Source organism: Humulus lupulus, chromosome 8 (assembly GCF_963169125.1).
Source record: "Humulus lupulus chromosome 8, drHumLupu1.1, whole genome shotgun sequence".
Classification (NCBI taxonomy): Eukaryota; Viridiplantae; Streptophyta; class Magnoliopsida; order Rosales; family Cannabaceae; genus Humulus; species Humulus lupulus.
This window is the reverse complement of record NC_084800.1, coordinates 20,255,902-20,326,631: the sequence shown is the minus strand read 5'-3', so window position 1 is coordinate 20,326,631 and position 70,730 is coordinate 20,255,902. Positions and strand designations below refer to the sequence as shown.

General features: G+C 38.7%; 5 protein-coding genes across 10 annotated transcripts; all 5 read left to right on the top strand.

Annotated features, from left to right (window-relative positions):
• The first annotated feature begins 29,299 nt into the window (after positions 1-29,299).
• LOC133795779 (golgin candidate 5) lies at positions 29,300-37,141 on the top strand. Of its 2 annotated transcripts, none has more exons than XM_062233240.1 (20): positions 29,300-29,549; positions 29,798-29,963; positions 30,181-31,244; positions 31,359-31,430; positions 31,543-31,617; positions 32,509-32,623; positions 32,840-32,901; positions 33,011-33,058; positions 33,584-33,868; positions 33,950-34,009; positions 34,129-34,212; positions 34,362-34,427; positions 34,503-34,601; positions 34,687-34,905; positions 35,321-35,432; positions 35,534-35,754; positions 36,001-36,060; positions 36,150-36,263; positions 36,612-36,686; positions 36,789-37,141. In XM_062233240.1, the coding sequence occupies exons 2-20, from the start codon at positions 29,801-29,803 to the stop codon at positions 36,807-36,809; spliced, it is 3,015 nt and encodes a 1,004-aa protein (XP_062089224.1). In that variant the 5' UTR covers positions 29,300-29,549; positions 29,798-29,800; the 3' UTR covers positions 36,810-37,141. The 2 variants fall into 2 exon arrangements, with proteins under 2 accessions (XP_062089224.1, XP_062089223.1); XM_062233239.1 differs by having other exon boundaries at positions 29,301-29,549; positions 29,794-29,963.
• A 1,698-nt stretch (positions 37,142-38,839) lies between these two features.
• LOC133795775 (probable plastidic glucose transporter 3) lies at positions 38,840-43,398 on the top strand. 3 transcript variants are annotated; one of them, XM_062233236.1, is made up of 15 exons: positions 38,840-38,858; positions 39,162-39,286; positions 39,427-39,578; positions 40,035-40,140; positions 40,233-40,300; positions 40,420-40,552; positions 41,174-41,273; positions 41,352-41,464; positions 41,564-41,657; positions 41,852-42,005; positions 42,089-42,232; positions 42,309-42,382; positions 42,460-42,548; positions 42,675-42,789; positions 43,000-43,398. In XM_062233236.1, the coding sequence occupies exons 3-15, from the start codon at positions 39,488-39,490 to the stop codon at positions 43,180-43,182; spliced, it is 1,464 nt and encodes a 487-aa protein (XP_062089220.1). In that variant the 5' UTR covers positions 38,840-38,858; positions 39,162-39,286; positions 39,427-39,487; the 3' UTR covers positions 43,183-43,398. The 3 variants fall into 3 exon arrangements, with proteins under 3 accessions (XP_062089220.1, XP_062089218.1, XP_062089219.1); XM_062233234.1 differs by lacking the exon at positions 38,840-38,858 and adding an exon at positions 38,927-39,020; XM_062233235.1 differs by lacking the exon at positions 38,840-38,858 and adding an exon at positions 38,932-39,016.
• Positions 43,399-48,276: 4,878 nt separating this feature from the next.
• Positions 48,277-51,220, top strand: LOC133795770 (pentatricopeptide repeat-containing protein At4g21170). 2 transcript variants are annotated; one of them, XM_062233229.1, is made up of 3 exons: positions 48,277-48,668; positions 49,069-49,166; positions 49,372-51,220. In XM_062233229.1, exon 3 carries the CDS (start codon positions 49,419-49,421, stop codon positions 51,123-51,125), a length of 1,707 nt encoding a protein of 568 aa, XP_062089213.1. In that variant the 5' UTR covers positions 48,277-48,668; positions 49,069-49,166; positions 49,372-49,418; the 3' UTR covers positions 51,126-51,220. The 2 variants fall into 2 exon arrangements, with proteins under 2 accessions (XP_062089213.1, XP_062089212.1); XM_062233228.1 differs by lacking the exon at positions 49,069-49,166.
• Positions 51,221-52,485: 1,265 nt separating this feature from the next.
• On the top strand, positions 52,486-55,108 carry LOC133795767 (cytochrome c-type biogenesis CcmH-like mitochondrial protein). 2 transcript variants are annotated; one of them, XM_062233224.1, is made up of 5 exons: positions 52,486-52,564; positions 53,268-53,365; positions 53,695-53,863; positions 54,418-54,558; positions 54,654-55,108. In XM_062233224.1, the coding sequence occupies exons 3-5, from the start codon at positions 53,720-53,722 to the stop codon at positions 54,855-54,857; spliced, it is 489 nt and encodes a 162-aa protein (XP_062089208.1). In that variant the 5' UTR covers positions 52,486-52,564; positions 53,268-53,365; positions 53,695-53,719; the 3' UTR covers positions 54,858-55,108. The 2 variants fall into 2 exon arrangements, with proteins under 2 accessions (XP_062089208.1, XP_062089207.1); XM_062233223.1 differs by lacking the exon at positions 52,486-52,564 and having other exon boundaries at positions 53,236-53,365.
• Positions 55,109-55,792: 684 nt separating this feature from the next.
• LOC133795115 (protein PLANT CADMIUM RESISTANCE 8) lies at positions 55,793-56,881 on the top strand. Its single transcript, XM_062232563.1, is given in 7 exon segments — positions 55,793-55,937; positions 56,300-56,320; positions 56,323-56,358; positions 56,454-56,504; positions 56,507-56,580; positions 56,583-56,667; positions 56,760-56,881. Coding segments are annotated over 7 exon segments (534 nt in total).
• The last annotated feature ends 13,849 nt before the right edge of the window (positions 56,882-70,730 follow it).

Sequence of the window (70,730 nt, the reverse complement as noted above, 5' to 3'; positions counted from 1 at the left end):
TCGGTTAGCTGCTGAAGAAGAAAGAGCTAGGGTCCCTGCTTCCCCAAGTATCCAGCCAGCCGCCGAATTGGAGGGAGGGGAAGCTGGAGTAGATGCAGCTGACCAAATTGCTCCAACAGATCCTCCTGCCCCCCAGGCTCCTTAAAGTTTTTTGTTATTTTTCTTTTCGTTAATAACACGACCTACGGGTCGTGATGTAAAGACTGAATTTTTTCTTTTTTAATTTTGCTGCATGGGCAGGATACTTTTCCTTTTATTTGAACAATTACATCCGAGCAGTATTACTCGCGGTGTAAAAGGATTCCTTTTGACATTATAATATTTTCTCTTTATTATAACATCTGTTCGCATGACCGAACTTAGCATAGTGCTTTGGCTTGATTTATCAAAGTATAAATTTTGAAAAATACTCTAAGTACCTTAGCATGCTTTCACTCATTTTGTTCGTGTGTTTACATACCTCTTGGTATGCTTTGCTATCAGTGTACCTTATATGCCCCCCAAGTGACTGAGGAGCTTTAGGTCCTTGGTCACTTGCCTTGACCACGACCTGTTCGAACATTCCTGCTCGGAATAACTTGTAAAATATAGAATACAACAAAACAACACACGTAGTGAACAAATACTTGCAAATAAAATTTACAAAGGTTGGCAAGAATGACTGGCTGTGCACAGTCCCTTATAATTCTCGTATTAAAATGAACTAAACATGTCTTTACGAGTGATCTTTAAAAAGATCTTACACTTATAAGCGATTAGCCATATAACATGGCTAACCCTTTTTCAAAACTTGTAAAAAGTAAAAAATTAATACAAGTCAGTCCTTTAAGAATGACTGTTTATTGATAATACTTGCGCAGGTGTTCTCCGTTCCAATAGCGAGGAACGAGATCTCCATTTAAGCGTGCAAGTTTGTATGTGCTTGGATGAAGGACTTCTTCAACCTGGTAAGGTCCTTCCCAGTTTGGGCCGAGTACTCCAGCAGTTGGGTAGCGGGTATTTAAGAAAACTCGTCGAAGTACTAGGTCTCCAACGTTGAATTTTCTTTCTTTCACCTTTGAGTTAAAATACCGGGCGACTTTTTGTTGGTACGCAGCTACTTGGAGTTGGGCCCTTTCTCTTTTCTCTTCAAGTGAGTCTAGGGACTCCATCAACAATTGGCTATTCTGGTCTTGGTCGTATGTGATTCGTCGATGTGAGGGCGGATCTAACTCGACGGGCAACATAGCTTCATATCCGTATGCTAAGGAAAACGGAGTATGACCTATCGTTGTTCGATGAAAAGTTATATACGACCACATCACTTCAAGCAGCTATTCTGGCCATGCTCCTTTAGAATCTTTGAGCCTTTTCTTCAGGGTATCTTTAAGTGTTTTATTCACTGCTTTGACTTGCCCATTTTCTTGTGGATGCACGACTGAAGAAAAGCTTTTGACGATTCCATGCCTTTCGCAAAAGTCTGTGAATAAGTCACTGTCAAACTGGGTGTCGTTGTCCGAGACAATTTTTCGAGGCAAACCATACCGGCAAACAATGTTCTTGATGACAAAGTCAAGAACTTTCTTGGTCGTTATGGTAGCGAGCGGCTCAGCTTCGGCCCACTTGGTGAAGTAGTCGACTGCTACGACTGCGTATTTTACTCCACCCCTTCCTGTTGGCAAGGATCCAATCAAATCTATACCCCATACTGCGAAAGGCCAAGGACTTTGCATCTACTTTAACTCGTTGGGAGCTGCGCGTGGGATTTTGGAAAATCTTTGACACTTATCACATTTTCGCACAAACTCCATTGAGTCTTCGTTCATAATCGGCCAGAAATAACCATACCTCAGAATCTTTTTCGACAAGCTCTGCCCCCAGCGTGGTCCCCACAGAAGCCTTCATGTACTTCCCTCAGTAGCTCTTTAGCCTTTTCTAGTGTAATACATCTGAGCAGTGGCATGGAGTATCCTCTTCGGTAAATAACATCATAGATTAGTATATACCTAGCGGCCTGTCTTTGAAGAGTCCTGGCTTTGTTTCTGTCTGCTAGTAGTACACCATTTGTGAGATACTCCAAGTATGGTGCCATCCATGTATCCTCCATCCGGATTTCCATATTGGTTTCGTCTGCTCATATGCTCGACTCGCATAATCTCTCTACTGGCACTATATTTAAAGTATCAGCATCTTTCGCACTTGCGAGTTTGACTAAGGCATCTGCGTTTGAATTCTGATCTCGAGGTATTTGCTGGAGGGTATACTTCTCGAATTGCGCCAACAGATCTTTGGTTTTGTTTAAGTAGGCCACCATTTTGAGGTCCCGTGCTTGATACTCTCCTAAGATTTGATTCACTACCAACTGTGAATCACTGTAGATATCAAGCACTTTTATACTCATGTCTTTGGCTAACCTTAGTCCTGCGAAGAGTGCTTCATATTCGGCCTCATTGTTTGATGCGGTGAAATCGAACCTAATAGTGCAGTGAAATCGATGCCCTTCTGGCGTTATCAATATCACTCCTGCTCCCGCGTGAGATTCGTTGGACGATCCGTCCGTGAATAACCTCCACGAAGGAACTTCGACTTGGGGCTCAGGCGCACTAGGTTTTTCGCACTGCTCGTCACCTGGGAGCTCAGTGAATTCGGCGATAAGGTCAGCCAAGACTTGTCCTTTTACTGCTGCTCGCGGTGAATATGTGATATCGAACTGCCCGAGTTCGATTACCCATTTTAATAAGCGTCCAGCCACCTCTGGGTTTTGCAGAACCTGCCGAAGGGGCTGGTCAGTTAAGACTGTGATGGGATGGGCTTGGAAGTAAGGACGTAACTTCCTTGAGGCCAAGATTAAGCAATAAGCTAATCTTTCGATTGGAGGATACCTCAATTCAACTCCGATTAACCTCTTGCTTACATAGTAAACCGCCTTTTGTACGCCTTCTTCCTCTCGTACTAGCACCGCACTGGCAGCAAATTCGGTGATCGCCAGGTAAATGAACAAAGTTTCTCCGTCTATGGGTTTTGATAAAACATGAGGTTGTGCCATGTGGGCCTTTAAGGCCTGGAAAGCCTGTTCGCAGTCTCCTGTCCATTCAAACTTCTTGTTGCCTCTAAGTAGATTGAAGAAAGGGACGCATTTATCCGTCGACTTGGAAATAAATCTACTTAGTGCGATAATTCTTCCAGTTAAACTTTGCACATCCTTGATTTTCATCGGTGATTTCATGTCGATCAGGGCTATTATCTTGTCGGGGTTGGCCTCGATTCCTCTTGAATTAACAATGAACCCCAAAAATTTCCCTGATCCTACTCCGAAGGAACATTTGAGAGGATTTAAATTCATCTGATACTTGTTCAGAAAGTTGAAACACTCTTGTAAATCCTTCGCATGTCCTTCTGCCTTTTTCGACTTTACCAGCATGTCGTCTACGTACACCTCTATGTTTACTCCGATCAATTCCTTAAACATGTGGTTGACCAATCGCTGGTAAGTCGCACCAGCGTTTTTCAGTCCGAAGGGCATTACTTTATAACAGTATAACCCTGTATCAATCCGAAAGCTAGTGTGATCCTCGTTAGGGGGATGCATATTGATCTAACTGTATCCTGAGTATGCATCCATGAAGGAGAGGATCTCATGTCCTACAGTTGCATCGACCAGCTGGTCGATCCTTGGGAGTGGGAAGCAATCTTTTGGGCAGGCTTTATTAAGGTCTGTGAAATCCACACAGGTTCGCCATTTGCCGTTAGGCTTGGGAACCAGCACTGGATTAGAGACCCATGATGGATAAAACACTACCCTGATGAACCCATTCTCCTTTAGTCTTTCGACTTCCTCCTTTAAGGCTTTCGATCTATCCTTATCGAGCAGCTTCTTTTTCTGTTGCACGGGTGGAAATTTTTTGTCAACATTCAGGACATGGTGATGACTGCAGGATCTATCCCAGCCATGTATTTGTGTGACCAGGAAAAAACTTCTTGGTTCTTTCGCAAAAATTCCACCAGTGCATGCTTCGTTGTTGCTTCAAAAATTTTCCCGACCTTTACAACTCTGGTTGTGTCTTTTTCGTCAAGTTGGACCTCTTCCAGGTCCTCGACGTGTCCAACATCTTCCTCAAAATCCCCAAAGCGATGATCTAAATCCCTATCCTCACTTTGGGAAACACCCTAGTTGGTGACTTCATCACCGGATTGGGCTTGTGTATCAATAGCCATCTGCAACCTATCTGGGGGAGTGCTCTTCGACGTTCCCTTCTTCGCCTTTGTGACTGAGGCGTTGTAGCACTCCCTTGCTTCCCTATGATTTCCCAACATGCGTCCTACCCCTGCGTCTGTCGGGAATTTCATGGCCAAGTGCCATACTGAGGTGACGGCCCGAAGATCAACCAGTATGGGCCTTCAAATGACAGCATTGTACGCCAAAGGACAATCGACTACTATGAAGTTAGCGAGTAATGTTTTGGTAGCAGGCGTTGTACCTGCTGTGACTGGAAGTCTGATTGACCCTGCTTGGGCGAGTCCCTCGCCAGAGAAGCCGTAAATTGTTTGGTTGCAGGGCTCCAAGTCCTTGACGGACAACTTCATGCGTTTCATCGAAGATTTGTACAAGATGTTTACTGAACTTCTTGTATCAACTAGTACTCTTTTCACCATCATGTTGGCGATTTGAACGTCCACGACCAGCAGATCGGAATGTGGGAACCGGACATGCTGGGCGTCGCTATCGAGAAGATAATCTCATCGTCCTCTGATCGAGCCTTCTTTGATGCCCTGTCCTCTACAGTCATCATCTCGATGTCCTGGTCATGATGTAGGGTCCGAGCATATTGTTCCCTCGCCTTTCCGCTGCTTCCCGCGAGGTGCGGGCCTCCACAGATGGTGAGTAAAGTGTCAGCTACGGGGTCAGGCTGCAAAGGTGGCGAGCGTTGGCGTGCGAGTGCATGCTCGTTGCCACCTAGAGCCTCTCATTGGGAATTTCCCGAGGCCCGTACGTATCTTCTCAAGTGTCCTTGTCTAATAAGGAACTCGATTTCATCCTTCAGCTGGTTGCACTCATTTGTATCATGTCCGTAGTCATTATGATAACGACATAACTTGGTAGTGTCTCTCTTCGAAATATCTTTTCGAATGGGAGCGGGCTTTTTATATGGCACACTGGAACTCGTGGCCTGATATACCTCTCCCCAAGACTCAACAAGGGCAGTGTAGTTAGTGAACTGTGGTTCATAACGATTTCCCTTGGCTCGTTTATTGTCAGAGGTGGAAGGCTCATTATGTGGTCGTTTCCCCCCATTCTTGCCATTGCCATTGCCGTTCTCGTTGCCTTTGCCGTTGCCGTTGGGTTTTGACCCATTGGCGGCTTTGGCGGGCTCGGTAGTCCCCTTATCCTTGCCTGGGGGTTTTCCTTCACTGGCAATGGCATCTTCGAGCTTGATGTAGCGATCAGCTTGATCTAAAAATTCCTAGGTAGTCCTAACCCCATGCTTTCTGAGGCTGTTCCAAAGAGGCGTACGGCGCTTAACTCCTGCAGTTATGGCCATCATCTTGCCTTCGTCTCCCACCATTTTTGCTCCAGCGGTTGCTCGCATAAAACGCTGGACGTAATCTTTCAGTAGCTCTCCGTCTTGCTGGCGTATTTCGACCAGCTGTTTTGCCTCAATTGGGTGCACACGACCCGCATAGAATTGCCCGTAAAATTCTTTTACGAACATCTCTCAAGAAACGATACTCGCAGGGGGGAACTTAAAGAACCATTCTTGTGCGGCATCAGAAAGTGTTGCAGGGAAAATCCTGCACCGAGCGTCTTCGGACACTTTCTGGATGTCCATCTGTATCTCAAACTTGTTAACATGAGATACCGGGTCACCATACCCGTCAAAATTCGGAAGCGTGGACATTTTAAACTTACTAGGAGTCTCTGCCACAGCTATCCTCTGAACGAAAGGAGTGCCCTTTCTCCTATCGTGATCGATATAAGACGTTCTTCCCCCGACCAGCTGTTGCACTGCCTGGTTGAGGGCATCTATTTGGGCTTGCACGGCGCTAGGAATCGCCGGGGCCTCTGATGCTGGGGGAATGTACTCATCGTGCCGATCTCTGTGATCGTTGAGTACATCCCTTAAATATTCGTCACTTCGCCGCTGCTCGCTAGCTTCAAGATAGTTAAAGACGTTATTTTGCCTGGGCTGCCCCCCAGCGTCACGTCTTTCGGGTTGGTCATCCCTAGGTGGTGGGCTTCTGCCCCCTCATCTCTCTCCATTTCTCCAACTAACATTTCCTCTGCCTGAATCAGCCTCATTATAACCATGACCATCTCTAAACCTTGACTGGCTATGGTAGGATCGACTGTCCCCTCGATTGCCTCCTCGGGCTGAAATTCCCGAGCGTTAGAGGGTGGCCTGCGTTGGTCGGTAGGTCCCCGTGCATTGTCATGCCGTGGGGGTCCCCGGACCGCAGATCTTATCTCTGAGTTCCTTCTGTTACCAGAAGGACACTGTCCTCTGCTCGGGGGGTTTGGCTCCTCGCCCCTATGGCGTCTAGGACTACGGGGCTGCTGCCCGGCCCTATTATGCCTTGGTTGCGGGGGATTGCCGCGACCAGCCTGGGATGGAGGCTGCGCTTCAGGATCCCTTGGTGGGACATCCTCCTGAGGCATTGGCGGCTGCTCGAGCCTCTGGGGGCTCGAGGGCTGAATGGGCGGGCTAGGATTGGGACCCTTTTGGGGTGGCCCATTTGTAGGTTGATTAGGCTGTGAGGCAGGTGCAGCCTGATTCCTAGCCAACTGTAGAGCTGCTTCGAGGGCTGCCATGGCCTCCCTCTGACGGTGGTCCATCTCCGCCTGTCTCTCACCCAATTCCTGATGCTGTCGCTCAATTTCTTGTTCCTGCCGCGCCATAATCTCAGCAGCACTTTCCTGGCTGGCCCTCAAATTGGCCAATTCATCCTGCAATACCCCCAGGGTATTCCTCAGCGTCTCAGAATCCAATTCTTCCTCATCAAATTCCAAATGCGGCTCATTTTCAGCCACATTGGGGGGAGGAGGAGGCAGTTGAGATGGTGCCGCGCTAGCCGCTTGCCCAATCTTCCTTATTGTTTTCGCCATTACTATATCAACGATTTCGTATCAAGCTCTCAATGAAAGCACCAGAATGTTGACCCACATTTTGGTCAACTGACACGGAGTCAAAATGCTTGATGTGGACAGATATGTTGGAATGAATATAATGACAAAAACAGTAAAGCACACAATAATTTATAGTGGTTCGGCCCAAGAAACTGGTAATAACCTACGTCCACTTGAGCTATTATTGATATTAGATCTCGAAGGGGTGATCAAAGAACTAGGGTTCTCCGAGTTTCACAGACCTTTCAAGAACAAACAATATATCGTAATGTATTAGCTTTCCAGTAATCAAAAAGCCAAAAAAAAGAGTCCCCTCCTTGAACTATCTTTCACTATTTATAGGCTCAAGGAGGATTACATTAATTTGTTACAGATATTCTCTCCTAATTAATCGGATAATCAGGAATTATTGGAGACAATCTCGGGATTGACTATGATCTTTACAGAATTATTTTGAAATATGCGGAGTGTACGACCAGGCTGGTCGTAAGAAAAACTCAACCGTTATGCTTGGAATATCTTACTGGTCGATACTCTAACAGAACTCTGCCAGGTGTCAGCCACGTGTCCAGAAATCACCTGCCACGTCATCCGTGTTTGTTTTTTTGGATAACAAAACAGACAAAGGAGGAGATAAGACGCACAGTCTGGGAGCTTATGTTGAAAGTTGGAATAACGTTGCTCGCGTCTATCGACCAGCAGCATTCTAACCAAAACACTAAGTTTTATGCTATTAGTTTGAAAAATGGATCAAAAAGTGAAAGTAAAAAGTTTTCTGAAAAGAAGCTTTTTCAACTCCAAAAGGGCGGGAAAAACCCGGTTTTTCAACTAGCCTAAAAATCGAATTTTTACGTCGATTTTACGCCCTAAACCTATGATCCTGACTATCAAACTGATTCCTAACTTATTTAGAGAAAAAATACACTACCCTATCAAGCATCAACGGTATATACAAAATCCTCACAAATTTCTACTCAAGAACGCAAAAGTCTCAGAACTCAAAAGCAGTATGCATGGCATCTTAAAGAGTTTAAAAGACAAAGAAATTTACCTGGATGAAGGTTGGAGATTCTAAAACGGGACGACTTTGGGCTTGCAAACAAAGAACCCTTAAGCAAAGTGACGGGAGACCTTCGAAGTTCTGAGCTCTAGGATGGAGTTCTTGAGAGTTCTTGGCAGGAAATGGCGAGTAAAAGGTTGAAAGAAGAAGGTGGGGGTTACTTATAGAAACCGAGGTGTGACAAAAAGTAGTAATCATGAATTCCCTTTTTCGAAGCATGGGGGAGTGTAACAGCTGTCGGAGTGGTTTCTTGAAAACTGAAAAGGCCTGATTAGACGTGATTAGGTCACGGTTTTAAAAATCGCACGAGGGCTCTAACATATTTCGTGGGGCATATGAAAGGTTGTTTTCCTAAGTTTACTTATTGCTGGTCGCAATAAATAAACTTGGGGAGAAAATGTTATCCAAAAAATAGGCATGGATGACGTGGCAGACATTTTTAACACATGGCTGACACCTGGCAGAGGTTCTGTTCGACTATCGACCAGGGAGATTCCCCTGACATAACATTTGGATTTTATATACGACCAGCTTGGTCGTCTACTCCGTTGTTGACCCTGAATTTGGCCAACTGACACGGAGTCAAATACGCTTGATGTGGACAAACACATTGGAAAGAATGTGAAGAAGAAATAATAAATAACACGAAGGTTTATAGTGGTTTGGCCCCAGAATCTGGTAATAACCTACATCCACTTGGATTGTTATTGATGTAAGACTCAGAGGATTGATCAAAGAACTAGGGTTCAATGAGTTTCAGTCCCCTCTTAGGAATAGTACAATAACTCTAATTTCTCGTGATCTGAAAGTAAGAAAAAAGAAGAAGAAGAAGTCGAAGATCCTTTTCCCTTGAGCCCTCATTCTTTATTTATAGGCTCAAGGAGGATTTTTCATTAATTTATTACAGATATGATTTCCTAAATAGTCAGATACTCAGGAAATCATGGGAGATAATCTTGGATACTATCATAACTGCATAAGATCTTTTCCGCGTATAATGTGTGTACGACCAGGCTGGTCGTATGAAGAAACCGATCGCATGACACTGGATGTCTTCCTGGTCGATGGTCGAGCACAGATTCTGCCAGGTGTCAGCCACGTGTATTTAATGCTTGCCATGTCATTCACTTCCGATTTTTGGGATAATATTTGCCCCCCAAGTTTGTTTAGTGTGACCAGCAATAAAGAAACTTAAGGGAACAACCGTTCACATCCCCATGATGTCTGTCAGAATCCCCGTGCATTTTATAAAACCGCGACATAATTATGTCTAATCAAGCCTTTTCAGTTTCCAAAAAGGCAATTTTACGGCTTATACATTTCCCCACGTTTCGAAAGTGGGAAGTGATGATTACTGCTTTTTGGCCATACCTTCGATCCCTATAAGTAGGCTTTTCTTCCCCTTTAAGAAATTTTTACTCACCATCTTTGCCAATATTTTCATGAACTTGCACCAGAGTATAGAGCTTCAAAACCAGTCTGACGTCTAGCCGAAGATCTTTCGACTCGAATTTTTCGCCTTCTTCTGAACCTCCATCTTCGCCCAAGTAAGAACTTTGTTCTTTAAGATTTCCATTACGCCATGCATGCCATTTTTATGCTCTGCGACTTCTGTGTTCTTGAGTAGGGTTTTAAGGGTTTTTTGGTATAAATTTCCCATTGCTTGGTAAGAGTGCATCTTTATGCTTTGTATAGGTTAGGACTTTAGTTTGATAGTTAGGATCACTGGTTTGGGACGTTAGGTTGACGAAAGATTCAACCTTTAAGCCAGGTGAAAAAACCAAATTTTTTTCCCGCCCCTTAGGAGTCGAAAAAGTTATTTTTCAGAAAACAGTTTACTTCATTTTTTTCAAACTACCCACGTTAAACTTAGCGTAGGATTAGGATGCTGCTGGTTATTTAGATACGAGCAACGTTATCCCAATCTCCCACACTACTTTGCGGATTGTGTCTTATTGTAATGCCCCAAACTCCAGGGACCGTTACGGTGTGCCTTGTAAACAGTGCTAAACTCGCTAATCGAGCCATTTGGCCAAAATGTGTAACTAAGTATGATTAGCGGTTTAGGGTTTAAACATTTTGGTTAAGATGTAACGTTTCACTAGAACGTTTAATATATACACTGGGATCCCAAAAAAATAAAGTTTCAGAGTTTATTACAGAAAATATTTACAACAAGCCGTTCAAAGCGGCAAAACAGGGTTCAACCCTAGTTCCACTTTAAACCTCGGCCGTGGCGGACGAGCAGCTGCATATGTACACATCATCACCTAAGCTCTCCAACTCAAGGATGATCCAGCTTCCTCTTGCCTTTACCTGCACCACGTAGCACCCGTGAGCCAAAGCCCAGCAAGAAAACCAAGAAAGTGTGACATAGTCTCAACAACGATAATAATAACCATTCAGGACTATCAGTCCAAGCGAATAGGTGACAATAGCCAAAAGTCACAATAATGAGCATCGCTCCTTCTAGCCATGTGACGATAGGGTCACCAGGGCTTAACTGACAAGTGATCCTTTTATATGTTTGATTAGGACAGGTGCATGGTGAATGGTCACCAACATAACCTTCCTCCCGACCCTAGAGTCGTGCAATGGACAGCGTCCCCTGGCCACGTGACAAACAATCACCGGGGTCATGTACCTTGGCCATAAACATCTGGTCATAGACCAGGCAAGCGCTTATAGTTCTCATTGACCTTCCGGTCGGTCCAGCATTAATACCCCATATGAGTCATTCAATGCCGACCTCAATTAGATCTAATCTTTATTTGGCCCGGCGTTCACAACGCACTGCCACCTCTGACCCTTGGGTCGGTAAAACACGACCAGTGCTCAACCCGTGGTGAACTTAACTAATAAGTCACAGCTTCACAGACGGATCTGACACCATTGTCGATTCTAACTAATAAGTCAGTGCCATACACAGGTAAGCCATGCCACCAAACATATATCACATGTCCAATATCCATAAACAAGGCATTCATCATGCTTACTTAACAGGTACTAGTACAATTAGGACCATGCACAATACAGAGGCTCAAGCTCTAAACGAAAACATACTCAGTATACAAAGCATGTCCTAATCACATGTTTCTCATGCATCATATGCATAATAATCAATAATCCAACATACACCAATAATCGCCATGCATGTCACGTTTAATAATCAACCAACATGCATCAAGAATAGCCATGCATGTCATACTTAACAACTAACCAACATGCATCAAGAATAGCCATGCATGTCACACTTAATAATTAACCAACATGCATCAAGAATAGCCATGCATGTCATACATATACACAGGGTGCAGTTTTCTTACCTTTGGTCCAAGCACAAGCTACCAACAAATGAGCCACAAGCACGATCCCGATTCCAAGCCTCTAGTGATAACCTAGTCACAACCACAAATGGTGATCCAATGAGTTCAAGTTCTAAAATCAACCCTTTAACTAAAACTTAGCCTCCAAGACATCAATCCTCACTAATCCGGGTAGTGGGAATGATCCCGAGACCAAAGGTTTGAGTTCCCAAACATCCCCATGATCCAAAACCCATAAAACCCAAGTCTCAAATCACCCAAAAACACAAAATCCAATTCAAGCTTAAAAACTTTAAAAACTTAGAACTTAAAACTTGAATTACCTCCACTTGAGTTGTTTCCAACTAAATCCTCCGGCTAATAAGCTTCTAATCTTTCCTAGGATCGCTATGCCTCGATCCTCGCTTGAATCCGAGTCCTAGAACTCAAGTTATCTTCGAAAAAGCGATCGGGAGACAAAAGTGGAACTTAGAGGGAGAGAGAACGTACAGAACGTTCTTTTTATTCTTTTAAAAGGTTACTTCAAGCTTAAGTAGCCTCAACCCTTATCCTAATGCTCGGGGTCCCGAAAACACCCCCGGGGAAAAAATAGTCAAAACCTCCAGAATTTCCCCCTGATCTTACTAACTCCCAATTTATCACCAAATATTAATTCCCATTACCCAATAACCCGGTAATGCTCTAAATACCCCTTGACTTACTCCAAGTCAAGCTTAAATCCCGTTGTGACTTTCCCACTAGCTTACCTCCTAGGATCGTCTTGTGCTAGGTAACCCTGGCATAACCAAATAATAACAAAGCACCACGCCCATTTCACATATATACAAAAAATGCCCGAAATGGCCAAAATATGAAAATCACCCAATTCATCACAAATGGGTTCACATGCATATTTAATACACATAACACATGCATATTATCATTAAATAATTCAATAAAGCAATTATGGCCCTCCCGGCCTCCTAATCAAGGTCATAAACCTTATTAGGAAATTTGGGGCATTACACTTATCTCCCCCATTGTCTGTTTGCAGTTCATATGCAAGACCTTTGGGGAGGAGAAAGACCTATTGAAGACGATCTCTTGGCCCAACTGCTCGAAGGCGAAGAGAATCCATCTACGTTGATCCCAAAAATCCCCTTTTCTCATCTGAGCCCAAATTGTCCACCAGTCCCCAATCAGAAAATGGCCAAAACAAAAACTAAAGCTAGAAAAAGACGCAACCTTAACTCTCCAAGTCAACCTTCTGTTGATGCCCCGTCGACCAGTAGTCGAGGTGAATTCGCCCCTGAAACCGAAGTTCAGAGGCGTGCCCATCTTCGTCATGCTGATCAGCCGGCTGTCGAGTGGCACGTCGTCCCCCCTAGTTCGGTGACACTTCGCATGATCGCCAACTATTTAAACAAATATAATATGACGGGGGTGACCCTGGTCAGACCTTCCACCGACCAGCGAGCCAAACTGCCAGGAGGGGCTTACAGTGCCTGGTCGAGGTACCACATCGAGGCGGGTGCCACCCTACCTCTTCATTCATTTTTTCAAGGGGTGGCAAACTACTTTGGGGTGGCCCCCTTTCAAATCACCCCGAATGGGTATAGGATGCTGGCCGCACTCTATATCCTCTACAAGCTCAAGAAATGGCCAGCTCCTTCTCCTCATGAGGTCAATTTTCTGTTTGACCTCAAGTCCAACCCCAACCAGGATGGTATGGGGTTCTTTCATTTCTGCCACCAGGATATCGGACACACCTTTCTGTCTGACACCACTCATATCTCCAACGTGGGGAAGTACCATCAGGAGTACTTCCTTACGCCCGACATCGCCGCAGACAATCCGGCCTTCACTCGAGGAGGTAAAAAAAAAAATCCTTCACCAGTGGTTTTCGTATTTTAATCCTTTCTCGTCGTAATACTTCGCTGTTCCATTGTGTTCCAGGCCCATGGTTATGCCCGACCCCCACTCCAGGAATGTAGTTGTGGGCAACACTTTTAGCCAGCATGCCAAATGCTGCTAAAAGTGTAAAGAACTTAATTAATGAGGCTAAACTTAGGCTGGCTGGCCTTTGGGGCTCCCAACCTGCGACTAACGAACCTGCGGCGGGCGGTGTCCACGCTGATGCGGAACCTGAGCAGGAACCCGAGTAGCAACCTCAAGCACCCCCTCTACGGAGGAGGCCTACTGGGGTTACGATCAGGGAACCTGCTGTTCCCCACCGAGCAGCGGAATCTTCGGTCCCCAAGGGCAAGGGGAAACAAAAGGCTGCCGAGCCTACCGAACTGTCTGATGACTCGTCGGATGTAAATGGTACATCATTCTCGTTTTTGAATAATCTGCCAATTCCTTCTCATCTATTTGATGGGGATGGCAACTTTAGGAACGCCCCTTCTTTAAACTCAGATTTCTTCCAGGAACTAGGTAGTTCAATAGATAATGTTACGACCAGTAGTCGTAATTCGGGTACTTTACTTCTGTAATCCTCCTGCTTTAATCTGTTTTCCCGTGACCCCTTAATCTCACTGTTCGAATTGTTTTCCTTTGTGCAGATATGGACTCTGAGGACTTCTTCGAGCATTACCAAGCTGTTGCTGCCTCTTCTGTCCCGAAGAAGGACAACAAAAGGGCTCGAGGGGAAAGCAGCAAGACCCCCTCAAAGAAGGCCCGGACAGAAGATGCTCCCGCTGACGCCCCTTCCAAGGAGGACTTACCACATCCGCCTGCCTCCGAGCAGACGACCCCCACGCCTGTCGATCCCTAGCCTCCCTCTAAGGCTGCAGATAAGGAGACTTTGGATCACTTGTCCGAAGGCTCCCTGTCCAGCCACATTGTAACGACCCAAATTTCCTAATAAGGTTTAGGACCTTGATTAGGAGGCCGGGAGGGCCATAATTGATTTATTGTGCTATTATATGATTATATGCATGATTATGTGAGTCATATTATTATATGATGAAAAAGGCATGCATGGGGTTATATACTCTATTGTGAGGGTATTTTGGTAATTTGGCTCACTGAGAGCGTAATTGCATACTTATGTGTATACTGGTAGGTTGATGTTGAGACCACATTATTATGTGGGTATGTCTGCAGCTTGTGGCTTGAGACGATCTTAACAAGCGGTTTAGCGGGAAAGTCACAGCGGGGATTTATACCCGGCTCGGTGTGAGCCTGAGGCTGTATCTGGGAATTTGGTGAATATATTAGAGAGGATTTGGTATTGAGAAATATAATTGGTGACTAACTAGATGACGGGAATTAAGTGGTAAATATTTAAGACACTTGAGGAATTAGTGGGAATCGGGAGCAATGACTAAAATGCCCTTAGAATGTTTAAAGGTTTAGTTATTATTGGGAGGGCAAGGTGGTCATTTGGCTTACTTAAGGTTAGGCTATATTCTGCCTTTTGATGTTAGTGGAAGTTGTAGATAAACTTAGAAACTTAAGGAAAAGAAAAGAAGAAGGAAAGAAAGAAAACAGAACACTTAGAGTTATCTCACTCTCTCTCATTCGGCTGGGTCATCTCTTCACCATTCCTTGTGGGTTTTGGAGCTGGAATTCTAGAGCAAGCTCAAGATGGAGCTTAGGGCTAGGGACTTTGGTGAAGCTTGAAGAACTAGCAGAATTAAGCCTGTCAATTGAGGTAAGTTTTAAGGTTTTGTGATGTGAATTTCTGGGTTTTAATGAGATAGTTTTTAAGTTTGAGTTTTGGATGGAATAAAGGGATATGAACCTGAGGAGTTGAAGGGCTTGAAGCTGGTTGGATGCTAGAACGATTCTACAGCTAAGGTAAGGATTAATTTGAAGTTTGATGGTTGAATTTGAGAGTTTTCATGGCTGGTTTTGAGTTTGTGGGTTTGAAATTTCAGAAGTTGGAATTGGGATTTTGGTGAGTCTTAGGTTGGATTTTTGGTTGGGTTGTGTTGTCTAAATCATTCTAATGTTGTTATTATTAATTGGTTTTGAGTTGGGGGCTTTAGGATGGCTTTAGGTGAGGTTTAGAGATTGAAAATGGTGTTTTTTTCTGGGTTCGAAGGGTCGGGCCGCGGCATGGTTCTTGGTGAGCCGCGGCCCTTCGAAGTTGTCACATGCTGAGGAAGGAGGGCGGGCCGCGGCATGGCCCAAGGAATGCCGTGGCCCTTACCTGTTTTTGTACCTTTGGAGGTTCTGTTTGGGGGCCATGCCGCGGCATGGGTGGCCTATGCCGCGGCGCTTAAGGGATTTTGGGATTTTGAGAATTTAGGCTTGGGAATTTAACCTAGGGTGCTCGGGGTTGAGTCTTTTACCATATTTGGTGAAGTTCAATGTTCCGAGGACTAGAACTTGGTTTAGAAGCTCATTTAAGATTGTTAATGGTATCCTTTATCTTGGTTGTGACTAGGTGCTAAGCTGGGGCTCGGGGATCGGATCGCGCTCAAGGAGCATCGCTTATAACTAGCTCGTTTGAAAGCCAAAGGTAAGAAAGCTGCACCTGATTATGTGGCAAGGTTGGGACTAAGTGTTTCCTATGTTTGTATGCATTGTTATGTGAATGTGATTAACCATGTGGACACGATGGGACTAAGAGCTCCCTACACTCGTATATCATGTCATGAGGTGGTATTATTATGCCATGGGACATGCGATAACCGGCCTAAGAGTGTCGGAATCAATATTTGCGCACAGGGCGCGGCTCAGCCACTGGTAGCTGAGGCAGCTTATCTATCACTGAGCTCGGTTAAGCTGGCCGGAGTCAGTGAGTATTACACTGGGGGCGGCCCAAGTGAGCCGAAGACAGTGTATTAAATAGAGGGTGCGACTAAGGGCGCTGACCCTGAATATCATTTGATTATGATCGTGAATATTGTGTTATGAACGTGATTTGTTGGCTGTTTGGATAACAAACTGTTAATCTGTCGTGTGATATCACTGTTTGGGTAAATGTTATGAAATGCTAAATTCCTGGTTGTGCATTGTGAAATATTTGATAAATGATGTTGATCTTGCTATGTTATCATGCTTTCTTGCTGGGCCTCGGCTCACGGGTGCTACGTGGTGCAGGTAAAGGCAAGGGTAGGCTGAATCAACCATGAGTTGGAGAGCTCTGGGGGCGAGGTGTACATTGTCAGCTGCTCGGCCGCCACGGTCGAGGATTTGTACAGGGACGGAAACCTAAAATGTATATTTTTCCATTAGAGTGGCTTGAATTATTTGTAGCTCTTGGAATTTGTTATAACTAAGACGTCTAAATCCTGTTTCGAGTTTCCATGTATCAAACTGTCATTTTTAATGAAAATAGCCTGTTTGTGACCAAAATCTTTTATTCCTAACCTGTTGATGACATTTAATTCACACTTTGTTTAAATGACTTGATTAGCAAGTCTTGCACTATTTAAAACACACAGTGTAACGGTCTTGGTTATCCAGGGCGTTACACACATAGTTGGCATGGCCAGGGAGAGAATATACCGGCTCTCGAAGCATAGACGCAGCCAGACCGCCATCAATGACACTGCCACTATGGACGTCGACCAAACCATCAACAGGGGGTTGAATGAGATAGCCAGCGTAAGTCATCTTTTGCTACTTCATGGCTTATATTAGACTTCTTTTCCTAACTTTATCTCATTTTTTCTTCAGGGGCTGCTGTCTTTAACTGCTAGCTGGCGCCGTGCTAGGGCAATGGTCTCTCGAGATAAGAATTTCGACTCCAGGCTTGCCCAGGCTAAGCAAGCGTTCGAGGCTGATAATAATAGGCTGCTCGTGGAGAACCAGGAGTTATCTAAGCTGAACGAACAGTTGTGCGAGGACCAAGCCACACTCACCCAGGAGCTTCAAGAGGCCCAAGAGTCACTGAGGAAGGCCAACGAGGAGCGGAAGACATGGAGGGAGAGTGCTGTACTCCTTACTCAAGAATGCAAGCAGCTTAAACTCGACCTGACCGGCAGCAGAGAGGAGACAAAGAGGCTCGAGGGGAAGGTGCAAGAGCTAGAGGAGGACGGAGCTAAAACTTTGAAGAAGTACAAGGAAGCCACCTTCCTCTGTTTTTACGACTTCTGGAAGCACAACAGGGAGGCCAACATTAACTATCTCTCCGAGCTGTTGCGAAGGACGCTGATGGCGCAGTGTGCTGCTCGGATGGAGGCAGAGGAGAAAGCCAAGGCCAAAACCCCTGCTGCTGATGCTGCGGCTGATCCTCCGGCTGACCAGAACGCTCCTAATCCAGAAGACCCTCCTGCTCCCCAGTAATTTTCTTTTTATATATATATATTTTTTTTATTCAGCTTTTATGGCCCACGGGTCTATTTGTAAAGACAATTTACTTTTATTGCTGCGAGGGCAGCTTTTTCACTTACGCTTGAACAATTACATTCGAGCAGTATTGTTCGCGGTGTAAAGGCCTTTTCCTTTTAATTTCATATTTACATCCGAGCACTAATGCTCACAGTGTAAACGATTGCCTTATTGATATTATAATGTTTCTTTTATTATAATACTTGTTCGCATGACTGAACTTAGCATAGTACTTTGGTTTGATTTTTCAAAACATAAATTTTGAAAAATGCTCTGAGTATCTTAGCATGCTTTCACTCATTTTGTTCACGTGTTTACATACCTCGTGGTACGCTTTGCTATCGATGTACCTTATATGCCCCCCAAGTGATCGAGGAGCTTTAGGTCCTTGGTCACTTGCCCTGACCGCGACCTGTTCGAACATTACTGCTCGTTCTGAAATTCAACACTCGTAATACATCAAAACAACACACGTAATGAACAAATACTTGTAAAGATAAATTCACAAAGGTTGACAAGAATGACTGGCTGCGCACAGTCCCTTATAATCTCGTATTAAAATGGACTAAACATGTCTGTACGAGGGTTCTTAAAAAAAGATCTTACACTTATAAGCGATTAGCCATACAACGTGGCTAACCCTTTTTCAAAACTTGTAAAAAGTAAAAATTAATACAAGCCAGTTCTTTAAAAAGGACTGTTTATTGGTAGTACTTGAGCAGGTGTTCACCGTTCCAATAATGTGGAACGAGATCTCCATTTAAGCGTGCAAGTTTGTAGGTGCCCGGATGAAAGACTTCTTCAATCTGGTAAGGTCCTTCCCAATTTGGTCCGAGTACTCCAGCAGTGGGGTCCCAGGTGTTCAAGAAAACTCGTCGTAGCACTAGATCTCCGACGTTGAATTTTCTTTCTTTAACTTTAGAGTTAAAATACCGGGCGACCTTTTGCTGGTACGCAGCAACTCGGAGTTAGGATCTTTCTCGTATCTCTTCAATCGAGTCTAGGGACTCCATCATTAGTTGGCTATTCTGGCTCTGGTCGTATGTAATGCGTCGATGCGAGGGGGGATCTAATTCGACGGGCAGCATAGCTTCATACCCATATGCTAAGGAAAACGGAGTGTGACCTGTAGCTGTTCGATGAGAAGTTCTATACGACCAGAGTACTTCAGGCAGCTGCTCTAGCCATGCTCCTTTTGCGTCTTCAAGTCTTTTCTTCAGGGTGTCCTTAAGCGTTTTATTCACTGCTTCGACCTGCCCGTTCGCTTGTGGATGCACAACTGAAGAAAAGCTTTTGATGATCCCGTGTCTTTCGCAGAAGTCGGTGAATAGATCACTGTCAAATTGGGTGTCGTTGTCTGAGACGATTTTTCGAGGTAAACCATATCGGCAAACAATGTTCTTGATGACAAAGTCAAGAACTTTCTTGGTCGTTATGGATGCGAGTGGTTTAGCTTCGGCCCATTTGGTGAAGTAGTCAACTGCTACGACTACGTACTTCACTCCGCCTTTTCCCGTTGGCAGGGATCCATTCAAGTCTATTCCCCATACTGCAAAAGGCCAAGGACTCTGCATCTGTTTCAATTCGTTTGGAGTTGCTCGTGGGATTTTTGAAAATCTTTGACACTTATCGCACTTTTGTACATACTCCATTGAATCTTCGTTCATAGTCGGCCAAAAATAGCCTTGCCTTAGAATCTTTTTCGCCAAACTTTGCCCCCCAGCGTGGTCCTCGCAGAAGCCTTCATTAGCTCCTTAGCTTTCTCTGGTGTAATACACCTGAGCAATGGCATGGAATATCCTCTTCGGTATAGAACACCATCGACCAGTATGTACCTAGCAGCCTGCCTTTGAAGAGTTTTTGCCTTGTTTCTGTCTGCTGGTAGTACACCATTTGTCAGATACTCCAAGTAAGGCGCCATCCATGTATCTTCTATTCGGATTTCCATACTGGCTTCAATAGCTCGTATGCTTGGCTCACTCAATCTTTCTACTGGCACAATATTCAAAGTATCAGCATCTTTTGCGCTCGCGAGTTTGGCTAAGGCATCTGCGTTCGAATTCTGATCCCGGGGGATTTGCTAGAGGGTAAACTTCTTGAACTGGACCAATAGATCTTTAGTTTTGTTCAAGTAGGCCACCATTTTTAGGCCTCGTGCTTGATATTCCCCTAGAACTTAATTCACCACCAGCTGTGAATCACTGTAAATATCCAGCACCTTTATACTCATGTCTTTCGCCATTCTTAATCCAGCGAGGAGTGCTTCATATTCGGCTTCATTATTTGACGCTCTGAAGTAGAACCTAATGGCGCAGTGAAATCAATGCCCCTCTGGTGTTATCAAGATCACTCCTGCTCCTGCATGGGATTCGTTTGACGACCCGTCTGTGAATAACTTCCACGAAGGAGCCTCATCTTGAAGCTCGGGTGCACTAGGTTTTTCGCACCGCTCGTTGTCTGGGAGTTCGGTGAACTCTGCAATAAGATCAGCCAAGACTTGTCCTTTTACTACTGCTCACGGTGAATATATAATATCGAACTGCCCCAGTTCGACTGCCCATTTTAATAAACGTCCAGCCGCCTCTGGTTTTTGAAGGACTTGCTGAAGGGGCTGGTCAGTTAAGACTGTGATAGGATGGGCTTGGAAGTAAGGACGTAGCTTCCTTGAGGCTAGGATTAAACAGTATGCTAACCTCTCGATGGGAGGATACCTCAGTTCTGCTCCGATTAGCCTCTTGCTTACATAGTAAACTGCCTTTTGTACGCCTTCTTCCTCTCGCACTAGTATCGCACTAGCAGCAACTTCAGTGATTGCCAGGTAGATGAACAAAGTTTCTCCTTCAATAGGTTTTGATAAAATAGGAGGTTGTGCCATATGGGCTTTCAAGGCCTAAAAAGTTTGCTCGCAGTCTCCTGTCCATTCAAATTTCTTATTGCCCCTACGTAGATTGAAGAAAGGGACACACTTATCCGTTGATTTTGAAATAAATCTACTTAGGGCTGCAATCCTCCCAGTTAAACTTTGTACGTCTTTAATCTTCTCTGGCGATTTCATGTCGATTAGGGCTTCTATCTTGTTGGGGTTGGCCTCGATTCTTCTTGAATTAACTATGAACCCCAAAAACTTCCCTGATCCAACTCCAAAGGAACATTTGAGAGGATTTAGTTTCATCTGGTACTTGTTCAATACATCGAAACACTCTTGCAAATCCTTCACATGTCCTTCCGCCTTTTTCGACTTTACCAGCATGCCGTCCACGTATACCTCCATGTTTACGCCGATCAACTCTTTAAACATGTGGTTAACCAGTCGCTGGTAAGTCGCACCAGCGTTTTTCAGTCCGAAGGGCATTACTTTATAACAGTATAATCCCGTATCGGTCCGAAAGCTGGTGTGATCATTGTCAGGGGGATGCATGCTGATCTGATTGTAGCCCGAATATGCATCCATGAAAGAGAGGATCTCGTGTCCTATAGTAGCATCGACCAACTGGTCGATCCTTGGGAGTGGGAAACAATCCTTCGGGCAGGCTTTATTGAGGTCTGTAAAATCCTCACAGGTTTGCCATTTGCCGTTAGGCTTGGGAACAAGTATTGGATTGGAGACCCACGATGGATAAAACGCCACCCTGATGAACCCATTCTCCTTTAATCTCTCAACTTCTTCTTTTAAGGCTCTCGACCGATCCTTATCGAGCAGCCTTCTTTTCTGTTGCACGGGCGAAAAACTCTTGTCTATGTTCAGGACATGGCTTATGACTGTAGGATCTATCCCAGCCATGTCTTTGTGCGACCAGGCAAAGACTTCCTGGTTCATCCGTAAAAACTCCACCAGTGCATGTTTTGTAGCGGGTTCTAAGTTTTTCCCGACCTTCACGACTCTAGTCGGGTCCTTCTCGTCAAGTTGGACCTCTTCCAGGTCCTCGACGGGTCCAACATTTTCCTCAAAATCCCCAAAGCGAGGATCTAAATCTTTATCCTCACTTTGGGCAACACCCTATTTGGTGACTTCATCACCGGATTGGGCTTGTGTATCAATTTCCATCTGCAACCTATCAGAGGGAGTGCTTTTTGACGTTCCCTTCTTCGCCTTCATGACTGAGGCGTTGTAGCACTCCCTAGCCTCCCTCTGGTTTCCCAACATGCGTCATACCCCTGCGTCTGTCGAGAATTTCATGGCTAAGTGCCACATAGAGGTGACGGCCCGTAGATCAACCAGTATAGGCCTTCCAATGACTGCATTATACGCCGAGGGACAATCGACTATTATGAAAGTAGCGCGCAATGTCCTGGTAGCAGGCGCTGTTCCTGCTGTCACTGGTAGTTTGATTGACCCTGCCGGGGCGAGTCCCTCACCAGAGAAGCCGTATATTGTTTGGTTGCAGAGCTCCAGGTCCTTAACGGACAACTTCATGCGTTCCAGTGAAGACTTATACAGGATGTTCACCGAACTTCCTGTATCAACTAGCACTCTCTTCACCATCATGTTGGCCATCTGAATATCCACGACCAACAGATCGGAATGTGGGAACCGGACATGTTGGGCATCCCTATCAGAGAAGGTTATCTCACCTTCCTCTGATCGAGCCTTTTTCGGCGCGCAGTCATCCACAGTCATCATCTCGATGTCCTGGTCGTGGCGTAGAGTCCGAGCATATCGTTCCCTGGCCTTTCCGCTGTTTCCCGCGAGGTGCGGGCCTCCACAGATGGTTACCAATGTGCCAGTCACGAGATCAGGCTGCAAAGGTGGCGAGCATTGGCGCGTGGGAGCTTGCTCGTTGCCACCTGGAGTTTCTCGTTGGGAATTTCCCGAGGCCCGTATATATCTTCTCAAGTGTCCTTGTCTAATAAGGAACTCAATTTCATCCTTGAGCTGGTTGCATTCGTTGGTGTCATGTCCGTAGTCGTTATGATAACGACAGAACTTGGTAGTGTCTCTTCTCGAAATATCCTTTCGAATGGGGGCAGGGTTCTTATAAGGCACGCTGGAACTCATGGCCTGATAAAATTCTCCCCGAGACTTAACTAGGGTAGTATAGTTAGTGAACCGAGATTCATAACGGTTACCCTTGGATCGTTTATTGTCAGAGGTGGAAGGCTCGTTATGTGGCCGTTTCCCCCCGTTCTTGCCATTGCCTTTCCCATTGCCTTTGTCGTTGCCGTTGGGCTTGGATCCATTAGCGGCTTTGGCGGGCTCAACAGTCCCCTTATCCTTGCCTGGGGGCTTTCCTTCATTGGCGATGGCGTCTTCGAGCTTGATGTAACGATCAGCTCGATCTAAGAATTCCTGGGTAGTTCTAACCCCATGTTTTCTGAGGCTTTCCCAAAGAGGCGTGCGGCGCTTAACCCCTGTGGTTATGGCCATCATCTTGCCCTCGTCTCCCACTGTTTTCACCCCAGCCGCTGCTCGCATAAAGCGCTGGACGTAATCCTTCAGTGGCTCTCCGTCCTGCTGGCGTATTTCGACCAGCTGATTTGCCTCAGTCGGGTGCACACGACTCGCATAGAACTGTCCGTAAAATTCTTTCACGAACATTTCCCAATAAACTATACTTGCAGGAGGGAATTTGAAAATCCACTCCTGTGTGGCATCAGAAAGTGTTGCAGGGAAGATCCTGCACCGAGCGTCTTCGGACACTTTCTGAATGTCCATTTGTATCTCAAATTTGTTAACGTGAGATACCGGGTCACCATACCCGTCAAAGTTCAGAAGCATAGGCATCTTAAACTTGCTAGGAGTTTCTGCCATAGCTATCCTTTGGACAAAAGGAGTGCCTTTCCTCCTATCGTGGTCAATGTAAGATGTTCTTCCCCCGAACAGCTGCTGCACTGCCTGGTTAAGGGCATTTATCTGGGCCTGCACAACACCAGGAATCGCTGCGGCCTCTGGTGCTGGGGGGACGTACTCGTCGTGCCGCTCGCGGCGATCGTTGAGTACATCTCTCAAGTCCTCATCTCTCCTCCGCTGCTCGCTAGCTCCGAGCCGGTTGAAGACGTTATTTTGTCTGGGCTGCCCCCCAACATCCTTTCTGTCAGGCTGGTCATCCTGAGGTAGCTGGCTCCTGCCTCCACCTCTTTCTTCATTTCTCCGACCGGCATTCCCTCAGCCTGAGTCGGCCTCATTATAACCATGGCCATCTCTGAATCTTGATTGGCTATGGTGGGATCGACTGTTCCCTCGATTTCCTTCTCGGGCTGGAACCTCTCGAGCGTTAGAGGGTGGTCTGCGTTGGTCGTTAGGTCCTCGTGCATTTTCATGCCGTGGGGGGCCTCGGAACGCAGAACCTAACTCCGAGTTCCTCCTGTTGCCAGGAGGATGTTGCCCTCTGCTCGGAAGATTGGGCTCGTCCCCCCTATGGCGTCTAGGACTGTGAGGCTGCTGCGCGGTCTTATTCTGCCTCTGCTGCGGGGGATTTCCGCGACCAGCTTGGGATGGAGGCTGTGCTTCAGGGTCTCCTAGTGGGACATCGTCTTGAGGCGCCGGTGGCTACTCGGGCCTTTGTGGGCTTGAGGGTTGGATAGGCGGGCTAGGATTGGGACCCCTCTGGGGTGGCCCATCGACGGGTTGATCAGGCTGCGAGGCAGGTGCAGCCTAATTCCTAGCCAATTGCAAGGCTGCCTCGAGGGCTGCTGTAACACCCCAAGTTGCTAATAAGGTTTAGGACCTTGATTAGCGTGCCTGGAAGGCAATAAGTGAATTAATATGCTAATACATGAATTTAAATGAATATGTGATTAGAATGCATGTTTAGGTGGTATAAATATGCATGTGGGCCCCGTTTGCATGATAGGGGTAAATTGGTAATTTTAGCCCGTTGAGGGCATAAATATGATAATTGTATTATGTGATTTGTACCATGTGAGTGTGGTGATAATAATGTGATGCATGTGCCGAGACGGTCCTAGAGAGCTAGATAACTCAAAAGTCACAACGGGATTTCACACCCGGCTCGGGAGGAGCCTAGGGGTATTTTGGGAATATTATAACTTGAGGTTGGGGATTTGTAAGTATTGGTTAATGGTATTTTAGTGGTTTGGGTAACCATTGGTAACCAGTGAGGATAACTACCCTAAGTGATAAAATGGTATATTTGTAAGGGATAAGAAATGACTAGGGTGCCCTTGAGGTTTAGTTAGAAAAGGGATTAGATGGAAGGGTAAGATGGTCTTTTGGCAAGGATTTAGATAACTTCAACTGAGAAGAGAAGTCATTCATGTTTTAATACTTAGGCATATTCTGTTTTGGCTGAAAGTTTGAGGAGAAAACTAGAAAGAAAGGGAAGGAAGAAGGGAGCTGGAATTTGAAGGACCTAGGAGGAGAATCAAGTGGTTGGAGGCAATTAAAATTGATCATAAACCAAGATTTTTCTGAGGTAAGGATTTATCTCTGTTTTGTTAAGTTTCTAAGCTTGATTTTTAGAGTGTTAACATGAAACTTGAGAGTTGGTGTGTGGCTGTTTGGTGGATTCTTGGGGATGAAGCTTGCTTAGATTCAGTTTGGGAATAAGAGGGATTTGCTTGGAGTTGGACTTGGAGAAGGCTCAGGGGCGAATTTCTACTTGAGGTAAGGGTTTTATGCATCTCTATTATGTATTAGCTGTTGTGAATCAAGTTTCTGGTTTGTTAGTTTAAGTTTCAAGCCAATTTGTGAATTGGGGATTTGATTGTGTGTTTGGGCTTGTTGTTGATGTTTCTGAGTTGTTAGATGGTCTATGTGGGGTTTTGAATTGAATTTGGGACTTAGGTATGCTTTGGGATTGATTTGGGAGTGTTTTGGCTCGGGGAAAATGCAAAAGAAAACCCAGACTTCTGGGTTCGCGAAGGGGCACCGCGGTGCGAGGCTGCTTCAGGATAGGGGAAAGCTGTCTGACTTGCTGGGCGTCGCGGCCCTCTAGGGCAGCGCCGCGGCGCTAGGCTATTTTTTAGAACATGGAATTTTGCAATTTTGAGCTTTTGCTCCGGGGGTTCAGGGGATGTTTCCGATGAATTGTTTTAGGAATTTTGGGATTTCGAGAGTGTGGGATTGGTCCCGGGAAGTGGTTTTGGATTGGTTAGTATTAAAGGATGTTTTATATGTGTTGTGACTAGGTCTCCAGAGAGGCTCGGGTTAGAGGACCGTGCTCACAACCTTGGTGCATCGAAAAGCTCGGGATACAGGTAAGAAAACCACTGTTCCCATAGAGCTTGTATGCAGGGCTGAACCCAATATGTTTGAATTGCAGGGTGTAGCCCTTTGATTGAATTTGTTAGTATTTAGTATATGTTTGTTATGCTATGAATGCGATTAAATGAATGTTCGGCGAGAGCCGGGAACGGCGCAGGCCGAGGTCGGCAAGGGCCGGGAACGGCAGAGAGCTGGGAACGGCGTTGGGCACATTGAGTGCTAGGCCGAGTACGGCAAGGGGTCGGAAGCAGCGTTGAGCACGTGGAGTGCGAGTTTCCAGGGTGAGACCCTATAGGATACCTGGGATATCCTCACGGTGTGGACCGCGAACCCAGGGCCTGGTAAAGCGCCTGGGACGGCGTGGACGCTAAGTGTTTGTTGTGCATATGTTATCTGCTTGTAAGGGTTTTCTTGCTGGGCTTCGGCTCACGGGTGCTCTGTGGTGCAGGTAAGGGTAAGGGGAAAGTCAACCAACCATGAGTACGGAGAGCGTGAAGCGGCGTGTACATGTTTGGCCTACCTGGTTGCCACGGCCAGTGGTTTTGGGGAGATGGTTGTACTAAAACTTAGATTTTGTCGTCTAGTCGACTTAAATTTGTAAATTATATGTTGTAAATATTTCTAAACAGTTTCTTGGGATCTCAAGTGTCAACTTCTCAACGATTTATAGTAAATGGAATTATTTTCAGAGTTTATATCACTGATTATGATTTAATCACACTTTTGACCTAAAAACCTCGATTAGCGAGTTAAATGCACATTTAAAACTCACCTAGTAACGACTCTAAGGAAGTAGAGCGTTACAGCTGCCATGGCCTCTCTCTGGTGGCGGTCCATCTCTGCCTGCCTTTCACTCAGCTCCAGGCGCTGCCGCTCAATTTCCTGTTGCTACCGCGCCATGATTTCGGCAGCACTTTCCTGGCAGGCCCTCAGATTGGCCAGCTCCTCATGCAATGCCCCTAGGGTACTCTTCAGCGTCGCGTCGTCCATTTCTTCCTCATCAAATTCCAGATGCGGCTCATCTTCAGCCACGTTTGGAGAAGGAGGAGGAGGCGGGTTAGATGGTGCAGCGTGTCACGGGCCGCCAATTTCAATACTCGAAAGGACGGAACGTGCGGCACTTGTTAGCGCTCGTAGCTAGCAAGTCAGCCTAGAATTCACACCTGCGGCAAGTAAACTCAATGGTTAGCCACGTTACAAGTCTAACACGAGTAAGGGCAATTATGAAGCGGGAGCAAGCACGAGGCAAGCTATCCAGAGGCAACATCCCACACAACAATCAGAGCATACAACACAGTCAAGTGGCACGCAATGGCCCAACGAAGGCAACAAACAAGCAACACATAGACTGTAAAGAAAGCATACACAAAGGGACATGGAAAAGCATCATTTTATTCATATAAGGCCTTGATAGGGCAAGGGAGTACATAGCTTAAGCCCCTATCTGCTGGTGGCCATGGTGCTTCCTTAAGTCACCAGGTCACCCCCCCCCCCCCCCTAAGGAGCATTCTAAGCAAATGAAGTCTTCCCAGGAACATATATGATTTTTGTCTGGGAGACATATGCATAATTACAAAAGTGTCATTCCCTACCCCTGAGGTTACTTGGTGCAAGACTTGACTAATGATCAAGCACCAAGGCATGTAACAGTCGACCAACCATGAGTTGGAGAGCGTGGAGCGGCGTTTGCATGTTCGGCCTACCTGGCTGCCACGGTTGGGGCTGTGTTTGAGAAATATACTGTAAGTGGTTGGTTTTGTCGCTTAGGTCAACTCTATCTTAACTTTTGATTTGTAATACATTTTTGAAACAATATTTTGGGATCCTGATGTATAACTTTTGTGACTTTAATGAATGTCCAAATTTTTTATAATTAACGTTCGTCAAATGAGTCTTTATTTCGATATAATCACATTTTTCAACCTAAAATCTTGATTAATAAGTTAATGACACATTTATAAATCATATGGTAACGACTCTACAGTAGTAGGGCGTTACAATATTTTAACATCTTCATTTATCTATTGCCAATATTATAAAATTTTGACACTTTTTAGCAAGGGAAAAGCCATACATATATAATTATAAAAAAAGTATAGATAAAAAAAATACAAATATAAATGACATTATGATAAATAAATAAGTTCAATATATAGGACTAAAATAATTTGTGAAACAATATAGTTACATGCTTTCAATTCACTTAAATATATACCTCTATTTAATAGAGAGTGCATGCATGTACCCCAAACTTGTTAGTAAGTGCTAAACATGTTCTTAATTAATCAATAAACACCTTAATTAAATGATTATTAATGATACGTCATTATGCTAGTACACACAATTATTCCAATTTTTACAAGGTTAATTTCACTATGCCTCCTCAATTGTGTACTACATCATACAAATCCCCAATTTTTAATATTAAATTAAGTAAGAGATGAAAACGAATTATTTAAATTAAAATTAAAAGATGAAAATAGAACCATAGCTATAATTCTATATCATTAGTGGAGTGATATATTAACATACAAATGACAAAACTTACAATATTAAAATAAGACCAACATTGAAACTACATTGTATTATGTCATGAGAGTGATAATAACTTCCAAAATCGACAAAAATAATATGAATTATATCTGCTCAGAATAATCTTAATGTGCTAAATCAATAAAAATAAAATAAAATTAGTCATAATTTTGGTTCTTAAATGTTGAAAAATATGAAAATGCATCTTTAATGTTTAACATCACAATTAATATAATTAACTTAGTCATGATAATTTAATATTGTACTCTAGATGGAAAAGTGCGTAGTGCATAATACTACATATACCATGTAACAACGTTCTTAAAACCTTAAGATGTTAAATTTTAATGTCTAAATTGTAAGTATCAAATTTGGGCATCAAGTATAAATATATATATATATATACATTTATTGATTTTTAAATTTAAACTTTGAAACAAGGATATTAAAATATTTATGAGATGAAATGTGACAAAAATATACTTAGAGAGCCACAGCTAGATTAATACCACCTACACTACTATTGTGGCAAAAAGTGATGTTTGTATACGATGTAATAATAATAAAAAATTATCACAGCACTTATTTTTCTTAAATCTACAAAGTAAATTTCGATTTTTTGGCAATGTTAAAACTAATATTTCATACATTAATGGATTAAGATTTTTAAATTAAATGACACATAAGCCTAATTATGGATTGGTACTAAATCGACTTCATGATAATTACTAAAGTGGAAAAAAATCCCATCAAAAAAAGAAACAAAACAGAACAACTACCATCACATTATTGCAAAAAATTGGACACAATCCTCGAGATGAAACAATAATTTATTGTTATTCCTTAAAATTGTTTATTTCTAGCAGAGAAAAAAAAAAAAAGTAAAGAATTTCTAGCTTTACAGTAGTATCAGATCGATCCTCCGTCTATTTCATCAAAGAAGCCCACGCGGTGTCCCTTCCCCGCTTTTCATATATTTTCTCCCTAATTAGGATACGGAAGAACAAGAAAATCCAGTAGAAGCTCAATGGAGCAGAAAACTCATTGATTTGATTCACATTCACGGCAACTCAACTCAATCGGACCACCCCACACCAGGTTCTTTCTCTTTTTAACTTCTTGTATGTTTCTCAATTCACCAGAAAAAAGAAGTGTACCAGATTCGATCCATTACGATTCGGATCTACGTCGTGGCATCTTAATTTGATAGCTTTGATCCCGTTCTTTCATTTCCCTCATTTTTTGTGAGAAATCTTTGTGGATGTGAATGTGTAGTGTTATTGTTGGTGTTTTCGAATTTGTGGGTTTTTGAATTTGAATGGAATCTGATTTGATTATGTAGCCAGAAGATGGCCTGGTTTAGTGGGAAGGTTTCTTTGGGTAACTTCGCGGATATCGCTGGCGCGGTGAATAAGATCCAGGAGAGCGTTAAGAATATCGAGAAGAATTTTGATAGCGCTCTTGGGTTCGATGACAAAGATAAAGAGAAGGCTGATTCCAGCAATGAAGGAGGTACTGCGTTATTATAGTTTCAATAGTGGGTAGAGTGCGTTTCTTAAGCCAAGGATTGTTTTCCTGCGAATTGACTATATCATTCTTTTCTCTACAAAATAATCTTGTGTCATTGTTTTTTTTAACCCCATCTTCCGTTAAAAGAAATGTTTTCAAATGATTTGTAAATAAAATGGACATTTTTGTATTGATTGATTTCTTCTTATATGCCTGTCAGCATCTGGGTTATGGAATTCATCCACTGTTATGGCCTTTATGGGGCAAAAAAGTGAGGAAGGTAGTTCTGAATCACCAAAAAAATCAGAATCACCAGAAAAATCAGAATCTCTTGAATCACCTGAAGTTGATAAACCATTAGGAGAGCTTGAATATCCAGAACATCCATCTACTTCAGAGGAACATGAAGGGGAACAAGTGGACATTTCATCATATTCAGCAAGCAAACGGACTGCTGCTGCCGAAGAAGACAGCGAAAATATAACAGCTGAAAAACATGATGACCATTCAGAAATGCAAGATGGAACAAATGCTGTTCTGTCAAGTCCTGAAAATCCTGAAACTATATCACCAATAGTGTCTTCTGAGCCATCTGGAGAACCTGCTGTTGAGAATCTGGAGCTGTCAGAATCTGTTGAAAGTCCGGAAGAGAAAGAGATTTCAGGAGATGGAAACTCGGGTAGTTTAGATTCAGTGCAAGAGAATTTGGGAGTCACTGAAGTTGAAGTTGATCAAGGTGAGGGCACTGCTTTCTTGCCAGATGAATCACATAATTTAACCACTGAGAATGGGAACATGCATGAACAGAAAGCAGAAGTGGAGAATCAGAGCACTGATGAAAGTAATGTGCTAGTAGGGAGCTCTGATGAACATAAGACACAAGGTGAGGAAAGCGTAGAGATTATATCTCGAGTCCAAACTGGGGAGTTGGCATATACAAGTACAAGAGTTACAACAGAGCCCTCTGCTTTTGAATCTTTTGCGGCTGAGGAGAGTGATAGTGCTGAAAATACCTCTAACGATGACATTCCAAGTACACTGCCTCCTTCAAATGACGCTTCTGAGGCAGCTTCGGAGCTGATTTCAAATGAGAATAACACATTTGTTAAACCAGCTTGTGCAGATCAGCTTGTTGATGATAAACAGAAGGACACCAGAGAACAACATTTAATGTCAGGAACAAACACTTCTGATCCTACAGATTTTGCTTTTGAACTGGAGAGGGTGAAAAAGGAGATGAAAATGATGGAAACTGCACTGCAAGGTGCGGCAAGACAAGCTCAGGTGTGTTTTCAGATAATATTGGATAATCTTATTTGTGTTCTTTTGATATGTTCTATGCTTTTCTTTAATTGCATTTCGACAGTTCTGAACTTCCTATCTATCTGTTTTTTCCAGTCAAAGGCTGATGAGATTGCCAAGTTAATGAACGAAAATGAACAATTAAAAGTTGTGATTGAGGAGTTGAAGGTGTGTAGAATATATTTGTCTTTGTTCTTTTAATTCATTTCACATTACATTAGTGCCAGAGACTTTGTTTAGATGTTCAATTTTTAACTGCTGAAACTTATGCACCTATCAGAGAAAACCAAGTGATGCAGAAGTTGAGACTTTGAGAGAAGAATACCATCAGAGGGTTGCAGCTCTTGAAAGGAAGGTATATGTGTTTTGTTACTCTTGTTTGTATGTAGTTTGAGTTCTGAATTTTTAATATGTAAGATGACATAGTAAGCAGTTAAATACTCTAGAATGGAGAATTTTCTCCACAGGACATTCCATTTAGATTGCAAGGAAACTAGCTAATGACCTTTCCCCTCCCCAAAATTTAAGGAATGAAAAGGTTCAAGATCAATTTGGTCAGAAATGAGTAATAAATTGCATTAATATTTTCACGATTGTTATGATAGATAGACCACCAATTCGATACACCTATGCTAGGTGTAGGACATCATAGTTGGTGAACAGATTTGGGAATTGGATAATTATGGGACATTTTAATTGTATTGGGATCAATCGGATTGTCTTAGGATTTCCTAGAGTCTGTTTTGTTTGGAAAGTTTATGGAAAAAAAATTAGATGTCAGTATACAAATTCTAATCTGTATTGTTGAGCAATATCTCTAGGAGAGAAACCAGGTCTCTTGAATTTCCTGGGAATTTAAATAAAAAATCACTCAGATTTCCTTATTTGTGTCATTGACTCTACTGTCGTTTATCATGTTAATTACTATGAAGATGTATTATGTATAGGAGGCATTGATGTTTAACCTTTTCTTAACTGTAAGTATTAATGGCTAGTGATTGATAAGCTTTGCCTTTTAAGAAGGATTTATTTGAAAATCATTTTTGAAAGACAACAATACAATTACATTAAAATGCTGATTGAACACGAGCTTCAGTTGAGGTGGAATAGTTGGGTGCTAATGCAGCAGTCCATTAGATGGGTACTCTGTTTTTGTGTTATTTTAATACAAACTCATAGAGAAACACATCTTAAATAATCTTCTCCGTTATAATTTAAATGTTTTATTTATTATGCATGATTTCAGGTATATGCTCTTACTAAGGAAAGGGATACTCTTCGGAGGGAACAAAATAAAAAAAGTGATGCAGCTGCTCTTCTCAAGGAAAAGGACGAAATTATTACCCAGGTTATGGCTGAAGGTAGAGATGCAAACTTTCTAGCATTTAAATGCTGTGAATTTTTTTACTGTCCTATATATATTTATTTATATAAATATTTTTCATTTAAGTTTAAGTACCAGTTTTGATGTGATTTTGTTGTATCATGTCTGGGATGTCAGCTTAGTCCAAACAAACCAGCGACCTTTATTTTGTGTATGTTGATATTTGAAGACATTTTTGTATTGTATTGTACAGGTGAAGAGCTTTCCAAAAAGCAGGCTGCTCAAGAGGGTCAAATTAGAAAATTAAGGGCTCAGGTATTAAGGATTTTTTCAAATTGTCTGGTTTTTCATTCTTGGCTGCTAGTAGTTTCGATTTTAAGCTATATTAATTTTTAACTTACATATATTCATTTGTGAAAGCTAGATTAGGGAGCTTGAAGAAGAGAAGAAGGTATTTATGACTAAGCTTCAGGTCAGTGATTCCTATGGCGTGCTTTAAGTTCATGATTAATTTTTCATTATTTTGAATAAAATGACCATCGCTCTTAGTTTCACATGAACTCTTTTAATGGGCATGAACTTTATGGCATAAATATAATTGGCTTAGTGTTTGTTTCACTCATTTGAAAGTTAGGAGTACTCTTTCTAGAGAATGTAGTAATGTAGTTGGATTTAAGTTTCTGTGATATAAATTGGCTTGATTTCAAATTTAACTTTACATCCTCATATTTGAGACTTGTAGGATAATCTCACCAATTTCTCTAGTTTAAATGTACATGAAATCATGCGAAATTCTTTAAGTACTTGATGAGAAAACACAATTATAGTAGTTCATTCATATATGATTATACCCAATAGTTGTATAAAAAGTTTAATGGATATGTTGTCGAGCCATTTCAAATGAAAGAAGTTCACCTGTTAAAATATTTATTAATGTCATTGATTTCGTGTGAAGCACTTTAAAGTGAGTTGCAAGTAATTCTTATTTTACGTCCAGGTAGAAGAGACTAAAGTCGAGAGCATCAAGAGAGACAAGTCAGCAACGGAGAAATTGTTGCAGGAAACAATAGAAAGACACCAGTCAGAACTTACTTTGCAAAAAGAATATTATACTAATGCTTTAAATGCTGCCAAGGAAGCTGAAGCCTTGGCAGAGGCACGTGCCAACAATGAGGCCAGATCTGAGCTAGAGAGTCGCTTGAGAGAGGCTGAGGAGCGTGAGTCTATGCTAGTTCAGGCACTAGAAGAATTGAGGCAAACTCTAAGCAGAAACGAGCAGCAGGTTTTTGTTCTGTCAGTTGTATTAATCCTTTGCTAAGTAGTTAAGGTCATTATTTGATTTATGTTCTTTATTATTTTCAAGGCTGCATTTAGAGAAGACATGCTTCATCGGGACATTGAAGATCTTCAGAAGCGTTATCAAGTGCGTACAACTTCCTTGGCTAAAGTTTTATCATTAGTTTTTTTTTTATAACAACCCATATTTTGTGCTATTCTTGTTCGGCTCTTTTTTTGCAAATTTAATTTGTTTGTTTTATCCAGGCAAGTGAGCGGCGATGTGAGGAGTTGATTACACAAGTTCCTGATTCTACTAGGCCCCTTCTAAGGCAGATTGAAGCTATGCAGGTGCAACATATTATAAATGAACTTTTGATCTATTACAAGGATTAAATTGTGCTTGGGCTACTAGTATTTCATTTCCTTTAATGTTGCAACCAATTAGGTTGTTTTTTTTTTAACTTGAGTGTTAAGGCCCTTTCATTTGTTGGTAACAGGATACAAATGCAAGAAGGGCAGAAGCTTGGGCTGCTGTAGAGAGAACCCTTAACTCCCGGCTCCAGGTTTGTAATTTGTTTCTGCTGGTTGTAGTTCAGTTGGAACTTGCTTCTGTCATTTATTCTTCTCAAATCTAATAGGAAGCAGAGGGCAAAGCTGCAGCTGCTGAGGAAAGAGAACGATCTGTGAACGAACGTCTATCTCAAACCTTATCTCGAATCAATGTTCTTGAGGCACAGGTTGTCCTCTTTAAGGGTTATGTTTTGTTGCTTACAAAGGAATTTCATTTATATGGTATCTGCTCACGCAATTTCTATATTCCAGATTTCTTGCCTTAGAGCTGAACAAACGCAGTTAAGTAAATCCCTTGAAAAAGAGAGACAAAGGGCAGCTGAAAATAGGCAGGAGTACCTTGTAGCAAAGGAGGAAGCTGACACTCAGGAAGGCCGTGTTGCCCAACTTGAAGAACAAGTTAGGGAACTCAAACGTAAACATAAGCAAGAGTTACAAGAGGCTCTGATGCACAGGGAACTGTTACAACAGGTGATGCTTCTGTTTATACATTAACGTTTTTTTTATTTATTCTTTAGGATTATTGGAGTTCAATATTTTGCATTTATTTTCTTGAGTATCTGATTACTTGTTATAACTATTTTTTTTGGTGAACAAGGATTCATTCTCTTCAAAGTTTTCATTGCCAGGTTGAGAGTATGTATGTTTGAGTTAGAAATGTGATATAAGAATGACTGAGAAAATTCCTGCTCTTTTGTTTGTTTTTCTTTATAGTTTAATCCTAAGAGCAGTTTCATTTTTGTAGTAATTTGATCCTAGAATATGCAATCTATAAAAGTTTTGGAATCTTTCTTAAAAAATAAGATTGCAGTAGATCATAATTTTGTGTTTGTTTGGTCATTAATTCTCGTCAAATTCACTGAATTATGCTTTTGAATTTTGTCAGGAAATAGAAAAGGAGAAAGCTGCACGGTTGGATTTAGAAAGGACATCTCGGGTTCATTCTGCTGCTGCATCTGATCAGACTCCTGCTAGGCAGAATTCTGCTTTTGAGAATGGTTGATCCTTGGATAGTAGTTTACATATATACATTTTGTAATGCATTGCCATTTCATTTAATTTGTCTGGTCTGTGCTTACTAATTTATAACTTCTTGCAGGAAACTTAATCCGAAAACTTTCAACTGCTAGCAGTCTTGGCAGCATGGAGGAAAGCTACTATCTGCAAGCATCTCTGGACTCTTCTGACAATTTATCTGATAGGAGGAGCGTTGGGGAGCCAACCATGAATCCCTATTATATGAAGAGCATGACACCTGGTGCTTTTGAATCTGCTCTTCGTCAAAAGGAGGGTGAACTTGCATCATACATGTCCCGCTTGGTGCGCTTTTTTCCCTCCTAAGCTCGTGTTAAACTATTTTGGCTCTACATATTTTTTATGTTTGGTGCCTTATCTTATTTCATAATTAAGCTTTGGAAAGAGCTTCTTTTGTTTGTATCAATTAGGTATTTTTCTTTTTCCTCAAACTTAACCATTTATAGAGTTTAAGTGATAACTCTGAGTCTGTTCTGCTTAAGTTTTCATCTTTAGGCAGTTTCGTTATTAATCTCTGATAATTTACTTCAGACAACAATGGAATCAATACGTGATTCTCTTGCTGAGGAGTTGGTCCAAATGACTGAGCAGGTGGGCTCCTATATGCTCTCTCTTCTGTGTTTTTTGTTCTGTTTTTTTTACTGTGTAACTGAGCTTGAGAATTGTGTACACCGTTACAGTGTGAAAAACTACGAGCAGAGGCTGCCACAGTACCTGGTATAAGGGCAGAGCTAGAATCTCTGAGGAGGAGGCACTCTGCTGCACTGGAGCTAATGGGTGAACGTGACGAGGAGGTATAAATTGCCTTTCAATTTGGTTCCTTCTGCTTTGATTGTAAATGGATTTTTGACCTCAAGTTTAAATGTTGTGAGTGGGGTATATCTTAATTGTATTTGAAGGTCTTACATTGCCGAGATATTTCCTGCATCATTTAGTAAGATGAGGTCTGAACCTTTCTGTTTCGTCGAAATCAAGCCTTGTCTTTAATGCTTCAAAAGAAATCACTTTCTTTCATTGACATGCATTAAAGACAGTCACTTAGGATTTAATAATCTTCCACAAAGAGTGGCACATTTGTACTTTTAATTATGTGGGGCATTTAGCTGTCAGTTGCTGATTCACGAGCGTTGTTTTATGTGCAGTTGGAGGAACTCCGTGCTGATATTATAGACTTGAAGGAGATGTACAGAGAGCAAGTAAACCTGCTTGTGAACAAGGTAATGTGCTCCACAAGATTGAACAATCGCTCTTCTTTACTGACAGGCTTCTTTTAAGTCACCTTTGCTGAGACATTACACCCTGCTTATTTCTGTTTACAGATCCAGACCATGAGTTCATAGTAAAAAAAAAGGAAAAATCTTGAGGTTTGAAGTCCTCCACCAACTCTTAAATTCATGGTACAGTTATCAAATACTCGGGTGAATGCAATCGGCTGCTCTGCTCGAATTTTTTTCATCCATACCCCTCATTTGATGTTTGTGATTTTTGGTTAAAGTGTTTAGGCAGCCATAGTGAAATATTTTTTTTTTAATGAACTTTGATATATATGTAACTATTTACTTGCTGTATATCATGAATCTTTTTGTCACACACAGATGATTAAGCTTAAAAAAAGCTTTCAAGTTTTCTTGTTGATTTATTGTAATAAGAGCATTTAATTTTTTTCCCAGAATCGGAGTTAATTTCCTCTTGTAAGTTGTACCTCGGCTCGAGAATAGTGCATACGGATTCACCACAAGTCATCTTAAGTAATGACAGTCTGACAATGACACCTACAAATAGATTTAAATATGTTGTTGAAAAAAATGTCTTAATTGCTATTTTATAGTTTATTCAATATATTTAGTTAGGATTAATATTTCGTGAAGAAGTCTACTATCTTAATAAATATGATTAAATAGATGTCTGTTAGATATTGATTAAGACATTTTCTTTTTGGACGATTTGAATTCTCAAAAAGTTGAAAGCTTAACAAGAGACGTTCATCAAGTGTGTGTCCTGTTATTATAGATTGATATTTTTTTTAAGTGCACTATCACTAATGTATGCAAGTAACGTACTAACCAGTTTTTTTCTCAAATTTGAGAAAAAAAATTTTGGGCATGTGATTAGTTAGTTATCTTCATCCAATCACGATTTGATTTATAATTCTGACGAATTAATGTTTCAGTTGTAATTGCTTCGTTTTTAATCAAAATAATATTTTTGAAAGGTCAATTGTATAGTTGCGTAGAATAACTTGCCACCAAACAAAAATCGACTTGAAAACAAACTAACAAAATGTAGTGGTGGCAGTGGCAGTAATAATGGACCGTGTCCGTCATTGAATGTTAGGTAGGGTCCTACTTTGTCAGACCATATGTCACTCGGCTCAGCATTTGAAGTTGGAAGTAGCATGGTAGACACTAGACGCCTCAATCTCATTTGTTGAAAACCTTTTCTTACTTTCATAATTTGCTTGCAATTTCTCAAGAATGTTTTAATTGCTACGATTAAACTAACCGAGTAGTATTAGTTAGTGCCTAACATATACTGACAATTTCAATTTTATAATACTTTGACGTTATTTCTATTTATCGTTTGCTATTGCTGTTTACTCCTAATTCCATCCCAATAAATCGCAGAAAGGGAATATATTATAATATAATTAATTAATGTGCTTACAATGGAAACATGATATTTTTAATCAAAAGGTTACATGTGACAAAATAATAATAATAATAATAATAATAATAATAATAATAATGCATTTGTGCTTATTGCCGAACTAGTAGTAGGATAGTTTGCTGCTCTTTTTTTTTTTTAATTAGCCGGAAGCAATTGTGCAGATAAGATTATGACTTGATTACTAATATTTTATATGAATATTTGCGACAAAAGTATTTAAATTATTAAATTTGTAACACTTAAATATTTAAATTATTTTTATGACGACAAAAGTATTTTTCTTGTGTTGTGTTTGTGACATATTTGAGAAAATATCTAATTAAATGAATATTTATGATAAAATTATTTAATTTAATAAATATATGCTACAAAAATACATAAATTATGAAATATTTACAAAAAAAAAAAAGAAAAAAACTTAAATTATAAACAAATTTAATTTCACATAAAAATAAACAAATACACAAAGTTATAGACTTTTATCATCAAAAGAAAATAATTTGAAGCTTTAAGTGCTACTAACAGACTCTTGAAAGACACTTATTAAATTAAAATTTGTTGAACTCAAGACCCTTAACACCATAAGAGATGTTTGGGTTTGAGCATAAATAAAATCGTGTCTGAAATTGATTGGACAGATCTGAAAGCTGCAAAACACCTGATCCGGCCGTTGCCAACTATCAGAGGACAGGTGTCGTTCTCAGAGGGAGAGCTCTCTTCTAGTACTTTCTCTGACCTCTTTGCTTCCTAAATCATCTTTGTTTCTCTGCTTAAAGATTTTGTTTTTTTAGAAGGGTCATTAGATTTAGACTCACTACCATGTGATTATCATATTTATATTCATGTCACCTTACCATCGCCATTATCATCATCATCATTCGTATGTACGACTCTTTTTCTTTCTTTGTATTCTGCCTCTTTCTCTCTCTAAACTAAAATCTACATCTCTGCCATTACATTTAACAAAGAAATAAGAAAAGCTTTCTCACTCATCGCTCAGATTTCCTTGTCTTCTCTTGGTGAAGCCATTTAACACTTACAGTGACTGACTCTCTCCGGCGCATTTTAGCATCGTCTTCTACCTCCTTTCTCTCACTCTTGGACTGATTTCAATCTCACCGTTTTCTTTCTACCTCTGCATTTCTACAAGGTTCTTTCTCTTTCTCTCTTTTTAATATATATATGTATGTATGTGGTGAATGAGCAACAGCTTATTTGATTTGTCCAGTTATTGCTTAAATTAGAAGAGAATGTACATGTGCTGAACTCTGTATGTACATTTACAAACAGTATTTGCAGTCGGCCGGTGAGCACCCTCTTGCGGAAGTTGGGAGGGTTCTGTAATATTGATATGAGAGGGCGTCAGCACGACGCATTTTCCACGTACAAGCGTGGACAAGCGAGGGACTATTCCAATGTTTATGACGAAGATGGAAGTTCTGGTACTCTCTAATTGCTCATTCACCATTTCTAACTTGTGTGTTTTGGTTGGGATTCTTGTTTTAGAAGTAGACATTGCTTAAAATAGTCTTTCAAATGATTGTATGGTGTAGTAACTGGCAGATGTAGTACTTGGGCCTTTTCTTTTTCCTTTTTTCGTCTTCTTTGTTGTGACTTGTGAGGACATAACAATACTTTTAACCTTTACATACAATCTGGGTATTGACATTATTAATTTCTAGCGCATTGCCTTGACATCCGCCTTTCTATCTCAACAACGTGATTCGATAAAAGTAAATATAGGTCATCATTTTAGATGATTTACAATTAGTAAGTACATTATTGTATCTGTTATGTGAGGGCAAAAAACAGTAGCAGTAATTTAAGTGGGGTTGTAGCACCTCTATTTCTCTGTTGATACTGACACCCGTGTTGGTTTCTTGGATGGAACTTTTTAGTACGTTTAGTGAATGGCAAAGATATTGGGAACCCTTCATGGAGACGCTCTTTACCGCATATGCTTATCGCTGCAATTTCTTCTTTCTTGTTTGGATACCATCTCGGGTATCTACCAAATTATTCTTGTTTTTTTTACTTATTATTTTATCATATGATATTATGCCTAAAATAATTACTCTGTATTTATGCTAATGCAGAGTGGTCAATGAGACACTAGAGAGTATATCTGTGGATCTTGGCTTCAGTGGGAATACTTTAGCTGAAGGTACTTTACTTCATAGCAGTCTTAATCTTGGTTGTGTACTTTTAAGCATTCAAATTTATTATTTTATTTTCTTCTCCAAAGAAAATTTATTAGTTTGATTTATTGTTATGTTGATGTAGGTCTAGTGGTAAGTACATGTTTAGGAGGTGCTTTTGTTGGATCTCTATTTAGTGGATGGCTTGCGGATGGAGTTGGCCGTCGAAGGGCATTTCAACTCTGTGCATTGCCAATGATAATTGGTTCATCAGTGAGGTCAGCAATATATTCAAGCAATTGTTATTCATTCTTTTTCAAATGTGATCAATCATGTAGTTACTAGAAATGCTTTTTTCTGAAAGATGTTAGTTTTGTGCAAATGTATTGCAATGAAAAAAAGGTGTTCAAAGAATTAAGTGCTCCTACAAGGTATTTAATTAGAAAGTTGAAGGTTTTTTAATTTGAGGTTATACATGTGGGAAATCTTACCTCTATCTAGTGTAAACGGGAAACTCTATCACAAACTCACAGTAGACTGGCTCTCTAGCACTTGTTGAAATGGAAATGATTTAAGATACTTTTTATATTTGTTTAGCATTGCTGTAGTTCTGCTCTAGGTAGGAATTCTTCTTCTTTTTTCCATTTATTTAAGACACTGATTAGAATTAGAAGAAAAACAGGAGGAAGAGAATATTACTTGAAACGAATAGTTTATACGACAACTATAGAGGGGTTAAGTGACTCCATGTACCTGACTTGAATTTTTTTCAATAAATTAGAATATATTTTCCTCAAGTTTTTTGGTATCATCAGAGACTACTTGCATGTAACATTTTCTTGGTGTAGTTATTTTTTAACTCACATGACGTTTACCGAAGAGTTTAAACAATCTTGCAGTGCAACAACTAAAGGTCTGTGGGGTATGCTCCTTGGGAGGTTATTAGTTGGAGCTGGAATGGGCATTGGTCCAGCTGTTGTCGCTCTCTATGTAGCAGAAGTATGAGAGATAATCTTTTACAGATGATTCAAAGATTGCCGAGTTTTCTTTTTTAACTTTTTCTGTTTCATCAAACAGATTTCGCCAGCCTTTATAAGGGGTAGGTACAGTTGCTTCACACAAATTGCAACATGTCTTGGAATTATGGGGGCACTTTTTATCGGACTCCCAGCCAAGGAAAGAGGGGGTTGGTAAGTAACTAACTATGTTAAAAATCAATGTCGAATACAGTAACATATTTATCTCTCCAACTACTGTAAAACTTTCCAACAAACATGATGATGTGCTAGGTGGCGGGTTTGTTTTTGGGTGTCTGCTGTGCCTGCTGCAACACTTGCTGTTCTCATGGAGTTCTGTGCAGAGAGCCCTCATTGGCTTTTCAAGGTCATATGCTACACGTGCTAATTTTTTTTAAAAAAATTGACATGTTCCCTAAATAATCAGAGAAGTTATTTGCATCATCAACTCACCATCAGATGCTTAAAGCAAATTCACAAGACTCATATTTTATTTGTTTTTCACTCCGTTAAGGTGGTTTTTCAATTGAGATACTGATAGATGTTTCTGACTTGATTTAGAAAGGAAGAGGTACTGAAGCTGAAGCTGAATTAGAAAGGCTTTTAGGAGGATTATATGTTAAATCTGCAATGGCAGAATTGTCCAAGTCTGATAGAGGGGAGGAATCAGATTCAGTTAAATTCTCAGAGCTACTCTATGGTCGTCATTTCAAAGGTATTAGCTCTGATTATAATTGTTTACCTATGACATTTATTTTTCCCTCTACATGGTTACCTTATCATTTCCACATTTTGCAGTGGTTTTCATGGGGTCTACCCTTTTTGCTTTGCAACAGCTATCTGGCATAAACGCTGTATTCTATTTCTCTTCAACTGTATTTAAGAGCTTTGGGGTACCATCGGAGTCTGCAAACATATGTGTAGGAATCGCAAATTTTTTGGGTATAGCTTTACTCTCTTATTGTGCATGTATATACACGTGTGTAGTATTTAGTTTTCACTTTTTGTTCTACTTCAGGATCAGTTATTGCGATGATATTGATGGATAAACTTGGAAGAAAGGTGCTTCTTCTCGGGAGTTTTTCTGGCATGGTAAGCTCTCAAAGAAAACAAAAGAGACAGTCTAAAATATGAGTGTTGACCTGCAAATGACATGCATTTCATTTTAGGTAGTGTCATTGATCCTTCAAGTGATTGCAGCAAATTCTTTAGCATCAGGATCTGGGGCATTGTATCTATCTGTTGGTGGCATGCTTCTGTAAGTGGTCATCAATCTATTGTAACAGACATGCTAGATCATGTCGTCTAAATAGTTGCATCTTTAAAGCTCAATTGCCTTCGCTGTGTTACTAGTGTATGGCTAATCAAGAAATAGCAAATGCAGATTCGTCTTCATGTTTTCCCTCGGCGCTGGTCCAGTCCCCAGTCTCCTCCTTTCTGAAATATTCCCAGGTCGGATCAGGGCTAAGGCTATGGCAATTTGCATGGCTGTGCATTGGGTAATTTTTCTGAATTGGTCGTTCCTATGTTGCTTTACACGAACTTACTAGCAAAAATTGATCATGGCTGATAAACTAGTATCCAATTCTCCTTCAGATTTCTAGAAAAGAAGACAGACTATAGAAAACAGAACTTGGACTGAACTACATTTATATTAACTGATTAATGTTTTATTATTTGTTATTCTGACGTGACTGGCCTTTTAACAGGTGATAAATTTCTTTGTTGGTCTCTTGTTCTTACGGTTGCTGGAGCAGATTGGGGCACAATTTCTGTATTCAGTCTTTGCCACCTTTTGTTTTGTGGCAGTGATTTTTGTGAAGAGAAATGTGGTGGAAACAAAAGGGAAAACGCTCCAAGAAATCGAAATAGCACTTATTCCACCGGAGTAAAAGGCTCATTTTGCAATTCTATAGGCGATTTACACAAGTTTCTTATTGATTTATGGTAAAATACGATATTAAACCTTAAATTTACATTTGTTCTGCCAGATCAGTTGTAATTCCCAACACGAAGTTCTCTTTGGAGAATTTAGAACAAACGATCATCATGCTCACACTGGAAGGCCTATGTATATTGTTATTTGTTGGAGCTGTTTTTTTTACTGAGCACATTGATGTTATATATATATATATATAGGGAATGGATTTTGTCCTGCCCGTTGAAAAACGGAATTACGTTTTTGAATAGTAGTCGTTGGATTGAATTTTAAGAGATGGGATGAGTTTAGTATTTAGTATAGATTGGTAGGAATAGTAAGGGTAAGTAGGGTCTTTGTTAACTTAAAAAGAACGTGAACTAGTTGTGTATTTATCATTAAATATTCACTCATCTTTGTTTTTGTAATAAAAAATTAATTGTTTTTAAAAGTACATGTGATGTTACGGATGTGATAGTTACTTTAAACCACCATCAACTTAACCCCATTTCTCTCAAACTGCTTACCTACGAACTGTCAACACCTTCTTCACTACTCTCATTTTTTAATTAAAACTCTCTGCATTTTGCATGGGAGTTCTTGAGGAGGGTTGAAGAGTGAAATATTTTGTAGAGATTTGGACTATACTTTAAGGTATTTTTTGTAGTTTCGTTTATAACACCACTATTTTCATTACTCCTTGCATCCTCTCATCTTCATATGTTTACTCTTTCTTTTTCTGTAACCAATCGAGAAGAAGAGATTCTATTGTAGTTGTTTTCGGAGGGTTGAAAGAGTGAAAGATTTTAAGAGATTCGTATTATACTTTAAGGTAATTTTTCAAAATTTTCTCAATTTTTGTTTTGATTCTTGTTTGTAGAGTTTGAAATTGTGTAAATCATCTATTGATTTTGTTCTTCTTGTGTTGTCGTTTTCATGGTTTTTCTAAAAAAAAAATTAGAAATTGTTAGTGCCAAGTAAGTATCGTTGTACTTTTAATGTTTCTCAAAAATTTATTCAGTGTCGTTGTTGGTAGTTGTGGGTTGGGTCCGAGTTTGGGAATCTGTTTTTCATTTTGTTTTTTTTTTGTGCATTCAAGGACTGTTAATTTGTAAATACATTTCGATTAGGATTTTTATAACTGTTTTAGACTGAGATTTTTAAGGTTTAAAGTAAAGAATTTATTTTGTTACTAATTTTTTATAAAAGGAATTTATTCAATTTGTTTAGGGTCATAGTGATTATGAGATTGGCAACGATTTTACATTGATGTGTTTATAATGTGCTTTAGTTTGGTTACATTTGATATAAGATTGAAGAATTGGTCTATTTATTGGTTTAATTTTGGTTCTGAGAAAAGGGATTGGGTTCAAGTATTTTAATTTTGAGGTTAAATATGATATTATTCATTACATGCGATGCTATACATCTTATCAATTTTTATTCATAAATGATTTTTAAAAGTGGACAAAATCCTTCCAAAAATGATATGTGTTGTTATATATGAAATTGTTTGGGTTTCTTTCTGTGCCTAAAATGATTTTGGCATTGATGTGTTTATAATGTGCTTACTCGTTTGGTTTAGGTCGTTTGACATTCTGTTTTGGTGTGTTTAGTGACTTATTTTTTGTGTTCTGTGATACGTACTGTTATTAGAACAAATGCCTTGGGTTGCTCTCTACGCCTTACATGATTAGAACTATAGTGAGATGAAGTTCTGTTTCCCTGACTTTGTCGAAGCTATGCCACCAAGAGGGACAAAACGACTACATAACCAAGCACACAAAACCCGAACTCCCAACTCAAGCAAGATTGCTGACAACGTACTATAAACAGTGTGTGAATTTTTTCACAAGAAACATGTACCACAAAATTGCTATAGAAATTGAAATGGAGAATAGTTATTGTGTGCTCAATGAGCAAGAAGATGACGAGTGGAAGATCTTCACCATTGGAAAATTCCAACACCTTGAGGTACAATACACATCTCAACATCAAAATTGCCTACACTGTAGTTGCTTGATGTTTGAGAGTCAAGGCTACCCATGTAGATATTTATGGGCTGCCATGAAAAGATTAAACATTAGGAGAATCCTAGATTCCCTTCTCAAGAAGCGATGGAGCAAAGATGCCACGCGAAATGTACACCTTCAATTTATCCATGCAGCATCACAGTAAGAAAACATTTTCGAGATGCCCAGATTTGAATCCCTTAATTTACAAACAGATACCTTGAATTTCCATGCTTCCAATTTACCGAATTTGTACTACAATGCCAAAGAAGAAATTTCACGCCTCACAACAAAGTTCAAAGAGGAGTTCGAGTTGAACTCCAATCTCAAAGACGAGACACCACAACCAGGCAGATATAATGACAACCCCAACATTCTAAAAGACCACGAAGTGGTCGGAACCAAGGGCACATGTAATTCAACTCCACGGGAGCGAGAGGGAGTCCCATGAAGGCAAAAACATCGTCGCATATGTCGATCCACCTGCCATGACTACCGTATGTGCCCAAACAAAGATCAATACGATGCAACACAGGATCCAGAACCTAGCAATCCTCATATTCACCTCGGAGTTGACTCACACTCTGATTTCACAGACATGTACGTCCCTGATCCACCAGGCTTAACACAAGAATCATACCACAATGACTTATTCTATTACTAGTTCTTCTATATACTACTATTGCTTCATATGCTATAACTCTAACATGCTTCAATTTATATTTTAACTTCTTCTATTACTAGTTCTTCTTTAAACTATTACTGCTGGTTATGCTAAAACTCTAAGGACTGCTTTAGTTTTTATTTTCCATGTTTACTTATTAACTTTGTCACATATTATTACTTTAGGTCCAAGTTAAATTTATCTTTATTTTTTAGAAATAAAAAATTGCTCTGAAATTAATCTTAAAAATTACATTCAAACATCCTAATAACATCATGCTTCTTATAAGAAAAAAAAAATTAAAAACAATATATTAATTATTATTTTAAATCTCAAGTTATGTACAACCATTTCGCCTTAAAATATTTATACTCCAATATATATTCAATACAAATTCATATAAAAAATGACATCTCCATGCTTTTAATTTATTTTGTGAATGTTCTCAAAACCCTCAATGTGCTTCAACATTCATCCTGATGTACTCCTTTGTGTTATTCTACGTTCACAGTATGTGTTATTATGTACTTTTAAAATATTACGATTCTCCCGCCCATAAGTGTACATGTGTTAAAACAATAATGCCCTCGCCACTAACACTAGGACTCACCACCTGTACTTGTGCCTGGTATTTCTGTGACAGTTTGTACTTTCAAACATAAATTTTTAACAAAATATAAAACAAAAAATCCATTTGGTTAACAAAACCATCAACATGGTTTCAACACAATTAAAAAATCAATAAAGCATGTGGCACCCTCTCGTGCCATACAACGTAATGCATTCTGTTTTCTTCAAGAATGGGACAAAATCGAAATATATATATACATGGAAAAGTTATCAATGGGTATTATCCACATATGACTGCCTAGATAAATGTGCAAATATGCTCACATGACATGTATGTGACTTAGTACATAAAGTCACCAACAAGTAGGGGTGTTCATTGGATGACATCCAATGTTTTTAAGCCCATCCGATCCGATCCAATCATCCAATTGGATGTTGGATTTTTGGAACCGATCCGATCCAATCATCTTGAACCAACCGATCCGATCCGATCCAATGGATGATTGGATCGGTTCGGTTCCATCCATTGGATGCATCCATTGGTTATCCGTTGGATCGGATCGGATCCATCCGATCTTTTAAAACCTTTATTTAGGCTGATTTTTTTTGAAAAAAAAATATTATTTCAGTTATAAAAACACTAATTACTCATCCAAATAATAAAAATATTTAATTGTAATGATTTAGAAGTTTACAACACAAATCTAATATAAAATTAAAAACATAAGTCTTAATAATTTGTAGGAATCCAACATAAAATTACAATAATACATCATAATTAAATAAAAAAGTTTAGTACATAAAATATAATATATGTAAACAGTAAATGTAATAAAATATAATATATTTTAACTTTTAAAAAAATATATAATATATTTTTTATCTGAATATTAATTGGATGGTATTGGATCATTATTGGATTGGATCGGTCGGTTGGATCCATTGGATTTACATGTCATCCAAGAACCGACCGATCCAATATTGGATTTTTAAAAATGTCATCCGATCCAATCCAATCATGATTGGATATCCAATTTTTAGCGGTCGGTTGACATTGGATCGGTCGGTTTGTTATTGGATCGGATCGTTTCTGCACAGCCCTACCAACAAGTAAATTTTTTTTTTTCATAAATTTTTGGTTTTGGTCATTAATTTCGAAATTGCCTTTTTTTTTTGCCATTATAGAAAGTGATTCCAACTAATAAGAAGTAAGCTTTCTTTTTAAATTTTGACTTAATTTAAACATTTTAAAATTAGGATTTAATAATAAATATACACTAATTTCTTAAACTCACACATTCCATTTTCTTGAAAAATGGGACAAAATCCAAATCTTATACATATATATATATGAAAAAAATTTCAATATATTACTCACACATGAGTACTTAGAAAAATGTGCAAATATGCTAACATGATATATATGTGACTTAGTACATCAAGTTACTGATAAGTAATTATTTTTTTTTGCATAAATTTTTTGTTTTGTATTAATTTCGAAATTGCTAAAAATAGTGATTCCAACCAATAAAATTGTAAACTCTGTTTTTTTTAGTTTTTACTTAATTTAAAATTTTAAAAATTAGGTTTCATAATATATATTATTTTGCAAGCCTTCGCGGTACCCAAAGCTACAAATGAAGTTTATCTTGTTCGAAAAACTGTTATTTTATTGACTGCGACAAAGACATGTGTTATTATTTAAAAGCAGCAGCAACGTAAAAACACAAAAACCACAATATTATTAGAAAACAAGACAGGCCATCAATTATTTCTATATATGTTTCCATATTTTTCGTGGGCATGCTTTTTGAGAAATTCTAAAAAAAAAAATTAAACAAAAGTATACATTTTTACAGAAGTGAAATGAAGTCGTTCCCAAATACCAAAACAGAGCTAACTATATTTACCACTCATAGCTCTTGGTGTTAAAAAACTACGGCCAACATGCGAATCAATCACCATAACCAAGAGAAGAGGATAATATGTGTTGTAATAATACAAAGCATATTATTGTTTACTTGAAAAAAGAACTGAGGTGGTAGTGTAATATTTTGTACCTTTACCACTACACAACCTCTCTCTTACCTATTTTCCTCTCCTCTTTAATTGTACCGATCTCAACTCTGCCACCACCCATCTCCTCCGGTCCGGCTGACCATATTTTCCGTTCGACAATCTCCGTCCATCTATTCCTGCTTAATATCTGATGTGGTAACCTTCTTTCTTATTTGAATCTCTCATCTATCTTTGATTTTGATCTACTCGGTCTGTAATATTATAAAATTTACTTTTCAAATCTCTCTCCATAGTTGGGAAGCTGCTGTTATTAGTTTGGAATTTATAAAAAAATTCTTTTTGAGAGATGAATTTATAAAATGTCATAATTATTGAAAACTATAGTTCTATTTAAGAACAGCTACCACCTGTTTGATAAAACTCCTCATAGAAGAATCTGAGAAAACTTTGTTTTTTTTATTTCAATCTTTTCAGATATCATTTCTCTGCTGAATACGTTTGTTTTTTCTCTTTTATATACATACATTTATATAATAGTCCATTCTAATATAAAACAACAGTATGCTAAAGTTTACTTACTAGTTTTGCCATGTAGAATCATTGCTAAAAGGATTTAAGCAAACTCAAATCATTTCTCTTGCTGTAAAATATAATCTATTAGTTGCTGGAGGATTTCAAAAACTTATTTGGAAGGTGAGTTCTATTTCAGATTTTTGAGTATCAAATTTGCATATCAATTTGAATGCTCTGACTGGTTACTTGTAGTCTTACCAAGCCTTGATTTAAATTTTTGCATTGACTGACTTTTTGCACAGCTTGTAGATTCTGCTGCAGTGTTAGTCTATGTTTTTGTGGTCTTTATTTTTGAGTTTGTAAATTGCCACTTTCCCTAATGCAGTGGAAAGGTCTTAATCCCGTAGCCACACACACTCAGTGAACACACCGATGCTCAAGGAGAAGGCTCACCGAGTCTCTCAGCAACTTTCATTATCTTCTGCAGCTTCCCAACGTTGGAGAACCGAAGTCCAGAGAAACCAACTAGCTTCCAAAATCTCATCTATTCTCCTACAGAGACACAACTGGGTTCAACTCCTCCAAAACCTCAAACTCACCCCACCTCTCTTCCTCCAAATCCTACATAGGATCCAGAACAACCCACGCATCTCGCTGGACTTCTTTCATTGGGCCAAATCGCATCTTGGGTTTGAATCAGACCTCAAATCCCAATGTCATGTCATCCAAATCTCACTCGGGTCTGGCTTTACTCAATCTGTGAAGCCCCTTTTGGATTCTCTGGTTCAGAGCTACCCTGCACCAGTTCTTGTAGAGCACTTGACTCTGTCATGTAAAGGTAAAAATTCTCTGTTCCTATCTTTGAGCTTTGTTCTCGAAACTTACGGACGGAAGGGTTTGTTCAGAGAAGGCTTAGAGGTTTATGGAAAAATGAGAGTTCATGGTTATACCCCCTCGATTAGTGTCTGCAATGTTCTTCTTGATGCTATTCAACGAGGGAATGAGATTAGATTGGCTTGGTCCTTTTATGGTGCCATACTTCGAAATGGGGTCTTGCCGAATAAATTTACATGGTCCCTGATAGCACGAATTATTGGTAGAAATGGGGAACATGAAAGAATAGCTAGAATTATAGAATTGGGTGTTTATAGTTCTGAGATATATAATTCTCTTCTTGATTGTCTTACCAAAAGTGGGAACTTTAAAGCTTCATTTGATTGCTTAAATGAGATGCATGAAAGAAAACTTAACCCGGGTTTCAGTACTTTGAGCTTGATTCTCAATGGGGCTTGTAAATATGAAAATTCTGAAGCGATTGCTAGAATAATGAGTATTATGGTTGAAAACGAACTCATTTCTATGAGTCCTTTATGTGAATATGATACAGTGATACAAAAACTTTGTGGCTTGAACCGAACATATGCAGCTGAGATGTTCTTTAGGAAAGCTTTTGATGAAAATATTGGATTGCAGGATGCTACTTACGGGTATATGCTAAGGGTGTTGTCTAAAGAAGAGAGAACGGATATAGCAATTTGGATATACAGTCTAATTTCTGAGAAGGGTGTTGTATTGAATGAGGCGACTTATAATGCATTTGCTAGTGTCCTTCTCAGGAAAGAGCAATCTGAGGAGGTATGTGAGTTGTTAATGGAACTTATAAAAAGAGGATTTAGTCCTTGCTCATCAGATTTGTCTGGATTTTTAGCGGTTTTATGTAGAAAGGGCAGATGGAGAGAGGCAGAAGACATGTTGAATGTGATATTGGACAAAGGACTTTTGCCTGATTCATTATCTTGTTGCTCGTTAGTGGAGCATTACTGTTTTAGCAAACAGATAGAGTCAGCTATCAAATTGCATGATAAGATGGAAAAAATGAACCTTAGTTTGGATGTAACAACTTACAATGTACTTCTTAATGGCCTGGTTGTGGTAAGGAGAATGGAAGAAGCAGTCAGGGTGTTTGATCACATGAGAAGCCACCAAAAGCTAAGCAGTGCCAGTTTTACAGTTATGATTCAAGGGCTTTCTCGTTTAAATGAACTCAGGAAAGCCTTGAAACTTCATGATGAGATGTTGAAGATGGGACTTAAGCCAGAGGAAGCAACGTATAAGAGTTTAATATTTGTGTTTAAGTAAGATAAATTTTTTGTAGCGCATTCACTCTATTCGGTTAAGCTGACTGTAACCATTTTTTGAATTTTTTTTTTAATATTAAATTTACATGGTTGTTCTATCCTGTTAATATGTGAAAGGTCATGGACTCGCTTGATTTGTATATACATTGTGGTATAGTTCCTATAAATGATTAGCAACAGAAAGTCACTTATGTCAGATTAGTTTCCAGTTTTAACTAACTAATCCAACTCAGCTAAAAATATCTTTCAAGGCCACTCGTGTTCAGCTGCCTATATATACTGGTTCATTCTCCTCATTTAATACACAGAAAAAGAGCAAGAAAGAGAGAGAGTTTTGGTACAGAGTAAAGAGTGAGATTGGGGTTCTTGGGTTTTGTAATGAGCTGCATATGTTGATGAATATGCAAGCTCGGGTCTGAGTGTTCTTGAGAGAAAGACAAGCACTTTGAGAGGATCCAAGAGAGTTGAATCTACTTGACTGTATTGTACCAAGAAATTGTTCTTATCAATAAAGAGGAAGTTGGTGGTGTTCCAAAACTGGATTAGAGCCATAGATCACATAGATCTATTGGTCTTGAACCAGTATAATCATTGTTGTTTATTTGGTTCTGTTTAGTACAAAATTCCCACATGCTTCATTATTTTCTAGTTGATAAGTATAATATGAATTTGGCTATACTTTGGTTCAACAACACAAAAATTTCGAACAAAACAATCATCAGCTGCTCACACTGGAAAGCTTATGCTTATTCGTTGGAGGATTTTTTTTTTGGTTTTTCTGAGTAATTTGTTAGCACATCGATGTTATATTTTTTCTGGAAGCTTTCGCACAACCTAAATCCTGCTAAACTATATACAAGTGTAGTTTATCTTATCCTGACGGTTTAACAGAATGATTTTTATTTATTGAAAAACTGTCATTTTTATTGACTGAGACTAAATGTAAATACATACTGTGCCAAATAAAATAATAATAAAAAAAGAAACGAGCAGCGAAAACACAGGATAATCTGAAAACGAAGAAGTGTCCATTATGTACAAGTAGCAACGTAAAAACACAAAAATGACAATATTATTAGGAAACAAGAAATGACATCCATTATTATGACATGAAACAAAAATAATATAGAAAGCAAAATGAATTTTAGAAAACGGAAAAAAATCACAAAAAGGACAATAATTTAGGATAAAACGACAATAATTATATAAAACATCATCAATTTCAAAAACGACAATTTAAAAAAAGACAAAAGTATAAAACGACAATCGCATGAAAACATAAACATTTAGTTAGTTAACGGAATTTACAATTATACCCTTATTTTCTACGGTCACGTTGTAGAGATGGTAGTTTCTTCATTATGCTATCCTTCGCTCTCTCTAACCTTCGTCTCGGCCTCTCTGTCTCACCGTGACAGCAGCAGCAAGCAACCTTCTCGGGTTCGGCCTCCCTCTATCTCTTAGACTCTTAGTCTCACTCAGCAACATTCTCGATCACTCTTTAATAAGTTTTCAAAATATTTATTTTCTCCATAATAACTTTGACTTGCAATTTTGGGATGAGTTTTATCTGTAATCTCAGTTTGTGTTTTTATTTTCTTGTTTTCCTGTAGCCGTGTTTGGCCTCATGATTATTGCCTGCACATATCAATGGTCCTTAAAAACCCCTTTGCTGTCCATGGTTTGGATTTGGAGTAAATATATATCTATAATAGTTTATTGATGAGTGAGGACAAGATTTTCATTTTGTCATTTTCAGATTTGCACCAAAAAAATATATATGCACCTCGTTAATTAAAAAAATTTAATTTTTAACATTTTTAAAAATAATTTGTTGATATATTTTTATTTTTTTTATTAATTTCAATAATTTTATTTTATCTTTTTTTTTATAATATTTTTTAAAAATAATGTATAATGTTTTTGAAATAAAATTATTATTTTATCAAATTTTATATATTTTTTAATTTAAATATTGAAAATATATATTATTTATATGTATTTTTTAGAATATAAAAAATATGAGTATAAGTTAAAAATATATATATATTATATATTCATTTTTAATAAAAATAGAATATCTTAATCTTGGTGCAAATATAATGCCCATAATTAATTATAGGATTTTCTTTTTAAAAATCAGACTTGGGCAATCGGCAGCCGAGCAGGCTGGGTTCTTCATTCAAACCTGAACATTTGAATCTTTCTGAACCACTCGAAAGAAGAAGAATACCAATTCAGGTACTTGCCTTGAATTAGCGTTTTTCACACGGCAGCGTTTCGTAGTTTTAGTATTTTCTCTTACAAAATTACTATGAAATGAAGACGTTTTGATGTAAACTGGGAATTTGAAAAAAATAACTGAATTTTGATTCATCTGCTTCTGGCCGCATTGAAGGGTTCTCTTTATGTTTATTTACCTACATTTCTTTGCTTTGTTTTTTATTTTTGTGGGAGTCTCTGTTTGCACGGCTGATGTTTGATAAAATGCTTCAGTGAAACTAACTGTCTGAGTTTTTGAACGATATTTTTGTTGTCGGTTGTTGTAATTATTTGTGAATGTTTTGTAGAATCTAAACAGGGGTGTTTGTACAAATGGAGAAAGGCGGGGATGAAGTGAAGAAGACGCAGGTGATTGAAGCTCGAGCTAGGAACATCAGTCACAACGTCAGGTGCACTGATTGTGGCAGTCAGTCTATTGAAGATTCTCAGGCTGATATTGCTATTCTTCTTAGAAAGGTAGGTTCCATTTTTAAAGGGTATTTTATCCCCTCTTCGGCGTTACTTAATAGTGGTTTTGGTAGCAACTCTAAAATTTCAGGAAAATGTTGACGCTCAGTTCTTTTCTTCGTCATACCCAAAAGGGGGATCAATTTAGTTGTATTCACAGTCAGCCCAAATCAATGCTTTAATTAATTTATGAAATTGGGTTTTAATGAATGACAGTAGATGAAATCTCTGAACTATAGTAGTAGATGAAGTTTTGTAATTCGCAATAGTATTAAATATATTTAATAAGTTCCAGTTATCGATCTTCACCATCAAAAAGATGCGGGCCTGCTAAAGAGTTATCTCATTGACTGTAGAATTTTCATAAACAAGCTCCTGCAACCCTGTTGGTTTTGCTCCTCTATGTATGCTTAAATTCCACATCTCAAAAAAGTTTATTTAAAGCTGGGAATCAGTGAAAGTTTCCCGGTTCTGCTCTCTTTTTGTTCTAATCATATTCATAATCAGCTACACAATTAAGGTTATTCATTCTCCTTATTAGTGATGTTTCAATGTTTTAACAGATAATCCGTGACGAAATTCGTTCCGGTAGTTCAGACAAGGAGATATTTAAAAAGCTTGAAGATGATTTTGGTGATACCGTACTATATGAGCCAAACATCGAAGGGTTTGACTTCAAGACTATTGTCGTTTTTCTATCACCGGTCTGTGGAAGAGCAAATTCTTTTGTAAACTTGCAAGAACTTCCATTTTATTTTGAAATTTATATTAATTTTATTTACATTTGGTTTTGCCATAGGTTCTGATGTTTGGTGCTGGTGTTGGATTATGGACTTACCAGTGGTACAAAGAGAAGAATAGCGTTCATATCATGGCTCTAAACCTTGTCAGAAGTGTTCCAATGACTCCAAATGAGAAGCAAACTATGCTTCACGTTCTTACACCTCCCCAAAAACCAAAAAATGCCCTCTTATCTTGGTGGAGAGGGTTGCGAAATCAATAATGGGCTCGTATGTCATCAGTTGCTTCTTAGCCAAGACTTTGGTGGGAATCTCAACATTATTATTAAACACTATATACAGATCCAACAAATCAATTTGTTAAATGGTTTTAGACTTTGTATCATATGTGGTTTTGTGTCCCAATAAAGAGTACTTTTTTCGTACAATTTTCGTACTGTAACTAGTGATCACACATGACTTTGTTTCTTAAGAACAAGACTTTAATGATTAATCTCCTCAATATTTGATTTCACCCTTGAAATGATTATGTATATTTTTACATCGATTGTCTTCGTATGCTTTGGACTTCAGCACCTTGTTTCTAGCTTTGAATGTTTAGCTAACTTGTCTCCATTAATCGTCACGTCTACCAATCAGTATGTTCAGTTTATTCGCTTTACATTGTTGAATTTCGATTGATTAAAAAAGCTATACCCCATTTGGATAGTTTGCTTTGTAGACTAATATGCAATGAGCTCCATTTGTACTGTATATTTGCCATGAGACTACAACTGGTATGGAACCAGACTTCTATTTCCTTTGGCTAACGAGAGTGCTTGTCTATACAACAAGATCGTTCCGCGTTGCCCAAGAAATCGGCTTATTTTCTCATAAGACAACTTTGTCAGTCAAAATACAAATTACAAGTTGAAGAATAAATCCATATGAATTTCAAGCTGTCTACGAAATTGTCAAAGTTACAGTGAGGCGCGCTAATGATATTTTAATGGCTTGCCCTCGTTTTTATTTACATTACTGACTAGCTTCATGCCGTTGACTATAAAAAATTTGAAAGGCCAAAACCCATTTTTGGATAAACAGAAAAGAATTTTGACATCACAGAATTGTCTATAAAACTAGGCTACACTCGAAGTTTGGTGGATGCGGATATTGCTTACTACTCTGCAAGCAAAGTTGAATACAACCAACTGATCAAATGGGTCAGGGGGAGAAGATTGAGGGCAAGGAAGTTCAACAAACGGGTGAACCCCTTGGCTCCGTGGTTCCAAATTATCACACAAACCAGAACCAGCCGCTATCGACCACTGGACTGTTTGATTGCTATGAAAACCAGACAAATGGTAAACTATCTTTCTTGTCCAACCTTTGATGATGCATTTAAAACAGTCTTTCTTAAGTATTAGTTTGAAGTCTGCTATCAAGTTTTAAACCAAAGAAGTGAAGAACTTATTAATGAACTTAATACACTAGTGGGGCTAAAACTCAAATGTTGCTCCAAGCCTCCAATGGTATGTATACAATACAATCTCAATATGGTTCCCTGACTCTGAATTTTTGTTCTGTCATTAGATTTTTTGTGAAGCTGACTGACCCTGATAAAACAGACCATCAAAGTCAGTTTCTATTATGGGCATGTCAATGTCATCACTCTTTGCAAAAAAACCCAATCTGATTAATATAATTTTTATCTTTATTTTGGCAGCTGTTATGACAGCTTTATTACCCTACAGATTGCAGAAGTACTAGATGAAGGAGAAATGGGTAATTTCTCTACTTCTTCCTTAACTTTTTCTTTTCTTTTTTCAATCAAGGTTTAAGTTGCTATCATTGATCTATTAAGAGATTTGCTACTGCAGCTTGCCATTTGGGAAGCTCCACATACTTATTGATGATGCCTGCCTTGTGTTCTAATGGATAATGGGATCAAAATATAGAACAAAGCTAAGGACAAAATATGGTCTAGTAGAAGCCCCATATACAGATATGTTATCTCTCATGTCTTTTGCCCCTGCTGTTCCCTTTGCCAGGAATACAGAGAGCTCAAAAACAGAGGACTTGATCCTGCTCTTGGTACATAACATATATTTTCACTATATAAAGCACTTCAATTATTGTCATCAGTGATCAATTTCTAAAACAAACGAAATTTTTTTCTATTGCAGGGTGGAATGGATTCCTTGCTCAACAACAAGGAAAACATTATCAGGTTAAAACAGTGGACATTCCTTCTAGAGCTCAAGCCATGTCTAAGAGACCAAGAAGTTACTTAAACAACAAGCTTTGAACTAATATATATATAGGGAAATTTAGTTCTATGCTTCATAGAGATTACTAATTAAAAAAATGCTAGGCATATAAAAAATTTCAAAATAATACTACGTTTTCACACTTTATCCAAAATACATTTGTCATTTTCTCAATCACTTCTCACTTCTTTCTTCTCTCTTCCCACTCTCTCTCGGTTCACTCTCTCTCACCTCACGGCACTACTAACACCACCACCACCACACTGAATACTGCATTTCGAACAAATTTTAGCATGATTTTTATTTATTTTTGCGATTTTTTTTCATATCTGAAACTCTAAAATCTGTAGAAATTCGACGTTACTCGATGATGGTTCGAAGGTGCTCGATGTCAGCTCGATGGGGCCTTCAAAATCATGATTTTTTCGTGAAAAAACATGATTTTCTCAATGGTGGTTCGATGCGATTCTTGCAAGAGAAATAATTTTTCACTCGGGTGTCTGTTTGGGGTGGTTTTTTTTTTTTTTTGTATTTTTCAAGATCTACACGTTTGATATGCTCATATGCACATTTGTGAAGTGTAACACTTGAAAAAAAAAATACAAAAATGCAAACATACCTCATGTTTAAGACATGTTTTGGTATGTTTTCAAGTTTAAAACTTCTCAAATGTGCATATGAGCATGTCAAACGTGTAGATATTGAAAAAATTGCCCAAAATAAAAAAAATCACCCCAAACGAACACCCGAATAAAAAATTATGTATCTTGCAAGAATCACATCGAGCCACAATTGAGCAAAGTTATTTTTTCATGAAAATCTTGATTTTGAAGGCCCCATTGAATGGTTGCTCGATGGTGCTCGATGGGGCCTTCAAAATCAAGATTTTCATGAAAAAATGACTTTGCTCGATAGTGGTTCAATGGTGGCTTGATGGTACTCGATGCGATTCTTGCAAGAGACCTAATTTTTCACTCGGGTGCCCATTTGGGGGTGATTTTTTTTTATTTTGGGTATTTTTTCAAGATCTACACATTTGACATATTCATATGCACATTTGTGAAGTTTAAAACTTGAAAACATACCAAAACATGTCGTAAACATGAGGTATGTTTGCATTTTTGTATTTTTTTTTCCAAGTGTTACACTTCACAAATGTGCATATGAGCATGTCAAACGTTTAGATCTTGAAAAAATATCCAAAATAAAAAAAAATCACCCTAAACGGATACCCGAGTGAAAAATTATGTCTTTTGCAAGAATCACATCGAGCACCATCGAACCACCATCAAGGAAAGTAGTTTTTTCATGAAAAATCATGATTTTGAAGGCTCCATCGAGCTGGCAGCGAACCACCATCGAGGATAGGCTATCACTTTGTCATTTTGCATTAGTACACAACCCAAACCTTGCTTCAACGCATTACAATATACTACAGACTTGTTGTTGGGTGTCGGTACACAAAGTACTGGTGCTGAGCATAGTTTATCTTTAAGCAACTGGAAGCTCTCTTGACAATTATCCGTCCAATTGAACTTTTATTGTTTCCGGGTCAAGTTGGTAAGCGGAGTTGCTATTTTAGAAAAGCTTTCTACAAATCTCCGATAATAGCCTGCTAGCCCGAGAAAACTTCTAACCTCTGACGTATTCTTAGGTTTTGGCCAATCCTTCACAACCTCTACTTTAGTTGGGTCTATTGCAACTATATCCTTGGATACTATATGGTCGAGGAACGCCACTTGCGATAGCCAAAATTCGCATTTCCTGAACTTGGCATAAAGTTGATGCTCCTTTAGTCGCAGCATGGTCAATCTTAAATGTTCATCGTGTTCGACTTTGTCCTTGGAGTACACCAAAATTGTAACACCCCAAGTTGCTAATCAGGTTTAGGACCTTGATTAGCGTGCCTGGAGGGCAATAAGTGAATTAATATGATAATCTTTGAATTTAAACGAATATGTGATTAGAATGCATGCTTAGGTGGTGTAAATATGCATGAGGACCCCGTTTGTATGCTAGGGGTAAATTGGTAATTTTAGCCCGCTGAGGGCATAAATGTGATAAATGTGTTATGTGATTTGTACCACGTGAGTGTGGTGATAACAGTGTGATGCACGTGCCGAGATGGTCCTAGGGAGCTAATTAGTTTAAAGGTCACAACGTTATTAAATACCCGGCTCGGGAGGAGCCTAGGGGGTATTTTGGGGATTTTTTAAATTGAGTTCTTGTGAGTTAATGGTAACTGGTAATTTAGTAACTTGTGTAACCGTTAGTAACTGCTGAGAGTAACAGGTTCAGGAGGAAAAATGGTAGAATTGTAATATAGATATGAAATGACAAAAGAGCCCTTGAGGTTTAGTTAGGAAGGGATATTTGAGAAAGGGTGGAATAGTCATTTGACAAGATAAATAACCTTCAGTAGAAGGAAAAAGGAATTTATGTATTATACTTGGTGATAGTTGGTTTATGCTAAAATTTGAGACCTAGAGATAGAGCAAAAGAGGAGCTGAAGAAGGAAGTTGAATTTGAGTCTCAGGAGGAGAATCAAGAGGTTTGAAGTAACCAAGATCAAGCTTAGGCCAAAATTGTTCAGAGGTAAGAGTTTGTGCTCTGCTTTTGTTGAATTTAAGTCTAAATTTTCAAAGATTGAGTGTGGGAATCTAAAGGGGGAATGGCTGGTTTTACTTGGAAATTCAACTAGGATAATCAAGAGGAAAGAGGTTGGAGGCTGGAATTGAGAAGGGTTCAAGCCAGATTCTTGATTGAGGTAAGAGTTCTAACATGTTTACATTTTGTTTATGATGTAGTTTAAGATTTTAGAAGCAAGGTTCATATTTTTCAAGCTATGGTTTAAGTCTTAGAAGTCATGGTTTAGGTTTCTGAAATTTGAAACCCAAGAGTGGATTTTTGGGTGTGATTGTGTGATTAAGTTTGTTTATGATGTTTATAGGTTGTTAAGGGTTCATTTGGGGTTTTGAATTGGTTTTGGGGTTTAGGTACTTGTTTGGGATGATTTGGAGTGGTTTTAGCTCGGGAAAAACGCAGGGGAAAACCCAGAAATCTGGGTTCGCGAAGGAGCGTCGCGGCCCTGTTCTTGGGTGTCGCGACGCGAGGTTGCATCAGGATGAGGGAAAGCCACTGGGCGCCACTGCCCTTGAAGGGAGTGCTGCGGCCCTAGGCCATTTTTGACAGCCAAAAATTGCATTTTTAGGGCTTTTGCCCGGGGACTCGGGGGATGGTTCCAATGCGTTGTTTTAAGGAATTAGAGGTCCAGAGAGTGTGGGATTGGTCCCGGGAAGTGGTTTTGGGATTGGTTAGTATTAAAAGTGTTTTATATGTGTTGTGACTAGGACTTTGGAGAGGCTCGAGATAGAGGACTGTGCTCGTGGCCTTGGTGCATCGGAAAGCTCGGGATACAGGTAAGAAAACTGTAGCACCCGTAGAGCAGGGCTTGGGCCCATAGTTCTGTTGCAGGGCGTGGCCCTAAATTGTATCATTGCTAGGATATAGCTTAGAATGCATGATTATATATTTGATTGTTATCTGAGAATGCTAGATGTGGTAATAGCAGAGTGAACGGCTGTAACTCTCATTTCTTTTTACAAATACATTATAACAATTATGAAAGATAAGAGAATATATTTTTATTCATACTTTTGAATGCATTACAATGCTAATTGAAGGCTAGAGCTATTAAGTAAAGTGGAAGAATAACTAATGAATACGCAACTATAATATTCATGGGCATTTCATTAGTATAATGCCCATATAATGATGCTAAATACAAGCAAACAATCACTAAAGTTATGAAAAATAAAGAGAAATTCATGATTAGATGATGAATTTTATCTAGAAGGGGTAAGGAATGAAGAAGTTGTTGTAAGTAAATGGTTGAAGGAACAAGTATTTATAGGACAAAAACTAGCCGTTTATGACCGTTGGTGAATAGTGATCCTGACCGTTAGGGATATAGTTGTTTTCTATTATGGGATTTTAATAATTCTAAGTTGTTGAAGTAACTAACACATGAGAATAATTAATTTATGGATGTTAGAGAAACTTTTTCAGAAAAGTTTGTGAGTAAAAAATGCTAGACTAAGTAATATAAGAAGATTGGGAAGTTTTCATTTTTTTACTATTCACCGAGTACTATTCATAGTGGGTCCCACAATGGGGTCCGCATGGGTCCCACAGCGGGGTCCACCCCATGGTTCCCACATGATGATGCACTAGTGATACAATGATGACATTAGCAAACCACCATGCTTATATTTTGAATATTTTATTTTTCCACTATGCTTATATTTTAAATATTTTATTAGCATAGTAACCCAAAATTTTCCTATAAATAGCCCTTCCAAAACTCATCTTGAATCACAAAATCCTCATTTTCTTTCTTTTACTCTACCCAAAAATCTTCTTAACACCCTTCTAAAGTTCTAAACCTTGAAGATCTAGGCGGAGTTCTGTCCGAAACGATAGCCTATGAAAACCTTTTAGGTAAGCTCTTTCCCGAGCCTTTCATTTCAGTTATTTAGTTATTATATATATATAGATTATTTTACTATGCCGTTGTAATGCCAAAATTTATATATAGATTATTTTACTATGTCGTTATAATGCCAAAATTTATATATAGATTAATTTACTATGCCGTTATAATGCCAAAAATTATATATATATTAGTATACTATGCCGTTATAATGCCAAAAGTTATATATAGATTATTTTACTATAATGCCAAAATTTATATATGGATTATGTTACCATGCCATTATAATGCCAAAATTTATATAGATTACTTTACTATGCCATTATAATGCTAAAATTTATATATAGATTATTTTACCATGTCGTCATAATTTACAATGCCAAAAAAATTGAAATATAAACTATTTTTTTTATGTATCGTTATAATACTAAACTTATATAGGTTATGGTCACACTTTGGACTATTTGGACTTTTATTTTACGACCTTATTCCCTATTATTATGGATTGATACTATGACCTGGACATTTCCGTATGACCATGACCACGACTTTTAGACCGGGATCTTGCCATGGACAATTATAGTATGACCATATGCCTGGACATAAAATAAACAATAAAATAAGAAGAAAATAAAAAATAAAATAATAACATTTATAAACTAAAATTACATCATGTAGATTTTATGTAAGTTAATAGTTTGTGTTTTTATCAGGAAGCTAACAATTTCGGTTGTTTTATCAAGACGCACGGTAAGTAGAATCCTCATCTACAATACAAGTCATTTATGTGTCTTATGTGCATTTATATGCTTTATATGTTATCCTGTCATGTTGTTATGCATAAGTTATTTTTAAGAATGTTATATTTCTTATGCATAAGCACGCTTAATGTTCACAAACAAGTTATTGAAAACGTTAAAGTAGAGGTGCTGCTTGGGAGACCTACGTCCCAAAAATGTAAGGAGGGAGATGCATTTCCCTATATAATGAATGTTTATGAGGGAGAAATTCCCTATTATCATGTTTATGTTCAGGTGGGAATGTGATTCCCTATGTAATGCCGGCAGCAGCATCCTTTAGGGCCCAAAAGAAAGGAAAGTGAAAGAAAGAAAGAAAATACATAGCATGTTGCACGTTTATTTTAATGCATATGAGGTAGTTATTCTGCTTACTGGGCCTTAGCTCATCAGATAATGTTTTGTATTGTAGGTAAAAGGCCCCAAATATAAATTGTTGATGAGTATACGTGGAGCCAACATGACTGTACATATGGGGCTGACCTGAAGGGAGTGGAGTTCTGTTATGCTATTTTATAAATAAACAAGAAACTTGATAATATATTTATATTTCATAAAAAGTACTTTGTGAACTTTATAATTTACATAAAGTTTTAAAAGTATTTCATAAACGTTGTAATTTACATAAACCTTTTAAATTTATCAGCTGGATACATCTCTAATTCTACGTTAAGGTGTAGTAACGCCACAAAAAATTATTTATAAAAGTATTAAGATTTGTATGCAAGATAAAGTTTTTATTTAGTTTGTGGGTATTGTATGGTTTGAAGTTATGAACATTAATTTATGTATTGTTTAATAAATTTTTTGTAAATTCAGAATTTCAGTACTGTCGTATTCAGGTTAAAATTGTTTTCTTTTTACAATATATATGTATGTTAAGAAAGGAGGTCGTTACAACGGCGAAGGGCCAAGAACGGCGAAGGCCGAGAACGACAGTGGGGCCGGGAATACCACCTGGCACATGGAGTGCTTGTGGTTAGGGTGAGACCCCAATGGATACATGGGATATCCTTACGGTGTAGACCGAGATCCCAGGCTTTGGTAACGCTTCTGGGATTGCATGGCCGTGTATGTGTTTAAATCTTATGGATTGTCTGACTAGATATGAGATACCTGCTATATTGATTATGTGATATGCATATGTTATGTGCTGTTTGAGTTTTCTTGCTGGGCTTCGGCTCACGGGTGCTCTATGTTGCAGGTAAGGGCAAAGAGAAAGTCAACCAGCCATGAGTACGGAGAGCGTGGGGGCGGCGCGTACATGTTTGGCCTACCCGACTGCTTTGGTTGGGGGCATTTTTGAGAAATGGCTGTACTAAACTCTGTTTTTGATAGTTTGTCAACTATGTATCTATTTTGAGTTGTAAATAGTTTACAAACCTCGTTTTGGGATCCCAAATGTTAAACTACTGGAACTTTAAATGAAATGAAGTACTTTTAAAGATTATGGCCTTGTCTTTTTGTTTAATCACACTTTTGTTCTAAAAACCTCGCTGAGCGAGTTAATTGCACATTTTAAACTCACTTAGTACCGGCTCTAAGGTAGTAGAGCGTTACAAAAATATCGTCAATGAACACTATGATGAATTTTTCCAAGTAATCATTGAAGACCCGATTCATTAAGTCCATAAATGTGGCTGGAGCGTTGATAAGACCAAAATACATAACTAGAAACTCGTAATGCCCATATGGAGTTCTAAAAGTTGTCTTTGGTATATCCTCTTCCCGTACCTTGAGCTAGTGATAACCGGACCGTAGATCAATCATTGAAAATACGGTCGCTCCTCAGATTTGATCAAATAAGTCATCGATCCGGGGTAGCGGGTACTTGTTCTTAATTGTCACCTTGTTCAACTCGCGGTAATCGATACACATCCACATGCTTCCATCCTTTTTCTTCACAAATAGAACCGGTGCTCCCCATGGCTAATGACTTGGTCTGATGAAACCCAAGTCTAAGAGTTCTTTTAACCATGTTTTCAACTCCTTGAGTTCGGTTGGTGACATCCGGTATGGTGCCTTTGAGATAGGCTCGGTTCCTGGTACTAGTTCGATTGTGAAGTCAATTCCCGAGTAGGCAGTAACCCTGGTAAGTCGTCAGGAAATATCTTTGGAAATTCCTTTATAATGTGGACATCTCCAACCTTTAATGGTGTTTCATGTGCCACATCCATGATGCTTGCTAAGAATGTGTGACATCCTTTCTCTTTCATCTTCGTAGCTTTAAGAGACGAGATAAACGAACGTCACTTGCTTGCGTCTACAATCGATGGTCGCGCCATGTCTTGCTAGCCAATCCATGCCCAGTATCACGTCAAAATCCTTGATCTTTATCTCTATCATGTCTCCTTCTAGCTCCGTGTCCTCATCTTTGATCGGTATCCCTCGTACTATTCGTGATGATAGAACTACTTCGCCCGAAGGCAGTTCTGTAACAAAACTAGTTTTAAATCTTTCACAAGGTTTATCTAATTTTTCTATCATTCCTAATGAGATATACGAGTGTGTCGCTTCCGAAAACGCTCGTAGACTGGTTCCATGGGCTGAGCTAGATAGGGTGAGAAATTTTCCATCGGCCATCTCCCTTACGAATAGCCGTCATTTGGATATCCTTTGTTATGCTCTAGCTGGGGTTCTTGAGTTGTTGGCTGAGACTGCGGGTGTGGTTTTCATTGTTGTTGCAGTAGTTCTTCTACTTGTTGTTGTAACCGACTAACTTCACTGTTGTTGCCAACTAGAGGTGATGTGTTTTCATTAGCAGCAGCAGTGGCAGCAGGTCGTCCCCTTCTTTGGACTAGAGGGGTCTCGAGTGTCCTGTTGGTGGTGTTGGGGCATTGCTCTTAGTGCGTACAGACCTTCAGAGCGACATCTTTGGCAGAATTCTAACTATCGAGAGAAACACGCTAGAACTTACCCTAATAGTTTCTAAGGCAAAACTTAGTCTGAGCAAACATAACTCAGACCTATCAGTTATGATTTCTTATGAAAAATTATGTAAGCCTTCTTTATAAATTAGGGTGTGTTTCTATACTTAGAATATTAAGCCATCCTTATTATTTTCTAACTTTGTTTCTAACCACCCTATATGACTTAATTCTCAGACTCAAAACTCGTCGTTGTTCCAAAGTTAACCATATTGAGGGAGGGTTGGGATCAGTAAAATCGTTCCCACTACTATGACCCCCTAAAATCTCAATACAGAACCAGATCCATTGATTTATATCCACCCTCACCGAACTCAGTCATTATTTATTGAATTTATTCTAAATTTATTGTGATTGTAAAAAAAATAAAACTCATACATGTCATTCAAAAATAACAACTTTATTCGTTTGGAAAAATATTTTCACTAATTACAATCACAAATTCAAAATAAATAAAGAAACTATACTAATAATAATCTAGGGTAAAATTTCTAAAAATTAGGATCTTCTACATCTGAACCTTCATCTAACATATCATAATCATCATTACTATGAACCTCGAAACTACCTCGAGGAATATTCTGTTGGGTTTTATGCCCTTATAAAACCATGTCGGACATGTAGCACGATTTCATATTATCAATAAAAGTAGTAGAAATCATTTAGTTTGACAACTGTGTTGCTTGCTTGTTTTATTACATGATTATTGAAACAATACAAACATTTATAAAATCCTGAACATATGGATAGTTACAATTATAGTGACTAGGTCACAGTGAATTATAGTTGTAATTATATGTTCAAAAGAACGAGTCCTAAGATTAGATCAGTGCATTGGATTTTCACTGATTAGGCAATCTATGATATGATCTACTTACACATTCAGGGTGTGATGTCTTGTCCAAGGCATCGACCAAGTAGATAAGATCGGATGTATTTAGTTACATCGGACTAGGACCGATATTGATTATTGATTGATAAATAAGTATCGTTGTTATCAAATCTAATCAATGTCACAACGTTGACCATATATTAAGCCGATCTTAATTCTGAGTGATAATATTCTGCTAATTATATTATTTAAATCTTTTGACTTGTTCGTTACCAGCTTACCCTACGGTCTAGCCCATACTTACATCTTGGAGATTTATTAGTGTAATTGAGTGAGAGTATTATTCATAGATACGAAATCTATAACTTCTGTATGAGAAGTGAAGAGATGATTTCCTTAATTGCTTTGTTCAAAAGGTTAAATGATTGAGATCTCATTTCTGTGATTAAGTTCACGGAAATATCATTTATAAGGAACTTAGTGGGAGTTAAGGATAAAATACTGATGAGGGGTAAAACGGTAATTTGCACCCAGCTCGTTAGTAAGTCATCGATAGAGGATTGACTGATTGTAATGGTTATAACAATGGATAACGTATTTATGGTTTTGAAAATACGTTCTATGAATTCAAGAGTTCAATTCCGAGTCTATAGTGGAGTCACGAGGAATTAATAAGGTAGTGAAATTATTCGTAAATAAATTCACGGTAACTTGTTGGAGCTTGATTTCATGGATCCATGGTCCCCGCATCACCTTTGAGTAAATCATTTAGAATGTCTCAATTAATTGATTTAATTATCAATTAGGATTTTTAAAGTTGACTAGGTCAATTTTGGAAAATTTACAGAGATATGAGATTTAGAGAATAAAAGAGAATATTTGGGTAAATTTATTAATATTGATAAATTGGTATCAATATAAATAAATAATATTAAATCAAGTTTCAAATTATAATTAGTTAATTTGAATAAGGATTTAATTAATTAATTTAAAAATAAATAAATAAAAGGTTTTGAATTTAGGCCCAGTAGGGATTTAAATTCAAAATAAAGAGATTGGGCCCAAGTTCATTTATGGCAGCCCAAGGCTTTAAGTTTTGTTTATTATTTTTAATTAATTTAAATTTAAATAAATCCCATTAAGTTGCCTATATAAGGAATATGATATCTAGGGTTTTTAGTAGCAAGTCAGTCTCAGTTGATTTGGGTAAGTGAAAACCTAGACACTCTAATCCTTTCTTAGCCACAATCTCTTCTTCTTTTCTAGATCTCTATCTCATGTGTTGAGAGCCAGCCCACACTAGTTCTAGGTTGATCAAAGGCTTGGTGAGGAAGACTGTGTTGCTGATCTTGTTCAATCTCTTGATAATACTCTGCTACAGAATGGAATCAAGGGTTAGAGAGATTGAAGGATGGAGTTGTTCCAGTTCCGCTGCGTAATGTAAGTTTTGACTTTACTTTGTATTTGTATCAATTTCATAGGAGCATGTTCTAGGAATTTGCATGTTTGTTTGATAATATATAAATTGCATGAAAATAAATAAAGATCCTGCAATGAGTTTTCCAACATATTCATCAAGATATTATGCTTTTGTTCATTAGTGCTCGAGGGACATTCATTGGTAATCTGTGCTTGGACCAAAGGTAAGAAAACTGCACCCAGTATGTGATGCATGAGATGCATATGATACATGTGATTATGGCATGGCATGAATGTTGAATATGGAATTGATCAGAGCTTGAGTGTAATGCCCCGAAATCCCTAATGCGGTTTAATGGCTGGATTAGTAGGCCGGGAGGGCCATAATTGTTTAATTATGCCATATAATGATTATATGCATGTTTATATGAATTATATTATAATATGATGTTAAATGCATGCATGTGGGTCCACATTTGATGTTAGGGTGTTTTGGTAATTGGCCCGTTGATGGCATATTTGTGTATTTTGGTGCATATTGTGAGTTATGGAAGAGATCCCATAATTATGGAGATATATTCGAGCTATTCGGCATGAGACGGTCTTATATTGTAAATTAGCAGTTTTGTCATAGCGGAGTCATTTATTGGGATATTGAGTAATGAGAATGTTATTTGATGATAAATTGAGAGTTATTGAGATCAGGAGGAAATTCTAGGAGTTTTGACTATTATGTCTGATAACTCTACAAAATAGGGTTATTTTACCACTTTTTATGTGCTAATTGTTGCTTAATTCTCGAGTTTTTAATTGATTTATTAAGTTTTAAAGTAATTTTGAATTTATTGGGTTTATTTTGATTTTATATATTTTTGTGTGTCTTTATAGTTATTTTGTTGTAAAATGTTATAGTTAATTATTTGAATTATTGTTGTTTAATTTGAGGTAAAAAAAAATGTTGTATTATTGAACTTAAATGTTAAATATAAAATAAGTTATAATTAATATTTTCAAAGAATTAACTTGATTTATTTTATAGTTGAAAATATTTTATTATGATTTATTTTATATTAATTTTGTAAGGAGTTTATTGCATTTTTTTACTTTGAAAAGAAGGGAAAATAAAAGATTAAAACTGAAAAAGAAAAGCAAAAAGTGGCATTTCCAAAACAGCCACCCAAGCTACATTCGGCCCATGCCACTTTCTGCAGCTCCAGCACAAAGCCAGGCCCAACACCCCAATTCCTCAAGTTGCTCCCACTTGGCCCACGATAGCCCAGGCACGACAGAAGCATTGTTCCCAGCAGCTGCACCCAAGCCTGCCTTCAGCCCAGCTGCACCCGAAGCCAGCCCACGCGTGGCCCAGCCGAAGCTCCTCCTACCCAGCCACCCAACAACTGCCTTTTCCCTATTTTTTGAGCCCAACAAATACATTTTGTCTACTTGTCCCCTTTGCCAAAAATGCTAACTTTTTACCCAAACTTTTCTACACATTTTACCCCAAAATCATCATTACACCCTATAATTTACCCATATTTGCCATATTAGTAATTAATTTAAATTGATTATTTTAATATTCTCATTTTGGCTATAAATAAGGGTTTTCAAGACCATTTGGGGTGTGCTTAATTTTAGGGAGAGGCTACACCACAAGTTCTACACTTTCAAGACCTCTCTATTCTCTTCATCTTTTTCTTCTTTTTGGTCATTTTTTTCTATGAGTTTTTAGAGGAAAAATTTGGGGGTTCATCCTCCAAATTTTCATATTTATGTTTGTAATTTTTTGGTTTGTAATTTCTATTCTAGTTATGAGTTTCTAATCTTTTTAAGATAATTAATGTGATGATGAAACAATATGTAACTAGATAGTGTTTATTCTGTATGTTGATTTCCCATTTTGTGCAATAAAGGTTATGGATTTTCTTCTTCAAATATTTTATTTCATCTTAAATATCTTGTATTTTAGATTGTTAGAACATATTTACACTTTGTTCTTCACTAGTACAAAAACATAATATTCTTTGTGTAAGATGTGTCATTAAATTGTACACATCCAATGCTTAGAACAAAAATATTATGTTTTGCCTTATAAATAATGTTCATTGATTTATTTGTTATTTCATTTGATTGATTTACACTAAATGCTTTGAAATTATAATTTTTAAAAGTGAAGATAAATCCTATATTTTATAAAAACTTGTGCTTAAATAGAATATCTAATTTGAATAAGTGATGGTTTGATTAATTTCTACTATTACTAAAACTTGGGAATCAATGTACTTTTAAATATTATTGAACTTATATTTTGTGGATTCTATTATCTTAATAATCTTTCTTTTACTATCTTGATTTCTACTATTAATTTATTTATATGTATTGTCTTTAATTTCTTTATTATTGTCTTTTATTTTATTTTTGTTATCCCCAAAATTTGAAAATGATGATGTGGCGATAGAAATGACAAGTGGCAAGGAATGGTTGGGTGACCTGGCTTAGGAGTAACCCAGTAGACCGATGAAGAAATTTGACTGGCTTGAGAAGTGTCATGACCGACCAAGCATGACCTTGTCCGACCAGTCACGTGTTTGTCTGCCCAGGAATGACCTTGTCTGCCCAGGAATGACCTTGCCTGCCCAGGCATGACTTTGTCCGACCAGGCATGAACTTGGTCGATCGGTTATGACCATGTCCGACTAGTCAAGTTCATGTCTGCCTAGCTAAGTGCATGTCTGCCTAGTCAAGTGCATGACTGCCCAGTAAAGGTGTGGCCGACCAGACTGAAGATGATATGGATCAACTAGATAGAGCAGGATTACGTCAAGATTCCCAGAAACGGCTTCAACAAGAATCGGTCTTGGCATACGCGGGAATCTCTCATTTATCCCACAAATTTGGTGTACTGTTACATTTTGAATATTGTTGTAATTTAAATATAATGAGAATAATAAAATATCCCGATTATGGGGGATATCATTTGTACGATCCTAAGCCTATAAATACAAGGCTTATGGCATCATAAAAGGGACTTTTGGAATTTTAAACTTTTGATCTGAATTTTCAAGAGAGAGAGAGTACTTGTATTTGAGAGAATTCTTGTATTCTGGTAATCTACACTGAAGAAACTCAGTTGACTCAGGTTCATTTGATCTTGAGTGTAGATATATAATCATAACTCTAAGTCGATTAGGCTATTACCATCACATTGGGGCTGAACCATTATAAAATCGTCTGTGTCGTTTATTTTCTCTTGAAGGTTTTATCGTTTTTGACGTTCTCTGTAACGCCTTGGTTACCCCAGAACAGTTACGGTGAACAGTGAACCGAAAATTTGACCCGCTACCCGAGTCCTTTGGTTAAAAACGTGATCTAAGTGTTATTATCAGGTTAAAGTGAAAAGCCAGTAAAAAGGAAAGGATATAT

Bases quoted from the DNA above. Each gene is read 5' to 3' on its own strand.
- LOC133795779 (XM_062233240.1), top strand. From the start codon at position 29,801: ATGGCCTGGTTTAGTGGGAAGGTTTCTTTGGGTAACTTCGCGGATATC. The intron at 31,618-32,508 runs GTATATGTGTTT...GCATGATTTCAG, and splicing joins TTGCAGCTCTTGAAAGGAAG to GTATATGCTCTTACTAAGGA. The intron at 33,059-33,583 runs GTCAGTGATTCC...TTTTACGTCCAG, and splicing joins TATTTATGACTAAGCTTCAG to GTAGAAGAGACTAAAGTCGA.
- LOC133795770 (XM_062233228.1), top strand. From the start codon at position 49,419: ATGCTCAAGGAGAAGGCTCACCGAGTCTCTCAGCAACTTTCATTATCT.
- LOC133795767 (XM_062233224.1), top strand. From the start codon at position 53,720: ATGGAGAAAGGCGGGGATGAAGTGAAGAAGACGCAGGTGATTGAAGCT. The intron at 53,864-54,417 runs GTAGGTTCCATT...ATGTTTTAACAG, and splicing joins TTGCTATTCTTCTTAGAAAG to ATAATCCGTGACGAAATTCG. The intron at 54,559-54,653 runs GTCTGTGGAAGA...GTTTTGCCATAG, and splicing joins TTGTCGTTTTTCTATCACCG to GTTCTGATGTTTGGTGCTGG.
- LOC133795775 (XM_062233236.1), top strand. From the start codon at position 39,488: ATGAGAGGGCGTCAGCACGACGCATTTTCCACGTACAAGCGTGGACAA. The intron at 41,274-41,351 runs GTATGAGAGATA...TTCATCAAACAG, and splicing joins TCGCTCTCTATGTAGCAGAA to ATTTCGCCAGCCTTTATAAG. The intron at 42,233-42,308 runs GTATAGCTTTAC...GTTCTACTTCAG, and splicing joins AGGAATCGCAAATTTTTTGG to GATCAGTTATTGCGATGATA.